The sequence below is a fragment of the Haliotis rufescens genome, unplaced genomic scaffold (assembly GCF_023055435.1).
Source record: "Haliotis rufescens isolate VD_foot unplaced genomic scaffold, xgHalRufe1.0.p SCAF_9, whole genome shotgun sequence".
Lineage (NCBI taxonomy): Eukaryota > Metazoa > Mollusca > Gastropoda > Lepetellida > Haliotidae > Haliotis > Haliotis rufescens.
The window spans coordinates 6,776,505-6,848,593 of record NW_025964383.1 but is presented as its reverse complement, the minus strand read 5'-3'; the positions used below and the strand labels follow the sequence as shown (position 1 = coordinate 6,848,593).

At 44.5% G+C, this 72,089-nt stretch overlaps 4 protein-coding genes across 4 annotated transcripts; 1 reads left to right on the top strand and 3 right to left on the bottom strand.

The window, feature by feature from the left end:
- Window positions 1–13,587: 13,587 nt before the first annotated feature.
- LOC124119510 lies at window positions 13,588–26,802 on the bottom strand. The gene is made up of 4 exons (XM_046482045.2): window positions 26,014–26,802; window positions 22,339–22,381; window positions 15,022–15,099; window positions 13,588–14,756 (listed from the first exon to the last, which is right to left on the bottom strand). Exons 1-4 carry the CDS (start codon window positions 26,572–26,574, stop codon window positions 14,410–14,412), a joined length of 1,029 nt encoding a protein of 342 aa, XP_046338001.1. The 5' UTR covers window positions 26,575–26,802; the 3' UTR covers window positions 13,588–14,409.
- Window positions 26,803–44,473: 17,671 nt separating this feature from the next.
- Window positions 44,474–47,206, bottom strand: LOC124119511. Its single transcript, XM_046482046.2, has 4 exons — window positions 46,440–47,206; window positions 45,883–45,919; window positions 45,498–45,602; window positions 44,474–45,325 (listed from the first exon to the last, which is right to left on the bottom strand). The coding sequence occupies exons 1-4, from the start codon at window positions 47,127–47,129 to the stop codon at window positions 44,958–44,960; spliced, it is 1,200 nt and encodes a 399-aa protein (XP_046338002.1). The 5' UTR covers window positions 47,130–47,206; the 3' UTR covers window positions 44,474–44,957.
- A 7,520-nt stretch (window positions 47,207–54,726) lies between these two features.
- Window positions 54,727–57,469, bottom strand: LOC124119504. Its single transcript, XM_046482034.2, has 3 exons — window positions 56,608–57,469; window positions 55,905–55,938; window positions 54,727–55,714 (listed from the first exon to the last, which is right to left on the bottom strand). The coding sequence occupies exons 1-2, from the start codon at window positions 57,145–57,147 to the stop codon at window positions 55,915–55,917; spliced, it is 564 nt and encodes a 187-aa protein (XP_046337990.1). The 5' UTR covers window positions 57,148–57,469; the 3' UTR covers window positions 54,727–55,714; window positions 55,905–55,914.
- A 10,900-nt stretch (window positions 57,470–68,369) lies between these two features.
- LOC124119512 lies at window positions 68,370–71,345 on the top strand. Its single transcript, XM_046482047.2, has 4 exons — window positions 68,370–69,229; window positions 69,750–69,786; window positions 70,032–70,136; window positions 70,309–71,345. The coding sequence occupies exons 1-4, from the start codon at window positions 68,540–68,542 to the stop codon at window positions 70,674–70,676; spliced, it is 1,200 nt and encodes a 399-aa protein (XP_046338003.2). The 5' UTR covers window positions 68,370–68,539; the 3' UTR covers window positions 70,677–71,345.
- Window positions 71,346–72,089: the final 744 nt, after the last annotated feature.

Genomic DNA, 72,089 nt, shown 5'->3' with positions numbered 1-72,089 from the left:
CGATGGTAGAGAGTAATGATATATAGTCTGATGGTTCAGTAAGACGGTTGTACAGAGTAATGATATATAGTCTGATGGTTCAGGAAGACGGTGGTTCAGAGTAATGATATATAGTCTGATGGTTCAGGAAGACGGTGGTATAGAGTAATGATATATAGTCTGATGGTTGAGGAAGATGGTGGTACAGAATAATGATATATAGCTTGATGGCTCAGGAAGATGGTGGCCACAGTAATGATATATAGCTTGATGGTTCAGTAAGATGGTCGTACAGAGGAATGATATATAGTCTGATGATTCAAGGAAGATGGTGGTACAGAGTAATGATACTTAGCTTGATGGTTTAGGATAACAGTGGTACAGAGCAATGATACTTAGCTTGATGGTTCAGGAAGACGGTGGTACAGAGTAATGATACTTAGCTTGATGGTTCAGGAAGACGGTTGTACAGAGCAATGATAATTGGCTTGAGGGTTGAGGAATACGGTGGTACAGAGTAATGAAAAATAACTTGATGGTTCAGGAAGACGGTGGTACAGAGTAATGATACTTAGTTTAAAGGTTCAGGATAACGAGGGTACAGAGTAATGATATATAGTCTGATGGTTCAGTAAGACTGTGGTACCGAGTGATGATACTTAGCTTGATGGTTTAGGATAACAGTGGTACAGAGTAATGATACTTAGCTTGATGGTTGAGGAAGACGGTGGTACAGAGCAATGATATATAGTCTGATGGTTCAGTAAGACGGTGGTACAGAGCAATGATATATATCTTGATGGTTGAGGAAGACGGTGGTACAGAGTAATGATATATAGCTTGATTGTTCAAGAAGATGGTGGTACAGAGCAATGATAAATAGCTTGATGGTTCAGGAAGACGGTGGTACAGAGTAATGATACTTAGTTTGAAAGTTCAGGATAACGAGGGTACAGAGTAATGATATATAGTCTGATGTTTCAGTAAGACGGTGGTACAGAGTAATGATATATAGTCTGATGGTTGAGGAAGACGGTGGTACAGTGTAATGATATATAGTCTGATGGTTGAGGAAGACTGTGGTACAGAGTAATGATATATAGCTTGATGGTTGAGGAAGATGGTGGTACAGAGTAATGATATATATTCTGATGGTTGAGGAAGACAGTGGTACAGAGTAATGATATATAGCTTGATTGTTCAGGAAGATGGTGGTACAGAGTAATGATATATAGTCTGATGGTTCAGGAAGATGGTGGTACAGAGTAATGATACTTAGGTTGATGGTTGAAGATAACGGTGGTACAGAGTAATGACACTTAGCTTGATGGTTGAGGAAGATGGTGGTACAGAGTAATCATACTTAGCTTGATGGTTCAGGAAGACGGTGGTACAGAGCAATGATATATATTTTGATGGTTCAGTAAGACAGTGGTACAAAGTAAGGATGCTTAGCTTGATGGTTCATGAAGACGGTGGTACAGAGCAATGTTACTTAGCTTGATGGTTGAGGAAGACGGTGGTACAGAGTAATGATACTTAGCTTGATGGTTGAGGAATACGGTGGTACAGAGCAATGATACTTAGCTTGATGGTTCAGGATAACGATGGTACAGAGTAATGATACTTAGCTTGATGGTTGAGGAATACGGTGGTACAGAGCAATGATACTTAGCTTGATGGTTCAGGATAACGATGGTACAGAGTAATGATACTTAGCTTGATGGTTCAGGAAGACGGTGGTACAGAGCAGTAACAATTGGGTTGATGGTTGAGGAATACGGTGGTACAGAGTAATGATACTTAGCTTGATGGTTGAGGAAAATGATGGTACAGAGTAATGATATATAGTCTGATGGTTCAGTAAGGCGGTGGTACAGAGTAATGAAATATAGTCTGATGTTTCAGTAAGACTGTGGTACAGAGTAATGATACTTAGCTTGTTTGTTCAGGATAACGATGGTACAGAGTAATGATATATAGTCTGATGGTTCAGTAAGACGGTGGTACAGAGTAATGATATATAGTCTGATGGTTCAGGAAGACGGTGGTACAGAGTAATGATATATAGTCTGATGGTTCAGGAAGACAGTGGTACAGAGTAAGGATGCTTAGCTTGATGGTTGATGAAGACGGTGGTACAGAGCAGTGATACTTAGCTTGATGGTTGAGGAAGACGGTGGTACAGAGTAATGATACTTAGCTTGATGGTTCAGGAATACGGTGGTACAGAGCAATGATACTTAGATTCATGGTTCAGGAAGACGGTGATACAGAGTAATGATACTTAGCGTGATGGTTCAGGAAGACGGTGGTACAGTGCAATGATATATAGACTGATGGTTCAGGAAGACGGTGGTACAGAGCAATGAAAAATAGCTTCATGGTTCAGGAAGACGGTGGTACAGAGCAATGATATTTAGCTTGATGGTTCAGGAAGACGGTGGTACAGAGTAATGATACTTAGCTTGATGGTTCAGGAAGACGGTGGTACAGAGTAATGATACTTAGCTTGATGGTTCAGGAAGACGGCGGTACAGAGTAATGATATATAGTCTGATGGTTCAGGAAAACGATGGTACAGAGCAGTGATATATAGCTTGATTGTTCAGGAAGGTGGTGGTACAGAGTAATTGTACTTAGCTTGATGGTTCAGGATAACGATGGTACAGAGTAATGATACTTAGCTTGATGGTTCATGCAGACGGTGGTACAGAGCAATGATATAAAGTTTAATGGTTCAGGAAGACTGTGGTACAGAGTAATGATGCTTAGCTTGATGGTTCAGGAAGACGGTGGTACAGAGCAGTGATAATTGGGTTGATAGTTGAGGAATACGGTGGTACAGAGTAATCAAACATAGCTTGATGGTTCAGGAAAACAGTGGTACAGAGTAATGATACTTAGCTTGACGGTTGAGGATAATGATGGTACAGAGTAACGATATATAGTCTGATGGTTCAGTAAGACGGTGGTAGAGAGTAATGACATATAGTCTGATGGTTCAGGAAGACGGTGGTACAGAGTAATGATACTTAGCTTCAAGGTTCAGGATAACGAGGGTACATAGTAATGATATATTGTCTGATGGTTCAGTAAGACGGTGGTACAGGGTAATGATATATAGTTTTGATGTTTCAGTAAGACGGTGGTACAGAGTAATGATATATAGTCTGATTGTTCAGGAAGACGGTGGTACAGAGTAATGATATATAGTCTGATGGTTGAGGAAGATATTGGTACAGAGTAATGATATATAGCTTGATGGTTCAGGAAGATGGTGGTACAGAGTAATGATATATAGTCTGATGGTTCAGGAAGACTGCGGTACAGAGCAATGATATATATATATTGATGGTTCAGGATAACGATGGTGGAGAGTAATGACATATAGTCTTATGGTTGAGGAAGACGGTGGTACAGAGCAATGATATATAGCTTGATGGTTCAGGAAGACTGTGGTACAGAGTAATGATACTTAGCTTGATGGTTCAGGAAGACGGTGGTACAAAGCAATGATATATAATCTGATGGTTGAGGAAGACGGTGGTACAGAGTAATGATACTTAGCTTAATGGTTCAGGAAGACGGTGGTACAGAGTAATGATATATAGTCTGATGGTTCAGGAAGACGGTGGTACAGATTAATGAAAAATAGCTTTATTGTTCAGTAAGACGGTGGTACAGAGCAAAGAAAAATAGCTTGATGGTCCTGAAGACGGTGGTACAGAGTAATGATACTTAGCTTGATTGTTCAGGGAGACGGTGGTACAGAGTAATGATACCTAGCTTGATGGTTCAGGAAGACGGTGGGACAGAGCATTAAAAAATAGATTGATGGTTCAGGAAGACGGTGGTACAGAGGAATGAAATATCACCTGGTGGTTCAGGAAAACGGTGGTACAGAGCAATGAGATATAGCTTGATGATTCAGGAAGACGGTGGTACAGAGCAATGAAAAATAGCTTGATGGTTCTCGAAGACGGTGGTACAGAGCAATGATAAATATCTTGATGTTTGAGGAAGACGGTGGTACAGAGTAATGATATATAGTCTGATTTTTTAGGAAGACGGTGGTACAGAGCAATGATATATAGCTTGATGGTTCAAGAAGACGGTGGTATAGAGGAATGATAAATAGCTTGATGGTTCAAGAATACGGTGGCACAGAGCAATGATAAATAGCTTTATGGTTCACGAAGGCGGTGGTACATACTAATGATAAATAGCTTGATGGTTGAGGAAGACGGGTAATGATATATAGTCTGATGGTTCACGAGGACGGTGGTACAGAGCAATGAAAAATAGCTTGATGGTTCACGAAGACGGTTTTACAGAGTAATGATACTTAGCTTGATGGTTCAGGATAACGATAGCACAGAGTAAGGATATATAGTGTGATGGTTTAGGAACACGGTGGTACAGAGCAATGAAAAATAGCTTGATGGTCCTGAAGACTATGGTACAGAATAATGATACTTAGCTTGATGGGTCAGGAAGACGGTGGTACAGAGTAATGCTACTTAGCGTGATGGTTCAGGAAGACGGTGGTACAGAGCACTGAAAAATAGATTGATGGTTCAGGAAGACGGTGGTACAGAGGAATGATATATCGCCTGGTGGTTCAGGAAGACGGTGGTACAGAGTAATGATATATAGCTTGATGGTTCAGGAAGACAGTGGTACAGAGCAATGATAAATAGCTTGATGGTTGAGGAAGACGGTGGTACAGAGCAATGATATATAGCTTGATGGTTCACGAAGACGGTTTTACAGAGTAATGATACTTAGCTTGATGGTTCAGGATAACGATAGCACAGAGTAAGGATATATAGTGTGATGGTTGAGGAAGACGGTGGTACAGAGCAATGATATATATGTTGATGGTTCAGGAAGACGGTGGTACAGAGCAATGATAAATAGCTTGATGGTTCAGGAAGACGGTGGCACAGGGTAATGATATATAGTCTGATGGTTGAGGAAGACGGTGGTACAGAGCAATGAAAAATAGCTTGATGGTTCTCGAAGACGGTGGTACAGAGCAATGGTAAATATCTTGATGTTTGAGGAAGACGGTGGTACAGAGTAATGATATATAGTCTGATTTTTTAGGAAGACGGTGGTACAGAGCAATGATATATAGCTTGATGGTTCAAGAAGACGGTGGTATAGAGGAATGATAAATAGCTTGATGGTTCAAGAATACGGTGGCACAGAGCAATGATAAATAACTTGATGGTTCACGAAGGCGGTGGTACATACTAATGAGAAATAGCTTGATGGTTGAGGAAGACGGTGGTACAGGGTAATGATATATAGTCTGATGGTTCACGAGGACGGTGGTACAGAGCAATGAAAAATAGCTTGATGGTTCACGAAGACGGTGGTACAGAGCAATGATATATAGCTTGATGGTTCACGAAGACGGTTTTACAGAGTAATGATACTTAGCTTGATGGTTCAGGATAACGATAGCACAGAGTAAGGATATATAGTGTGATGGTTGAGGAAGACGGTGGTACAGAGCAATGAAAAATAGCTTGATGGTCCTGAAGACGATGGTACAGAATAATGATACTTAGCTTGATGGTTCAGGAAGACGGTGGAACAGAGTAATGATACTTAACTTGATGGTTCAGGAAGACGGTGGTACAGAGCATTGAAAAATAGATTGATGGTTCAGGAAGACGGTGGTACAGAGCAATGATAAATAGCTTGATGGTTCAGGAAGACGGTGGTACAGAGTAATGATATATAGTCTGATGGTTGAGGAAGACGGTGGTACAGAGCAATGATATATAGCTTGATTGTTCACGAAGACGGTGGTGCAGAGTAATGATAAATAGCTTGATGGTTCAGGAAGACTTTGGTACAGAGCAATGATAAAAATATTGATGGTTGAGGAAGACGGTGGTACAGAGCAATGATATATATGTTGATGGTTCAGGAAGACGGTGGTACAGAGCAATGATAAATAGCTTGATGGTTCAGGAAGACGGTGGCACAGGGTAATGATATATAGTCTGATGGTTGAGGAAGACGGTGGTACAGAGCAATGAAAAATAGCTTGATGGTTCTCGAAGACGGTGGTACAGAGCAATGGTAAATATCTTGATTTTTTAGGAAGACGGTGGTACAGAGTAATGATATATAGTCTGATTTTTTAGGAAGACGGTGATACAGAGCAATGATATATAGCTTGATGGTTCAAGAAGACGGTGGTATAGAGGAATGATAAATAGCTTGATGGTTCAGGAAGACGGTGGTACAGAGTAATGATATATAGCTTGATGGTTCAGGAAGACGGTCGTACAGAGTAATGATATATAGTCTGATGGTTGAGGAAGACGGTAGTACAGAGCAATGATATATAGCTTGATGGTTCACGAAGACGGTGGTGCAGAGTAATGATACATAGCTTGATGGTTCAGGAAGACTTTGTACAGAGCAATGATAAAAATATTGATGGTTGAGGAAGACGGTGGTACAGAGCAATGATATATATGTTGATGGTTCAGGAAGACGGTGGTACAGAGCAATGATAAATAGCTTGATGGTTCAGGAAGACGGTGGCACAGGGTAATGATATATAGTCTGATGGTTGAGGAAGACGGTGGTACAGAGCAATGAAAAATAGCTTGATGGTTCTCGAAGACGGTGGTACAGAGCAATGGTAAATATCTTGATGTTTGAGGAAGACGGTGGTACAGAGTAATGATATATAGTCTGATTTTTTAGGAAGACGGTGGTACAGAGCAATGATATATAGCTTGATGGTTCAAGAAGACGGTGGTATAGAGGAATGATAAATAGCTTGATGGTTCAAGAATACGGTGGCACAGAGCAATGATAAATAACTTGATGGTTCACGAAGGCGGTGGTACATACTAATGAGAAATAGCTTGATGGTTGAGGAAGACGGTGGTACAGAGTAATGATATATAGTCTGATGGTTCACGAGGACGGTGGTACAGAGCAATGAAAAATAGCTTGATGGTTCACGAAGACGGTGGTACAGAGCAATGATATATAGCTTGATGGTTCAGGAAGACGGTTTTACAGAGTAATGATACTTAGCTTGATGGTTCAGGATAACGATGGCACAGAGTAAGGATATATAGGGTGATGGTTCAGGAAGACGGTGGTACAGAGCAATGAAAAATAGCTTGATGGTCCTGAAGACTATGGTACTGAATAATGATACTTAGCTTGATGGTTCAGGAAGACGGTGGTACAGAGTAATGATACTGAAGTTGATGGTTCAGGAAGACGGTGGTACAGGGTAATGATATATAGTCTGATGGTTGAGGAAGACGGTGGTACAGAGCAACGAAAAATAGCTTGATGGTTGAGGAAGACGTTGTCACAGAGCAATGATACTTAGCTTGATTGTTCAGGAAGACGGTGGTACAGAGCAATGAAAATTAGCTTGATGGTTCAGGAAGACGGTGGTACAGAGCATTGAAAAATAGCTTGATGGTTCAGGAAGACGGTGGTACAGAGGAATGATATATCGCTATGTGGTTCAGGAAGACGGTGGTACAGAGTAATGATATATAGCTTGATGGTTCAGGAAGACAGTGGTACAGAGCAATGATAAATAGCTTGATGGTTGAGGAAGACGGTGGTACAGAGCAATGATATATAGCTTGATGGTTCACGAAGACGGTTTTACAGAGTAATGATACTTAGCTTGATGGTTCAGGATAACGATAGCACAGAGTAAGGATATATAGTGTGATGGTTGAGGAAGACGGTGGTACAGAGCAATGAAAAATAGCTTGATGGTCCTGAAGACGATGGTACAGAATAATGATACTTAGCTTGATGGTTCAGGAAGACGGTGGAACAGAGTAATGATACTTAACTTGATGGTTCAGGAAGACGGTGGTACAGAGCATTGAAAAATAGATTGATGGTTCAGGAAGACGGTGGTACAGAGCAATGATAAATAGCTTGATGGTTCAGGAAGACGGTGGTACAGAGTAATGATATATAGTCTGATGGTTGAGGAAGACGGTGGTACAGAGCAATGATATATAGCTTGATTGTTCACGAAGACGGTGGTGCAGAGTAATGATAAATAGCTTGATGGTTCAGGAAGACTTTGGTACAGAGCAATGATAAAAATATTGATGGTTGAGGAAGACGGTGGAACAGAGCAATGATATATATGTTGATGGTTCAGGAAGACGGTGGTACAGAGCAATGATAAATAGCTTGATGGTTCAGGAAGACGGTGGCACAGGGTAATGATATATAGTCTGATGGTTGAGGAAGACGGTGGTACAGAGCAATGAAAAATAGCTTGATGGTTCTCGAAGACGGTGGTACAGAGCAATGGTAAATATCTTGATGTTTGAGGAAGACGGTGGTACAGAGTAATGATATATACTCTGATTTTTTAGGAAGACGGTGGTACAGAGCAATGATATATAGCTTGATGGTTCAAGAAGACGGTGGTATAGAGGAATGATAAATAGCTTGATGGTTCAGGAAGACGGTGGTACAGAGTAATGATATATAGCTTGATGGTTCAGGAAGACGGTCGTACAGAGTAATGATATATAGTCTGATGGTTGAGGAAGACGGTGGTACAGAGCAATGATATATAGCTTGATGGTTCAGGAAGACGGTTTTACAGAGTAATGATACTTAGCTTGATGGTTCAGGATAACGATGGCACAGAGTAAGGATATATAGGGTGATGGTTCAGGAAGACGGTGGTACAGAGCAATGATAAATAGCTTGATGGTTCAGGAAGACGGTGGCACAGGGTAATGATATATAGTCTGATGGTTGAGGAAGACGGTGGTACAGAGCAATGAAAAATAGCTTGATGGTTCTCGAAGACGGTGGTACAGAGCAATGGTAAATATCTTGATGTTTGAGGAAGACGGTGGTACAGAGTAATGATATATAGTCTGATTTTTTAGGAAGACGGTGGTACAGAGCAATGATATATAGCTTGATGGTTCAAGAAGACGGTGGTATAGAGGAATGATAAATAGCTTGATGGTTCAAGAATACGGTGGCACAGAGCAATGATAAATAACTTGATGGTTCACGAAGGCGGTGGTACATACTAATGAGAAATAGCTTGATGGTTGAGGAAGACGGTGGTACAGGGTAATGATATATAGTCTGATGGTTCACGAGGACGGTGGTACAGAGCAATGAAAAATAGCTTGATGGTTCACGAAGACGGTGGTACAGAGCAATGATATATAGCTTGATGGTTCAGGAAGACGGTTTTACAGAGTAATGATACTTAGCTTGATGGTTCAGGATAACGATGGCACAGAGTAAGGATATATAGGGTGATGGTTCAGGAAGACGGTGGTACAGAGCAATGAAAAATAGCTTGATGGTCCTGAAGACTATGGTACTGAATAATGATACTTAGCTTGATGGTTCAGGAAGACGGTGGTACAGAGTAATGATACTGAAGTTGATGGTTCAGGAAGACGGTGGTACAGGGTAATGATATATAGTCTGATGGTTGAGGAAGACGGTGGTACAGAGCAACGAAAAATAGCTTGATGGTTGAGGAAGACGTTGTCACAGAGCAATGATACTTAGCTTGATTGTTCAGGAAGACGGTGGTACAGAGCAATGAAAATTAGCTTGATGGTTCAGGAAGACGGTGGTACAGAGCATTGAAAAATAGCTTGATGGTTCAGGAAGACGGTGGTACAGAGTAATGATACCCAGCTTGATGGTTCAGGAAGACGGTGGCACAGAGTAATGATACTTAGCTTGATGGTACAGGCAGACGGTGGTACAGAGTAATGATACTTAGCTTGATGGTTCAGGCAGACGGTGGTACAGAGTAATGATACTGAAGTTGATGGTTCAGGAAGACGGTGGTACAGAGCAACGAAAAATAGCTTGATGGTTGAGGAAGACGTTGTCACAGAGCAATGATACTTATCTTGATGGTTCAGGAAGACGGTGTCACAGAGTAATGATACTTAGCTTGATGGTTCAGGAAGACGGTGGTACAGAGCAATGAAAATTAGGTTGATGGTTCAGGAAGACGGTGGTACAGAGCATTGAAAAATAGCTTGATGGTTCAGGAAGAAGGTGGTACAGAGTAATGATACACAGCTTGATGGTTCAGGCAGACGGTGGTACAGAGTAATGATACTCAGCTTGATGGTTCAGGAAGACGGTGGTACAGAGTAATGATACTTAGCGTGATGGTTCAGGAAGACGATGGTACAGAGTAATGATACTTAGCTTGATGGTTTAGGAAGACGGTGGTACAGAGCAATGAAAAATAGATTGATGGTTCAGGAAGACGGCGGTACAGATTAATGATACTCAGCTTGATGGTTCAGGAAGACGGCGGTACAGAGTAATGATACTTAGCTTGATGGTTCAGGAAGACGGTGGTACAGAGTAATGATACTTAGCTTGATGGTTCAGGAAGACGGCGGCACAGAGTAATGATACTTAGCTTGATTGTCCTGAAGACGATGGTACAGAGGAATGATACTTAGCTTGATGGTTCAGGAAGACGGTGGTACAGCTAGAGTAATGATACTTAGCTTGATGGTTCAGGAAGACGGTGGTACAGAGTAATGATACTTAGCTTGATGGTTCAGGAAGACGGTGGTACAGAGTAATGATACTCAGATTGATGGTTCAGGAAGACGGTGGTACAGAGTATTGATACTTAGCTTGATGATTGAGGAAGACGGTGGTACAGAGTAATGATACTTAGCTTGATGGTTGAGGAAGACGGTGGTACAGAGTATTGATACTTAGCTTGATGGTTCAGGAAGACGGTGGTACAGAGTAGTGATACTTAGCTTGATGGTTCAGGAAGACGGTGGTACAGAGCAATGATACTCAGCTTGATGGTTCAGGAGTTGTGTAAAATGTCAAAATGAATGGAGTAGTTTCTTCACTTTTAACAGACTTTGCCAAATCTTTCAACCGTTGTGTGTATGTACATATTGTAAGACTTTGTTTTTTGTAACACACGATGTCTACAAAGTCTCATTCTGTACTTCATACATCGATGAAAAACTTTTCTGATCAGCGATGTCGGGGTGTTGCTTTAAAAGAATGCAATATTAAAATGAGAAAACAACAAACACTTTGGTGAGTGTGACACATTTTCATTGAAAATATTGCACATCAATTGCACCCAAATCTTTGTGAGAAACCCCCTGCGTTACATATGTTACCTTTGTCTTCGACATACAGGATGACACAAACAAAGATGTAATAATCAATGCATTAATGAAAACAATAAATGTATAATAAGAGCGCTTGTCGTTTTAGTGCTCCTATTATGTTACGTAACAGGGGGACCTCGCCAGTGTGTAGATCATGTTGTGTTCTTTGTGTCTCATGTTGTGCTACGGGAGTCGTATGTTGTATTATGTGTTTATCTTGTGTTGTGTTCTGTGAATCTCGTCTTATGATCTGTGAATCTCGCGTTGTGTTCTGTCAATGTGTTGTATTCAGTGTGTCTCATGTTGTGTTATGTGTCTCAAGTTGTGTTTTGTATGTCTCATGTAGTGTTATGTATGTCTCATGTTGTGCTATGTGTGTCTCGTGTGGTGTTAAGTGTCTCATGTTGTGTTTTGTGTATCCCATATTGTGTCATGTGCACCTCAAGGTACGTTATGTGTAGCTTCTGCTGTGTTTTGTATGGTGGCCGAGAGGGGACATCGCTTTCTCGCTCTATCGCTTTCTCGCTCTATCGCTTTCTCGCTTTATCGCTTTATCGCTTTATCGCTTTCTCGCGGTAAAGCAATATCCCCTCTTGACCACTACAGGGCCGCATGTGATATCTGCTGCAATTGGGAGGTAATGTTGAACTTTTCTCACTATTTACTTAAAACATAATTTAACTGTACAGACGTAGGTGATTTTAAAACAATCAACCGATTTTTGGTAGATAACTACATAACTCACATCAGAACGCACAATTGTTAACCATACAGTTTAAATGGATAGAGAATTGCTACATAAATATGAATATTCATGCCTGAGCCTATACTATAATTGGATATCTAGTCTCTCCTGGCGGGAAAGTTAAACTTTATTTTACAAGCACTTTAGCATTAAATTTAATTCCCGAAGTCAGTTTGATCGAAAGTCATTATAGGAAACGAGTTGTTTTTAAAAAATATTTACAACGCATTTCATTTCTATTGTCCAAGTAATGTGGTTACGGCTAATGACGCTCTCGAAAGTCGTATATGTGACTTAAGGTAGAGACATATATCTAATTTATCTGTATTTTGTAAGGGAAACATAACTGTGTACATGTACAACTTTTGTTTGCATAATGTACATGCAACTTAATGAACATAATTGTGATCCCGAAATCGGACGAGCACATGTTCGGCTTCAATTCCAAATCTAATTACCGAAAAAAATAATTCTTTGGACGATGCAAACAATACAAACTGAACAAAATGAAAATATGAACAGTGACTATCTGTATTCTGTGAATCTTACTTATTTATTACACTACAAGAAAATATGCAAGCTAAACGAGAAAAAATTACGTGTGTATTTTGTAACATATTTATCTACTACAAGATGTTTAAAAAATCTAATCATAAGAGGCAAAAAAGCGGTGAGAATTACAGGATCACTAAATATCAGCAAAAACCGTTTTAATGTACGGCATTATGGGAAATATCGCTTTCTCGCTCTATCGCTTTCTCGCTCTATCGCTTTATCGCTTTATCGCTTTCTCGCTCTATCGCTTTCTCGCTCTATCGCTTTCTCGCTCTATCGCTTTATCGCTTTCTCGCTCTATCGCTTTATCGCTCTATCGCTTTATCGCTCTATCGCTTTCTTGCTCTATCGCTTTCTTGCTCTATCGCTTCCTCTAATGACTTACCATAGTCATATGAAGGAATCGGGTGTTCTTTAACTTCTTTTGAATAGTATGTACTATAAATCTTGAAATTAATGTTCGAGTTAATTATAAATGAAAAAAAAAAGCGTAGACTTAATAACCATATTCGACGTAATAAGCGCCCAGGGCGCTCTCAAAATTAGAATATTATTTTGGTAAAAAAAAGTTGAGTTTAAAGATTAATTCCTTGGTTTAGGCTGACAGCCTGAGATGTTTATGTACGACAGATATATTTTTCCCGAATTTAATTGCCCATAATTAAGTGTGCATATAAGAGTGCGTATTATACGCGAATAAATAAGTCTTGTGTACATTAATCAATCGGAAGGGGTGCTAACTGGGATTGTTCACTAGCCAATATATTAGCAAATATCGCCGTAGGCGTTTATTAGAGCGGGGCGCTTATTACGTCGAATACGGTAATTATACTTTGCATTTATGTCTCAGAAATGACTGTTGATAAGACGGCCTCACTGAACACGTTGAATAGCGGAAATACCAACTTGAATATAAAACTTATCAACTATCTATTTCCACATTACGGTTACTGAGAACAATATGTCATCCCAAAACTAGAAATTACATAATGGACATCCGGTAGTATTACCATTGCTTGGGTGAGGACTTCCACTTTGATGACATCTACTCCGCAAACAGACTGACTGACTGAGTATGGTTTTACGCCGCTTTTAGCAATATTCCAGCAATATCACGGCGGGGGACACCAGAAATGGGTTTCACACATTGTACCCATGTCGGGAATCGAACCCGGGTCTTCGGCGTTCCGCAAACAGAATAAACATTGATATAAGCGTTGTTTTTTAGGAAAACACTATTGCTTTTTAGGAAGTACGTACTACTCAGCGCTATTGAGCGGTGTGATTTGCTATTTGTTTTGATAACTTGGCCTGGGGGCGGGGGATCCAATAGCTAAATAGGGCCATAAATCAATCAAATTCTTATTTACGCAGGAATACGTGGATTGTTATAAAAGCACATGTCTGTACTGTTAAATTATATTTAAGTAGATAGTGAGAAAATTTCAACATTCCGCCCATATGTATAATTTGAAATGCGACTTGGAAAAATCTCAGCTCTCTTTTATGATTAAAACCAACATTAAAACCCGCCCCCGCCCCTGCGATAGAGCGATAGAGCGAGAAAGCGAGAAAGCGATAGAGCGAGAAAGCGATGTCCCCTCTCGGCCACCATACTTATGTGTGCCTGAAGACACGCCTTGTGTTGTTCATACGAGCTGTGGCGTGTTTTGCATTGGGTAAGAGTTAAAAGCAAGGCAGAGTATGTGATCTCATTCTGTCTCTACTATACTCTGTACTTCCTGATTTGTTGTATACGTTGTAACTGAACATAAAAGTATTTCCGACACAATAACCTTTACGAGCTTTGGCTTGCATTGTCCATGCCGTGTTCAGATGTTTGTAATGAAAACACAATGATACACAGTGAAGCTGCTTGCATCGAATGCATGTGGAAATTAACTCTCAGATCCCGGACGAGTCAATACACAAAAACACACGTCAGGCATTTAGTTTATATAAACCAATCTGATTATTCGTCGTCTTGGCCAGGTCGGCACATGATTTCACATACACGGAGAGGTTTGATCCATTTGTGAGGTGAACTATGCCCTGCAAGATGGAGTATGAATCTTGATTGCCCGTCTCCCCCGTCTCCTTGTACAGCTTCTTGTTGTTGTTCCTGATCTGATGTATATATGTGGTGTTCCCTTTGAACTTGAGGTGGCTGTAAATGTAGTAGTAGCCTCCCGTGGTGACCGCCAGGTACCCGGTCCTGTCCAGCCGAACCCCCTGCACAGTGATGCCGATTCCCCGAGTCACCCACGCCAATGTACCGGAAGAGCACTCTGAAATATCCGAAATGCTTTTCTGTAAGTATGTTTATTTCCGCTTACATCATAACATTTATAGGTTAACACATGTTATATTTGGGATAACACTTTCTGAGTAAATTACAGATTCTCGTACTTTAGGGGGATGAGTCCCGTCCGATTCGAACTCACACTGCTAGCGTGACATTTGTTACATTTCACCACTTTCTAAACAGAATTGTGTATTCATATATATGTTGAAATGATTCAGCATGTTTAGCACTGTGACGAGAACACCTACCAGTGTCAGATGTACTAGTATGTGCAATCACCGGATCCTGTACGTGACAAGTAGGGTTGATGTTCCTGGGCGTTTTCACTGAAACAGCATGGGTGACATATCAAAGAAAGGGATAAATTATGTAACCATTGCCCAATCAAAATTACATTTAACTCTATACAATATTCCCCCTTCATATCAGATCCTTCAGACACAATAGCCCAGCAAACAAATTACAACTTAAACACCCAGACTGGCAGCTGTTACCAAACTCTGTCACAACATAGACACATCCCAAACACAGACAACGACACATTCAACACACCTTTTTACCAACATAATACATGAAATACATGCCAACAAATGCATCCCCAAATCCCAAGTACACACAGTACACAGCCCAGTACCCTGGTGGAGCACTGAAAGCATAAATGCCCGTAAACAGAGAAAAAGGCCTCTCAACCAAAGGGAGAGCGAGCCAAACTACCACTGGCTAAACAGTTAAGAAATAAAACTAAAGAAATAATCAGGGCAGCCAAAAAGAACCACTGGCGCACTTTTTGTAGTAACCTTACAAAAGGTAAACAAAATACTCGAAAAATTAAAGCCATTAGGGGAATTAAAACATACAAATATTTCACCAAACTTCCCGAACCTAACCACAAACAAAAAAAAGCTAATGCTTGCCGCCCATTTTGCAAAACAAAACCCAGTAGCTCCACAAGCCAACATCAAGCATTCCAGGAAAAAATAAAGAAACACCCCAAGTCTGCACAAGCCGTATCTCGTATACAACCAAACACTTAATTATACATCCAAACTACATTCATTTAAAAAAAGAGCAAAATTCCAAAGAAGTCACATTTGACCAACATTTGACCAACACCTAACATGGCCGCCTGCAGCTCAGAAAAAGGGGTGGGGTGTGGGGGTGTGTGTGTGTGGGGGTGTGTGTGTGTGTGGGGGGGGGGGGGGGGAATTCAAACTAACATTATTAAACCCTACAGTGAGCTCCCTGAACACCCTACAGTGATCCCTGAACACCCTACAGTGAGCTCCCTGAACACCCTACAGTGATCCCTGAACACCCTACAGTGTGCTCCCTGGACACCCTACAGTATGCTCCCTGGACATCCTACAGTGTGCTCCCTGAACACCCTACAGTGTGCTCCCTGAACATCCTACAGTGTGCTCCCTGAACACCCTACAGTGTGCTCCCTGGACATCCTACAGTGTGCTCCCTGGACATCCTACAGTGTGCTCCCTGAACACCCTAAAGTGTGCTCCCTGGACACCCTCCAGTGTGCTGCCTGAACATCCTACAGTGTGCTCCCTGAACACCCTACAGTGTGCTCCCCTGAACACCCTACAGCCCTACAGTGTGCTCCCTGAACACCCTACAGCCCTACAGTGTGCTCCCTGAACACCCTACAGTGTGCTCCCTGAACACCCTACAGTGTGCTCCCCTGAACACCCTACAGCCCTACAGTGTGCTCCCTGAACACCCTACAGTGTGCTCCCTGAACACCCTACAGTGTGCTCCCTGGACACCATACAGTGTGCTCCCTGGACATCCTTCACTGTGCTCCCTGGACATCCTACAGTGTGCTCCCTGAACATCCTACAGTGTGCTCCCTGGACATCCTACAGTGTGCTCCCTGAACACCCTACAGTGTGCTCCCTGGACACCCTACAGTGTGCTCCCTGAACACCCTACAGTGTGCTCCCTGGACACCCTACAGTATGCTCCCTGGACATCCTACAGTGTGCTCCCTGGACATCCTACAGTGTGCTCCCTGAACACCCTACAGTGTGCTCCCTGGACACCCTACAGTGTGCTCCCTGGACACCCTACAGTGTGCTCCCTGAACACCATACAGTGAGCTCCATAGACACCCTACAGTGTGCTCCCTGAACACCCTACAGTGTGCTCCCTTGACACCCTACAGTGTGCTCCCTGGACATCCTACAGTGTGCTCCCTTGACACCCTACAGTGTGCTCCCTGAACATCCTACAGTGTGCTTCCTGGACACCCTACAGTGTGCTCCCTGAACATCCTACAGTGTGCTCCCTGGACACCCTACAGTGTGCTCCCTTGACACCCTACAGTGTGCTCCCTGGACATCCTACAGTGTGCTCCCTTGACACCCTACAGTGTGCTCCCTGAACATCCTACAGTGTGCTTCCTGGACACCCTACAGTGTGCTCCCTGAACACCCTACAGTGTGCTCCCTGGACACCCTACAGTGTGCTCCCTGGACACCCTACAGTGTGCCCCCTGGACACCCTACAGTGTGCTCCCTGGACATCCTACAGTGTACTCCCTGGACATCCTACAGTGTGCTGCGTGGACACCCTACAGTGTGCTCCCTGAACACCCTACAGTGTGCTCCCTGAACACCCTACAGTGTGCTCCCTGCACACCCTACAGTGTGCTTCCTGGACACCCTACACTGTGCTTCCTGGACATCCTACAGTGTGCTTCCTGGACACCGTACAGTGTGCTCCCTGAACACCCTACAGTAAGCTCCCTGAACACCCTACAGTGTGCTCCCTGGACACCCTACAGTATGCTCCCTGAACATCCTACAGTGTGCTCCCTGGACACCCTACAGTTTGCTCCCTGAACATCCTACAGTGTGCTCCCTGGACACCCTACAGTGTGCTCCCTGGACACCCTACAGTGTGCTCCTGGACACCCTACAGTGTGCTCCCTGAACACCCTACAGTGTGCTCCCTGAACACCCTACAGTGTGCTCCCTGAACATCCTACACTGTGCTTCCTGGACACCCTACAGTTTGCTCCCTGAACACCCTTCACTGTGCTCCCTGGACACCCTACAGTGTGCTCCTGGACACCCTACAGTGTGCTTCCTGAACACCCTACAGTGTGCTCCCTGAACATCCTACACTGTGCTTCCTGAACACCATACAGTGTGCTCCCTGGACATCCTTCACTGTGCTCCCTGGACATCCTACAGTGTGCTCCCTGAACATCCTACAGTGTGCTCCCTGGACATCCTACAGTGTGCTCCCTGAACACCCTACAGTGTGCTCCCTGGACACCCTACAGTGTGCTCCCTGAACACCCTACAGTGTGCTCCCTGGACACCCTACAGTATGCTCCCTGGACATCCTACAGTGTGCTCCCTGGACATCCTACAGTGTGCTCCCTGAACACCCTACAGTGTGCTCCCTGGACACCCTACAGTGTGCTCCCTGGACACCCTACAGTGTGCTCCCTGAACACCATACAGTGAGCTCCATAGACACCCTACAGTGTGCTCCCTGAACACCCTACAGTGTGCTCCCTTGACACCCTACAGTGTGCTCCCTGGACATCCTACAGTGTGCTCCCTTGACACCCTACAGTGTGCTCCCTGAACATCCTACAGTGTGCTTCCTGGACACCCTACAGTGTGCTCCTTGAACATCCTACAGTGTGCTCCCTGGACACCCTACAGTGTGCTCCCTTGACACCCTACAGTGTGCTCCCTGGACATCCTACAGTGTGCTCCCTTGACACCCTACAGTGTGCTCCCTGAACATCCTACAGTGTGCTTCCTGGACACCCTACAGTGTGCTCCCTGAACACCCTACAGTGTGCTCCCTGGACACCCTACAGTGTGCTCCCTGGACACCCTACAGTGTGCCCCCTGGACACCCTACAGTGTGCTCCCTGGACATCCTACAGTGTGCTCCCTGGACATCCTACAGTGTGCTGCGTGGACACCCTACAGTGTGCTCCCTGAACACCCTACAGTGTGCTCCCTGCACACCCTACAGTGTGCTTCCTGGACACCCTACACTGTGCTTCCTGGACATCCTACAGTGTGCTTCCTGGACACCGTACAGTGTGCTCCCTGAACACCCTACAATAAGCTCCCTGAACACCCTACAGTGTGCTCCCTGGACACCCTACAGTATGCTCCCTGAACATCCTACAGTGTGCTCCCTGGACACCCTACAGTTTGCTCCCTGAACATCCTACAGTGTGCTCCCTGGACACCCTACAGTGTGCTCCCTGGACACCCTACAGTGTGCTCCTGGACACCCTACAGTGTGCTCCCTGAACACCCTACAGTGTGCTCCCTGAACACCCTACAGTGTGCTCCCTGAACATCCTACACTGTGCTTCCTGGACACCCTACAGTTTGCTCCCTGAACACCCTTCACTGTGCTCCCTGGACACCCTACAGTGTGCTCCTGGACACCCTACAGTGTGCTTCCTGAACACCCTACAGTGTGCTCCCTGAACATCCTACACTGTGCTTCCTGGACACCCTACAGTTTGCTCCCTGAACACCCTACACTGTGCTCCCTGGACACCCTACAGTGTGCTCCCTGAACACCCTACAGTGTGCTCCCTGAACACCCTACAGTGTGCTCCCTGGACACCCTACACTGTGCTTCCTGGACACCCTACACTGTGCTTCCTGGACACCCTACAGTTTGCTCCCTGGACACCCTACAGTAAGCTCCCTGAACACCCTACAGTGTGCACCCTGAACACCCTACAGTGTGCACCCTGAACAACCTACAGTGTGCTCCTGGACACCCTACAGTGTGCTCCCTGGACACCCTACAGTGTGCTCCTGGACACCCTACAGTGTGCTCCCTGAACACCCTACAGTGTGCTCCCTGAACACCCTACAGTATGCTCCCTGAACATCCTACACTGTGCTTCCTGGACACCCTACAGTTTGCTCCCTGAACACCCTACAGTGTGCTCCCTGAACACCCTACAGTAAGCTCCCTGAACACCCTACAGTGTGCTCCCTGAACATCCTACCCTGTGCTTCCTGGACACCCTACAGTTTGCTCCCTGAACACCCTACACTGTGCTCCCTGGACACCCTACAGTAAGCTCCCTGGACATCCTACAGTGTGCTCCCTGAACACCCTACAGTGTGCTCCCTGAACACCCTACAGTGTGCTCCCTGGACATCCTTCACTGTGCTCCCTGGACATCCTACAGTGTGCTCCCTGAACATCCTACAGTGTGCTCCCTGGACATCCTACAGTGTGCTGCCTGGACATCCTACAGTGTGCTCCCTGAACACCCTACAGTGTGCTCCCTGGACACCCTACAGTGTGCTCCCTGGACATCCTACAGTGTGCTCCCTGGACACCCTACAGTGTGCTCCCTGGACATCCTACAGTGTGCTCCCTGGACATCATACAGTGTGCTCCCTGGACATCCTACAGTGTGCTCCCTGAACACCCTACAGTGTGCTCCCTGGACACCCTACAGTGTGCTCCCTGGACACCCTACAGTGTGCTCCCTGGACACCCTACAGTGTGCTCCCTGGACACCCTACAGTGTGCTCTCTGGACATCCTACAGTGTGCTTCCTGGTCACCCTACAGTGTCCTCCCTGAACACCCTACAGTGTGCTCCCTGGACACCCTACAGTGTGCTCCCTGGACACCCTACAGTGTGCTCCCTGGACACCCTACAGTGTGCTCCCTGGACATCCTACAGTGTGCTCCCTGGACACCCTCAAGTGTGCTTCCTGGACACCCTACAGTTTGCTCCCTGGACACCCTACAGTGTGCTCCCTGAACAGCCTACAGTGTGCACCCTGAACACCCTACAGTGTGCACCCTGAACAACCTACAGTGTGCTCCTGGACACCCTACAGTGTGCTCCCTGGACACCCTACAGTGTGCTCCTGGACACCCTACAGTGTGCTCCCTGAACACCCTACAGTGTGCTCCCTGAACACCCTACAGTGTGCTCCCTGACCATCCTACACTGTGCTTCCTGGACACCCTACAGTTTGCTCCCTGAACACCCTACACTGTGCTCCCTGGACACCCTACAGTAAGCTCCCTGAACACCCTACAGTGTGCACCCTGAACACCCTACAGTGTGCTCCCTGGACAACCTACAGTGTGCTCCTGGACACCCTACAGTGTGCTCCCTGGACACCCTACAGTGTGCTCCCTGGACACCCTACAGTGTGCTCCCTGGACACCCTACAGTGTGCTCCCTGAACACCCTACAGTGTGCTCCCTGAACACCCTACAGTGTGCTCCCTGGACAACCTACAGTGTGCTCCCTGGACACCCTACGCTCTCTTCTCACAACACAAACATCGTCTGTATACACTCTCTACTCACAACACAAACATCGTCTGTGCACGCTCTCTACTCACAACACAAACATCGTCTGTATACACTCTCTACTCACAACACAAACATCGTCTGTATACACTCTCTACTCAAAACACCAACATCGTCTGTGCGCGCTCTCTACTCACAACACAAACATCGTCTGTATACACTCTCTACTCACAACACAAACATCGTCTGTATACACTCTCTACTCACAACACAAACATCGTCTGTGCACGCTCTCTACTCACAACACAAACATCGTCTGTGCACGCTCTCTACTCACAACACAAACATCGTCTGTATACACTCTCTACTCACAACACAAACATCGTCTGTGCACGCTCTCTACTCACAACACAAACATCGTCAGTATACACTCTCTACCCACAACACAAACATCGTCTGTGCACGCTCTCTACTCACAACACAAACATCATCTGTGCACGCACTCTACTCACAACACAAACATCGTCTGTATACACTCTCTACTCACAACACAAACATCGTCTGTATACGCTCTCTGCTTACAACACAAACATCGTCTGTATACCTACTCAACACAAACACACAACCATCGTCTGTATACCTACTCAACACAAACACACAACCATCACCTGCACACCCTCAGTTCTTACAACACAACCATCACCTGCACTGACTCCAGTACTTACATGCGTCCACGCATTATCTGTTCACCCATTATCGTAACCTTTTGCAAATTAACACAATTCGTCATACAAATATGTGATAAATCATATATAAAAACAACCGAAAACATGGAAAATGTACTTTCAAGTAGCTATTAAGTCGCTGAAATGTGAAGCGAAAATGTTAAAACCTAAAATGGAAATGTCAAAAACAAAAACGAAAATGTCAAAAACAACAGCGAAAATGTCAAAAACTAAAATGAAACCATAGAAAACTATTTCCACCGCGGTGCAAATATTATCACCGCGGTGGAAATAGTTTTCTGTATTTTCATTAAAGTTTTTAGTTTTAACATTTTCGCTTTTGTTTTTGACATTTTCATTTTGGTTTTTGACATTTTCGTTTCACTTTTCAGCGATTCAATTTCTTCTTTACACATGATTTATCACATATTTGTAAGACAAATCGTGTTAATTTGCAAAAGGTTACGATGAAAGTAAGTGAAATATCAAAATATGGAAAAACAGACTCCATGTCCCGTATGGGTCACCGTATCATTCCACCTACCCTGTTGTTTATCTTCTTCTTGCTTGATAAATTCCTTGGTGTACTAAACAAGAGATTGAATGCACTTCAGTAAAAAATATAAAAATATAAACTGACATAGTCGTAAACTTTGCCTTGGTTTCACATGGCTAGATAATACTATGGTTATTATAATACAATTATATTACAAAGTATATATTATTTATTACTCCATTACCCCAAGTACGCTTGAGGTGTTTATCAAGGATTGACTGCAACACCAAAACTTCAATGTGAAGAGGTATCTAGAAAGGACACTGTCACAAACTATACTAATGGGCCATTGTTTCACAATGGATGTAATGAGGACACGTACTGTGTGTCAAACGTCGATGTTCATGTATTACCTACTCCTACTCCACTGTCTTACTTACTTACTTACTTACTTTGGAGATTTAACGTGCGCTTTCCGACTGATGCGTATTTCGCACACGGGCCCGGCCAGGCCATTTAATGTGTTTCCGAAAGGGGCGAAGGTGGTCTGTGCAACCCAAGAGGGGGGTTTTAGGGGTTGCTTATATAGAATTTGGGAATTTTGAGATTTGGAATAGATGCCGATGGGATTGGGGAGGAGAACTAAGGGAGCTGGGTATGGTGGATGTTTGTTTGTTTATGTGATTTTGATTTGGTGAGTTATTGTGTTTTTAGATGCGTTTTATTAGTTCCGTTTTGATTAAGAATACGCCTAAGGCCTTGAAGTTTTCTAGTTTATTTTGTGGGTTTAGTATTGCTTCTAGAGTTAGAGCCTTGTTTAGATTGAGGGTGGTTTGTAATGCGGTTCGATGTGTTAGGTAGTGTGTGCAGTGGATGAGTGCGTGTTCTGGGGTTTCTGGTTGTTTGCAGTGTGGGCAGTTACCTGTAGTGTGTTTTTTAAATTTTTTTAGGTGGTTATTTAGGTTGGTGTGTCCTGTTTGGAGTTTAGTGATTACTCTGTCGATTTTTTTGGATGGATGGAGAATTTTTGGTTTGGTTAGTGGTTTGCTGAGCACTTTTTTGATTTGGCTATTTGAGTTTAGATATAGGTTATGCCATTTTTTGGTGATTTTTTGCTTGTTTACACTTTTAATTATTGATTTTGAGATGGGTAAGTTTAAGCTTATTTCTGGGATTTTGAGGGATAGTTTAGCTGCTTTATCGGCGTTTTCATTACCGTATATTCCTACGTGGGCGGGTATCCACAAGAAGGTTATTTGTTTGCCTGCCTTAGTTAGGTCGTTGGAGCTTTTAAGTATTTGATTTATTAATTTAGGTCGGTTTTTGGTATTTTTGTTTTGGAGGGCTTGCAGTCCACTTAGGGAGTCGGTAAGTATTAGGATTTTTTTTGTGGTTTTTGGATTCTTGATTATGGAGGGCTGAGGCCATGCCCATTAGTTCTGCCGTGAATATTGATTGGTTGTTTGGGAGTCGGAAGGATTGTGTGGTTTTAGTTGGTTGTGTGGTATGGACTCCGAAACCTGTGTGTTTGGAGGTCGTATCTGATGATCCGTCCGTGTAAATGTGACACCAATTTGGCCAATTTTCGTGTATGTATGCTAGTGTGGTAATTTTAGCTATGTTTGGGTCGGTTTGTTTATTTATTTGGCTAGCTAGTGTTGTGTCTATTTTGGGTATTTTAAGTTTAGGGGTGAAGATATTTGATTGTTTGCAGTTTTGTTTAAGATTTTTAATTTGGTGTTCATTTAGGTAGTTTGTTATTCTTTGGGATATTGGGGTAAGTAAGGGGTGTTTACGAGCTAGAGCTTGGTTTTTGGGGCTGATGTTTTGGTTTATTAAGTTTTGGATGAGAGGGTTTGATTGGGACGCGGCCCAGAAATTTAAGCTTAGCTGTTCCCTGCGTAGACTTAGTGGCATTTCTCCTGTTAAGGCCTGAAGTGAGGTGTAGGAGGTGCCATGTTGGGTGCGTGTAATTAGTTTGAGAGCCTGATATTGTATTGAGTCAAGTTTTTTAGATAGAGAGTTGTTTAGGGTGTTGTCACGCTGTCAGTGTATTACCTACTCCACTCACTGTCACGCTGTCAGTGTATTACCTACTCCATTCACTGTCACGCTGTCAGTGTATTACCTACTCCACTCACTGTCACGCTGTCAGTGTATTACTTACTCCATTCACTGTCACGCTGTCAGTGTATTACCTACTCCACTCACTGTCACGCTGTCAGTGTATTACCTACTCCACTCACTGTCACGCTGTCAGTGTATTACCTACTCCATTCACTGTCACGCTGTCAGTGTATTACCTACTCCACTAACTGTCACGCTGTCAGTGTATTACCTACTCAACTTATTACCGTGTCCACCCTCTGTCACGATGTCAGTGTATTACTCAGTCCACCCTCTGTCACGCTGTCAGTGTATTACCTACTTCACCCACTGTCACGCTGTCAGTGTATTACGTACTCCACTCACTGTCACGCTGTCAGTGTATTACCTACTTCGGGCGGTCGGGTAGCCTAGTGGTTAAAGCGTTCGCTCGTCACGCCGAAGACCCGGGTTCGATTCCCGACATGGGTACATTGTGTGAAGCCCATTTCTGGTGTCCCCCGCCGTGATATTGCTGGAATATTGCTAAAAGCGGCGTAAAACAATACTCACTCACTATTACCTACTTCACCCACTGTCACGCTGTCAGTGTATTACCTACTCCACTCACTGTCACGCTGTCAGTGTATTACCTACTCCACTCACTGTCACGCTGTCAGTGTATTACCTACTCCATTCACTGTCACGCTGTCAGTGTATTACCTACTCCACTAACTGTCACGCTGTCAGTGTATTACCTACTCAACTTATTACCGTGTCCACCCTCTGTCACGATGGCAGTGTATTACCATGTCCACCCACTGTCACGATGTCAGTGTGTTACCCAGTCCACACCCTCTCACGATGTCAGTGTATTACCATGTCCACCCCTTGTCACGATGTCAGTGTATTACCATGTCCCCCCCCTGTCACGATGTCAGTGTGTTACCGTGTCCACCCTCTGTCACGATGTCAGTGTATTACCCAGTCCACCATCTGTCACGATGTCAGTGCATGACCATGTCCACCCCCTGGCACGATGTCAGTGTATTACCATGTCCACCCTCTGTCACGATGGCAGTGTATTACCATGTCCACCCACTGTCACGATGTCAGTGTATTACCATGTCCACCCCTTGTCACGATGTCAGTGTATTACCATGTCCACCCCCTGTCACGATGTCAGTGTGTTACCGTGTCCACCCTCTGTCACGATGTCAGTGTATTACCCAGTCCACCATCTGTCACGATGTCAGTGCATGACCATGTCCACCCCCTGGCACGATGTCAGTGTATTACCATGTCCACCCTCTGTCACGATGGCAGTGTATTACCATGTCCACCCACTGTCACGATGTCAGTGTGTTACCCAGTCCACACCCTCTCACGATGTCAGTGTATTACCATGTCCACCCCTTGTCACGATGTCAGTGTATTACCATGTCCACCCCTTGTCACGATGTCAGTGTATTACCATGTCCACCCCTTGTCACGATGTCAGTGTATTACCATGTCCACCCCCTGTCACGATGTTAGTGTATTACCATGTCCACCCTCTGTCACGATGTCAATGTAATATCAAGTCTACTCATGCCTCAACGTGAGTATTGTAGAGTGTGTAGTCCTGGCTGTACTCACTTTGTCTACCAGATCCAACAGTTGATCGATGCGTCTGAAGCAGCAGGACCCAGGGCTTTCATGAGACTTGATGTCGTAACTAAGCTCCGGACCTATTTTAGCTAACAAAGTTCCACAATTTTTCACGCAGAGATGGAACGTGTTAGGTTGTCCATCGGTCTCAAAGTCGTCATCGCTGCCCGAGAGGACTACACCAAACTTTGGATGTGTCAAGAACAGAATAATAACAACGAGTACATTGCACATAAACAAACCAAAGAAACACGTCTTGACGTTTTTGTAAAATTGTTTGAGTTCAACGATGTTGTTGGAGGAATGAGAACTCCTCCTGCTGTGTCTGTGAGGGTGATGTCGTGTACGACTGTGTTGCCTGTCCATCATTGTAATGGGGAATCCGCGGGTAAGCAGGTAGGCTTGTGCTGTGCTGGTGATGTCTGACGGTTGCAGCAGGCCTGAACGACTGGAGACGGTCGGCAGTAATGACTCATATGTGTTACTGTGAGAGTCGGAGTCGGAGTCCACATCGGGGAGGTTGTTCTCCCCCTCGGGTATATCCGACATAGCGGGATACAAACACGTGTACACCACACTAATATTCTAGGAACTATTTCTTCGTACTGTGTGCTTCACCGTAACCAATGTGGCTGTAAGTACACCTACTCATCAGATAATATACACTTGATACAGCCCTAACTCTCCGAGGTGTGTTCCATGTCGCTACGCCAGGACACATTCCAGGCTGCTGACGCCGTGTCAGTATTAACGCGGGTTACTTTCAGTTTCCGTCTTGTGACGATCTAGTTCGGATGACCTACTTTTCTCTTGACTTGTCACGCACACTAGATGAAAAGTGGGACAACAAGAGGGAATTCTGTGTTGTGTGACACGTTTAGAATTCATAAAAAATGGAAAAAACCACAACAATAAATACTTACCTGAAAACAACGTGATTATGTAACCATGGCGATGTTACTGTCGCCCCATGTAAATTAGGCAACAATAGGGAAACTGCCGGTTTTTTACACAGCAGTTATTTTTAAAATAAAAGATCCCGATTTATAGCTGGTAATGCCCCAGACACCCGACGTCGATTAGAAAAAAAAAAGATTTCATATCGGGGGGTCGCTAGATATTGTCATAACGTGTGATCGCTAGATGTTGTCACATGGGGTGCTTGCTAGATGTTGTTATATCGGGTGCTTGCTAGATGTTGTCATATCGGGCGATCGCTAGATGTTGTCATATCGGGTGCTTGCTAGATGTTGTCATATCGGGTGCTTGCTAGATGTTGTCACATGGGATGATTGCTAGATGTTGTCATATCGGGTGCTTGCTTGATGTTGTCATATCAGGCGATCGCTAGATGTTGTCACATGGGATGATTGCTAGATGTTGTCATATCGGGTGCTTGCTAGATGTTGTCATATCGGGTGCTTGCTAGATGTTGTCACATGGGATGATTGCTAGATGTTGTCATATCGGGTGCTTGCTAGATGTTGTCATATCGGGTGCTTGCTAGATGTTGTCATATCAGGCGATCGCTAGATGTTGTCACATGGGATGATTGCTAGATGTTGTCATATCGGGTGCTTGCTAGATGTTGTCATATCGGGTGCTTGCTAGATGTTGTCATATCGGGTGCTTGCGCTTGCTAGATGTTGTTATATCGGGTGCTTGCTAGATGTTGTCATATCGGGCGATCGCTAGATGTTGTCATATCGGGTGCTCGCTAGATGTTGTCATATCGGGTGCTTGCTAGATGTTGTCATATCGGGTGCTTGCTAGATGTTGTCATATCAGGCGATCGCTAGATGTTGTCACATGGGATGATTGCTAGATGTTGTCATATCGGGTGCTTGCTAGATGTTGTCATATCGGGTGCTTGCTAGATGTTGTCACATGGGATGATTGCTAGATGTTGTCATATCGGGTGCTTGCGCTTGCTAGATGTTGTCATATCGGGTGCTTGTTAGATGTTGTCATATCGGGTGCTTTCTAAATGTTGTCATATCGGGTGCTTGCTAGATATTGTCATACCGGGTGCTTGCTAGATGTTGTCATATCGGGCGATCGCTAGATGTTGTCATATCGGGTGCTTTCTAGATGTTGACATATCGGGTGCTTGCTAGATGATGTCATATCGGGTGCTTTCTAGATGTTGTCATATCGGGTGCTTGCTAGATGTTGTCATATCGGGTGCTTGCTAGATGTTGTCATATCGGGCGATCGCTAGATGTTGTCATGTCGGGCGATCGCTAGATGTTGTCACATGGGATGATTGTTAGATGTTGTCATATCGGGTGCTTGCTAGATGTTGTCATATCGGGTGCTTGCTAGATGTTGTCATATCGGGTGCTTGCGCTTGCTAGATGTTGTCATATCGGGTGCTTGCTAGATGTTGTCATATCGGGTGCTTTCTAAATGTTGTCATATCGGGTGCTTGCTAGATATTGTCATATCGGGTGCTTGCTAGATGTTGTCATATGGGGCGATCGCTAGATGTTGTCATATCGGGTGCTTGCTAGATGTTATCATATCGGGTGCTTGCTAGATGTTGTCATATCGGGTGCTTGCTAGATGTTTTCATATCGGGTGCTTTCTAGATGTTGACATATCGGGTGCTTGCTAGATGATGTCATATCGGGTGCTTTCTAGATGTTGTCATATCGGGTGCTTGCTAGATGTTGTCATATCGGGTGCTTGCTAGATGTTGCTAATCGGGCGATCGCTAGATGTTGTCATGTCGGGCGATCGCTAGATGTTGTCACATGGGATGATTGCTAGATGTTGTCACATGGGATGATTGTTAGATGTTGTCATATCGGGTGCTTGCTAGATGTTGTCATATCGGGTGCTTGCTAGATGTTGTCATATCGGGTGCTTTCTAGATGTTGACATATCGGGTGCTTGCTAGATGATGTCATATCGGGTGCTTTCTAGATGTTGTCATATCGGGTGCTTGCTAGATGTTGTCATATCGGGTGCTTGCTAGATGTTGTCATATCGGGCGATCGCTAGATGTTGTCATGTCGGGCGATCGCTAGATGTTGTCACATGGGATGATTGCTAGATGTTGTCACATGGGATGATTGTTAGATGTTGTCATATCGGGTGCTTGCTAGATGTTGTCATATAGGGTGCTTGCTAGATGTTGTCATGTCGGGCGATCGCTAGATGTTGTCACATGGGATGATTGCTAGATGTTGTCATATCGGGTGCTTGCTAGATGTTGTCATATCGGGTGCTTGCTAGATGTTGTCATATCGGGTGCTTGCTAGATGTTGTCATATCGGGTGCTTGCTAGATGTTGTCATGTCGGGCGATCGCTAGATGTTGTCACATGGGATGATTGCTAGATGTTGTCATATGGGATGATTGCTAGATGTTGTCATATCGGGCGATCGCTAGATGTTGTCATATCGGGTGCTTGTTAGATGTTGTCATATCGGTTGTTGCTAGATGTTGTCATGTCGGGCGATCGCTAGACGTTGTCATATCGGGTGCTTGTTAGATGTTGCCATGTCGGGTGCTTGCTAGATGTTGTCATTTCGGGTGCTTGCTAGATGTTGTCATGTCGGGCGATCGCTAGATGTTGTCATATCGGGTGCTTGCTAGATGTTGTCATATCGGGTCATCGACAGATGTTTTTTTCGTCATATCGGTGCTTGCTAGATGTTGTCATGTCGGGCGATCGCTAGACGTTGTCATATCGGGTGCTTGTTAGATGTTGTCATATCGGGTGCTTGCTAGATGTTGTCATATCGGGTGCTTGCTAGATGTTGTCATGTCGGGCGATCGCTAGATGTTGTCATATCGGGTGCTTGCTAGATGTTTTCATGCCGGGCGATCGCTAGATGTTGTCATATCGGGTCATCGACAGATGTTTTTTTCGTCATATCGGTGATTGCTAGATGTTGTATTGGATGATTACGATTATAAAGTGCGGTATATCGTGTTTATAACGCGGGGGATATATCTAATTGTTTTACTTACGTTTTAAGATTTTTACTTCATAATCACAAAGCAATTTTGGCTTAAAATGTAGCCATTTCTCAGTGACATGTTTCTTCATGGAAGGGGTGGACTTAACTGCAAGGGGCTTCACTTTTATACTAGTGTATTAAGTCAGCATGTCTGCCAGACAACACCACAATTGTATTTGTAACCACTGGATTCAGGGAACTTTACGGAAGAGTTGATTCGGAAGTATATGTTAGATAAAACCGAATAGTATCTGCATCCGATCGTGCTGCGTCCGACTCTTCTAACGAAACCACGCACTTGGCGTCGCGCTGTCCTCCGTGACACTGTACAGCTTCTGACATCATACAGAGCGGTTTAGCGAGAAGTTCGTTTTCCTTTGCCACTTCATGACGTCATCAGCGTTTCATCAGACAGACAACTTTCCCGGGCTGGTAGGAGTGCTAGATTGTAACCGTCTTCAAATATTTGACTGACATGAATACCCAGGTCGCGGCTAAGATCCAGGTTCAGACATATAAAGATGTTTCTAATAGTCATATGCTTTTGATTATGACAGAAAAAGTACCAAATAAAGTGGGTGTCATTTGGAAGACTGTTGACTATACGAAATATATGGAAGACTTGACAATACGAAATATATGGAAGACTGTTGACTATACGGAATATATGGAAGCCTGCTGACTATACGAAATATATGGAAGACACTTGACAACACATCCGTCCGTCACACAAAGGAACAGGTCTGATACAGAGTCGGGGTTCAGAGTATCGGCTCTGGTCTGATACAGAGTCGGGGTTCAAAGTATCGACTCTGGTCTGATACAGAGTGGGGGTTCAGAGTATCGGCTCTGGTCTGATACAGTGTTAGCATTCAGAGTATCGGCTCTGGTCTGACACAGTGTTGGGATTCAGGATTTAGGGTATCGGCTCTGGTCTGATAAAGTGTGGAGGTTCAGAGTATCGGCTCTGGTCTGATACAGTGTTGGGATTCAGGGTATCGGCTCTGGCCTGATACAGTGTGTGGATTCAGAGTATCGGCTCTGGTCTGATACAGTGTGGCGATTTAGAGTATCGGTTCTGGTCTGATACAGTGTGTGGATTCAGAGTATCGGCTCTGGTCTGATACAGTGTGGGAGTTCAGATTATCGGCTCTTGTCTGATAGAGTGTGTGGATTCAGAGTTTCGGCTCTGGTCTGATACAGTGTGTGGATTCAGAGTATCGGCTCTGGTCTGATACAGTGTGGTGATTTCGTGGTATCGGCTCTGGTCTGATACAGTGTGTGGATTCAGAGTATCGGCTCTGGTCTGATACAGTGTGTGGGTTCAGAGTATCGGCTCTGGTCTGATACAGTGTGGACATTCAGAGTTTCGGCTCTGGTCTGATACAGTGTGTGGATTCAGAGTATCGGCTCTGGTCTGATACAGTGTGGTGATTTCGTGGTATCGGCTCTGTTCTGATACAGTGTGTGGATTCAGAGTATCGGCTCTGGTCTGATACAGTGTGGTGATATCGTGGTATCGGCTCTGGTCTGATACAGTGTGGGAGTTCAGATTATCGGCTCTGGTCTGATACAGTGTGGGAGTTCAGATTATCGGCTCTGGTCTGATACAGTGTGTGGATTCAGATTATCGGCTCTGGTCTGATACAGTGTGGGGGTTCAGAGTATCGGCTCTGGTCTGATACAGTGTGGGAGTTCAGATTATCGGCTCTGGTCTGATACAGTGTGGGGGTTCAGAGTATCGGCTCTCGTCTGATACAGTGTGTGGATTCAGATTATCGGCTCTGGTCTGATACAGTGTGGGGGTTCAGAGTATCGGCTCTGGTCTGATACAGTGTGGGAGTTCAGATTATCGGCTCTGGTCTGATACAGTGTGGGGGTTCAGAGTATCGGCTCTGGTCTGATACAGTGTGGGGGTTCAGAGTATCGGCTCTGGTCTGATACAGTGTGGGAGTTCAGATTATCGGCTCTGGTCTGATACAGTGTGGGGGTTCAGAGTATCGGCTCTGGTCTGATACAGTGTGGGGATTCAGAGTATCGGCTCTGGTCTGATACAGTGTTGGCATTCAGAGTATCGGCTCTGGTCTGATACAGTGTTGGGATTCAGGGTATCGGCTCTGGTCTGATACAGTGTGGGGGTTCAGAGTATCGGCTCTGGTCTGATACAGTGTGGGAGTTCAGATTATCGGCTCTGGTCTGATACAGAGGGGGGATTCAGAGTATCGGCTCTGTTCGATTCAGTGTGGGGGTTCAGAGTATTGGCTCTGGTCTGATACAGTGTGTGGATTCAGATTATCGGCTCTGGTCTGTTACAGTGTGGGGGTTCAGAATATCGGTTCTGGTCTGATACAGTGTAGGGGTTCAGATTATCGGCTCTGGTCTGATACAGTGTGGGGGTTCAGAGTATCGGCTCTGGTCTGATACAGTGTGGGAGTTCAGATTATCGGCTCTGGTCTGATACAGTGTGGGGGTTCAGAGTATCGGCTCTGGCCTGATACAGTGTTAGCATTCAGATTATCGGCTCTGGTCTGACACAGTGTTGGGATTTAGGGTATCGGCCCTGGCCTGATACAGTGTGGGGGTAGAGAGTATCGGCTCTGGTCTGATACAGTGTGTGGATTCAGAGTATCGGCTCTGGTCTGATACAGTGTGGGGGTTCAGAGTATCGGCTCTGGTCTGATACAGTGTTAGCATTCAGATTATCGGCACTGGTCTGATACAGTGTGGGGGTTCAGAGTATCGGCTCTGGTCTGATACAGTGTGTGGATTCAGAGTATCGGCTCTGGTCTGATACAGTGTGTGGGTTCAGAGTATCGGCTCTGGTCTGATACAGTGTGGACATTCAGAGTATCGGCTCTGGTCTGATACAGTGTGGTGATTTCGTGGTATCGGCTCTGGTCTGATACAGTGTGGGAGTTCAGATTATCGGCTCTGGTCTGATACAGTGTTGGGGTTCAGAGTATCGGCTCTGGTCTGATACAGAGGGGGGATTCAGATTATCGGCTCTGGTCTGATACAGTGTAGGGGTTCAGAGTATCGGCTCTGGCCTGATACAGTGTGGGGGTTCAGAGTATCGGCTCTGGTCTGACACAGTATTGGGATTTAGGGTATCGGCCCTGGTCTGATAAAGTGTGGAGGTTCAGAGTATCGGCTCTGGTCTGATACAGTGTGGGGGTTCAGAGTATCGGTTATGGTCTGATACAGTGTGTGGATTCAGAGTATCGGCTCTGGTCTGATACAGTGTGGGGGTTCAGAGTATCGGCTCTGGTCTGATACAGTGTGTGGATTCAGAGTATCGGCTCTGGCCTGATACAGTGTGGGGATTCAGAGTATCGGCTCTGTTCTGATACAGTGTGTGGATTCAGAGTATCGGCTCTGGTCTGATAGAGTGTGGGGATTCAGATTATCGGCTCTGGTCTGATAAAGTGTGGGGATTCAACGCAGTGTTATCATGTGTTACCTCAAGATGATATCTGAAACCTCAAGTCTTCCTTTACGTATTCATTGTGTGTCGGCGAGACAAGTGAGGATGTGTCTATTTATCCTTGATCGTCAAACCACATTACATATATAGAATGGTTAACTCGTTGCTTTGTGAAAGAAAAGGACCAATTGCAAATCCCCCATTGCAGTCATGTAACCACAAATGTTCGCACACCTGGATATATGACGGTCGCTGGGGACAATCTCCACATGTTGTTTTGTATGAGTTGTAGCCGTACAACGTGTTCCTTTACATGTTGTGTTGTATGAGTTGTAGCCGCACAACGTGTTCCTTCACATGTTGTTTTGTATGAGTTGTAGCCGCACAACGTGTTCCTTCACATGTTGTGTTGTATGAGTTGTAGCCGCACAACGTGTTCCTTCACATGTTGTGTTGTATGAGTTGTAGCCGTACAACGTGTTCCTTCACATGTTGTGTTGTATGAGTTGTAGTATACAATGTGTTCCTTCACATGTTGTGTTGTATGAGTTGTAGTATACAATGTGTTCCTTCACATGTTGTGTTGTATGAGTTGTAGTATACAACGTGTTCCTTTAGATGTTGTGTTGTATGAGTTGTAGCCGTACAACGTGTTCCTTTACATGTTGTGTTGTATGAGTTGTAGCCGCACAACGTGTTCCTTCACATGTTGTGTTGTATGAGTTGTAGCTGTATAACGTGTTCCTTCACATGTTGTGTTGTATGAGATGTAGCTGTACAATGTGTTCCTTTACATGTTGTGTTGTATGAGTTGTAGCCGCACAACGTGTTCCTTCACATGTTGTGTTGTATGAGTTGTAGCCGTACAACGTGTTCCTTCACATGTTGTGTTGTATGAGTTGTAGTATACAACGTGTTCCTTTACATGTTGTGTTATATGAGTTGTAGCCGCACAACGTGTTCCTTCACATGTTATGTTGTATGAGTTGTAGCTGTACAACGTGTTCCTTCACATGTTGTGTTGTATGAGTTGTAGCCGTACAACGTGTTCCTTTACATTTTGTGTTGTAAGAGTTGTATCCGCACAACGTGTTCCTTCACATGTTGTGTTGTATGAGTTGTAGCCGCACAACGTGTTCATTTACATGTTGTGTTGTATGAGATGTAGCCACACAACGTGTTCCTTCACATGTTGTGTTGTATGAGTTGTAGCCGTACAACGTGTTCCTTCACATGTTGTGTTGTATGAGTTGTAGTATACAACGTGTTCCTTTACATGTTGTGTTATATGAGTTGTAGCCGCACAACGTGTTCCTTCACATGTTGTGTTGTATGAGTTGTAGCTGTACAACGTGTTCCTTCACATGTTGTGTTGTATGAGTTGTAGCTGTACAACGTGTTCCTTCACATGTTGTGTTGTATGAGTTGTAGCTGTATAAACGTGTTCCTTCACATGTTGTGTTGTATGAGTTGTAGCCGCACAACGTGTTCCTTCACATGTTGTGTTGTATGAGATGTAGCCACACAACGTGTTCCTTCACATGTTGTGTTGTATGAGTTGTAGCCGTACAACGTGTTCCTTTACATTTTGTGTTGTAAGAGGTGTATCCGCACAACGTGTTCCTTCACATGTTGTGTGGTATGAGTTGTAGCCGCACAACGTGTTCATTTACATGTTGTGTTGTATGAGTTGTAGCCATACAACGTGTTCCTTCACATGTTGTGTTGTATGAGTTGTAGCTGTATAAACGTGTTCCTTCACATGTTGTGTTGTATGAGTTGTAGCCGCACAACGTGTTCCTTCACATGTTGTGTTGTATGAGATGTAGCCACACAACGTGTTCCTTCACATGTTGTGTTGTATGAGTTGTAGCCGCACAACGTGTTCCTTCACATGTTGTGTTGTATGAGTTGTCGTATACAACGTGTTCCTTCACATGTTGTGTTGTATGAGTTGTAGCTGTATAACGTGTTCCTTCACATGTTGTGTTGTATGAGTTGTAGCTGTATAACGTGTTCCTTCACATGTTGTGTTGTATGAGATGTAGCTGTACAACGTGTTCCTTTAGATGTTGTGTTGTATGAGTTGTAGCCGCACAACGTGTTCCTTCACATGTTGTGTTGTATGAGTTGTAGCTGTATAACGTGTTCCTTCACATGTTGTGTTGCATGAGTTGTAGCTGTATAACGTGCTCAGGCGCTGGGCACCACTTGGAGATGAGGTCTTGCTGGCCCAGAGGAGCAGATCTTTGGGATTTAGTGTACTCGTCAATATATAGTCAAATATAATTCGCTGTGAATGCAAGTATGGTTTGATAAATTATAGGTATTTCAAATTTAAATTCTTCACGAAAAGGGTCCATTGGTGAAATAATATTACGTAATTCAGGTCACATTGTCCATAGAAAAGTTGAAAGATAAATTAGTCGAATTGTGTCGAACATCGATGTGTCGAATTTTTGTTTGTCTTGAAGTAAAAGCTTGGTCCCTGCTTATTCCTTCTTTATTCATCATTTTCGCTTGTGTCGAACCTCGGATGACTCGAAGTATTTACGTAATATAAAAATACTGTGGTGATAGCAAAAGCAGTGATATCAGTGATAATAGTACAGCCAGCGTGGTCAAGCTTCCGCGAAAGGCTTTGGCAGGGAATCCGGGGTGATTAGGGATCTTCACTCGAAAGATGGTATTGATGTAATGAAATGTGTGAGAGATACTATAAATCGCGTGTGTGAGAGGACCAGGTTCAAATCACGTCTGTGAGAGGACTAGGTTTAGGTTACGTCTGTGTGATTACCAGGCCCAAGTCTCGTCTGCGTGAGAGGATCAGGTTTAAATCACGTGTGTATGAGGATCAGGTTTAAATCACGTGTGTGAGAGGTTCAGGTTTAAATCACGTGTGTGTGAGGATCAGGTTTAAATCACGTGTGTGAGAGGATCAGGTTTCAATAACGTGTGTGTGAGGATCAGGTTTAAATCACGTGTGTGTGAGGATCAGGTTTCAATAACGTGTGTGTGAGGATCAGGTTTAAATCACGTGTGTGTGAGAGGATCAGGTTTAAATCACGTGTGTGTGAGGATCAGGTTTAAATCACGTGTGTGTGAGAGGATCAGGTTTAAATCACGTGTGTGTGAGGATCAGGTTTAAATCACGTTTGTGTGAGGATCAGGTTTAAATCACGTGTGTGAGATGATCAGGTTTAAATCACGTGTGTGTGAGGATCAGGTTTAAATCACGTGTGTGTGAGGATCAGGTTTAAATCACGTGTGTGAGAGGATCAGGTTTCAATAACGTGTGTGTGAGGATCAGGTTTAAATCACGTTTGTGTGAGGATCAGGTTTAAATCACGTGTGTGAGATGATCAGGTTTAAATCACGTGTGTGTGAGGATCAGGTTTAAATCACGTGTGTGTGAGGATCAGGTTTAAATCACGTGTGTGAGAGGATCAGGTTTCAATAACGTGTGTGTGAGGATCAGGTTTAAATCACGTGTGTGTGAGAGGATCAGGTTTAAATCACGTGTGTGTGAGGATCAGGTTTAAATCACGTGTGTGAGAGGATCAGGTTTAAATCACGTGTGTGAGGCCCAGATTAAGGGTACGTCGGTGTGAGGACCAGAACCATGTCGCGTCTGTGAGAGGACAAGGTTTAAACCACGTCTGTGAAAGGGTCAGGTTTAAATCACGTCTTTGAGAGGATCAACTTTAAGTCACCTCTGTGCGAGAACTAGGTTTAAGTCATGTCTATGTGAGGACCAGGTTCAAAGCACGTCAGTGAGAGGACCAGATTCATATCACGTCTGTGAGAGGACCAGGTTTAAATCACGTCTGTGAGAGGACCAGCCCCAAATCACGTCTGTTAGAGGATCAGGTTTTAATCACGTCTGTGAGAGGACCAAGTTCGAATCACGTCTGTGTGAGGACCAAGGTTTTAATCACGTCTGTGTGAGGACCAGGTTTAAATCGCGTCTGTGAGAGGACCAGATTTTAATCACGTCTGTGTGAGGACCAGGTTTAAATCGCGTCTGTGAGAGGACCAGATTTTAATCGCGTCTGTGTGAGGACCAGGTTTAAATCACGTCTGTGAGAGGACCAGGTTTGAATCACGTCTGTGTGAGGACCAGGTTTAAATCACGTCTGTGTGAGGACCAGGTTAAAATCACGTGTGTGTGAGGATCAGGTTTAAATCACGTCTGTGTGAGGACCAGATTTTAATCGCGTCTGTGTGAGGACCAGGTTTAAATCACGTCTGTGTGAGGACCAGGTGTAAATCACGTGTGTGTGAGGATCAGGTTTAAATCACGTCTGTGTGAGGATCAGGTTTAAATCACGTCTGTGTGAGGACCAGGTTTAAATCACGTCTGTGTGAGGACCAGGCCCAAGCGACATTTGTGAGAGGACTAGGTTTAAGTCACGTCTATGCGAGGACCAGGTTTAATTCACGTCTGTCAGAGGATCAGGTTTAAATCTTGTCTGTGAGAGGATCAGGTTTAAATCACGCGTGTGAGAGGACCAGGTTCAAATCACGTCTGTGTGATGACAAACGTATGTCAGAGTATCGGCTCTGGTCTGATTCAGTGTGGGGGTTCAGAGTATTGGCTCTGGTCTGATACAGTGTTAGCATTCAGATTATCGGCTCTGGTCTGTTACAGTGTGGGGGTTCAGAATATCGGTTCTGGTCTGATACAGTGTAGGGGTTCAGATTATCGGCTCTGGTCTGATACAGTGTGGGGGTTCAGAGTATCGGCTCTGGTCTGATACAGTGTGGGAATTCAGATTATCGGCTCTGGTCTGATACAGTGTGGGGGTTCAGAGTATCGGCTCTGGCCTGATACAGTGTTAGCATTCAGATTATCGGCTCTGGTCTGACACAGTGTTGGGATTTAGGGTATCGGCCCTGGCCTGATACAGTGTGGGGGTAGAGAGTATCGGCTCTGGTCTGATACAGTGTGTGGATTCAGATTATCGGCTCTGGTCTGATACAGTGTGGGGGTTCAGAGTATCGGCTCTGGTCTGATACAGTGTTAGCATTCAGATTATCGGCACTGGTCTGATACAGTGTGGGGGTTCAGAGTATCGGCTCTGGTCTGATACAGTGTGTGGATTCAGAGTATCGGCTCTGGTCTGATACAGTGTGTGGGTTCAGAGTATCGGCTCTGGTCTGATACAGTGTGGACATTCAGAGTATCGGCTCTGGTCTGATACAGTGTGGTGATTTCGTGGTATCGGCTCTGGTCTGATACAGTGTGGGAGTTCAGATTATCGGCTCTGGTCTGATACAGTGTTGGGGTTCAGAGTATCCGCTCTGGTCTGATACAGAGGGGGGATTCAGATTATCGGCTCTGGTCTGATACAGTGTAGGGGTTCAGAGTATCGGCTCTGGCCTGATACAATGTTAGCATTCAGAGTATCGGCTCTGGTCTGACACAGTATTGGGATTTAGGGTATCGGCCCTGGTCTGATAAAGTGTGGAGGTTCAGAGTATCGGCTCTGGTCTGATACAGTGTGGGGGTTCAGAGTATCGGTTATGGTCTGATACAGTGTGTGGATTCAGAGTATCGGCTCTGGTCTGATACAGTGTGGGGGTTCAGAGTATCGGCTCTGGTCTGATACAGTGTGTGGATTCAGAGTATCGGCTCTGGCCTGATACAGTGTGGGGATTCAGAGTATCGGCTCTGGTCTGATACAGTGTGTGGATTCAGAGTATCAGCTCTGGTCTGATAGAGTGTGGGGATTCAGATTATCGGCTCTGGTCTGATACAGTGTGGGGATTCAACGCAGTGTTATCATGTGTTACCTCAAGATGATATCTGAAACCTCAAGTCTTCCTTTACGTATTCATTGTGTGTCGGCGAGACAAGTGAGGATGTGTCTAGGACCAGGTTTAAATCACGTCTGTGTGAGGACCAGGCCCAAGCGACATTTGTGAGAGGACTAGGTTTAAGTCACGTCTATGCGAGGACCAGGTTTAATTCACGTCTGTGAGAGGATCAGGTTTAAATCTTGTCTGTGAGAGGATCAGGTTTAAATCACGCGTGTGAGAGGACCAGGTTCAAATCACGTCTGTGTGATGACAAACGTATGTCACGTCTGTGTGAGAGGATCAGGTTTAAATCGCGTGTGTGAGAGGATCAGGTTTAAATCTTGTCTGTGAGAGGACCAGGTTCAAATCACGTCTGTGAGAGGACCAGGGTTAAATCACGACTGTGAGAGGGCCAGGTTTAAGTCATGTCTGTGAGAGGACCAGGTTTAAATCACGTCTGTGAAAGGACTAGGTTTAAATCACGTCTGTGAGAGGGCCAGGTTTAATCACGCCTGCGAGAGGACCAGGTTCAAATCACGTCTGTGAGAGGACCAGGTTTAAGTTATGTCTGTGAGAGGACCAGGTTTAGGTCATGTCTGTGTGAAGACCAGGTTAAAATCACGTGTGTGTGAGGATCAGGTTTAAATCACGTCTGTGAGAGGACCAGGTTTAAATCACGTCTGTGTGAGGACCAGGTTAAAATCACGTGTGTGTGAGGACCAGGTTTAAATCACGTTTGTGTGAGGACCAGGCCCAAGCGACATTTGTGAGAGGACTAGGTTTAAGTCACGTCTATGCGAGGATCAGGTTTAATTCACGTCTGTCAGAGGATCAGGTTTAAATCTTGTCTGTGAGAGGATCAGGTTTAAATCACGCGTGTGAGAGGGCCAGGTTCAAATCACGTCTGTGTGATGACAAACATATGTCACGTCTGTGTGAGAGGATCAGGTTTAAATCGCGTGTGTGAGAGGATCAGGTTTAAATCACGTCTGTGAGAGGACCAGGTTCAAATCACGTCTGTGAGAGGACCAGGCCCAAATCACATCTGTGAGAGGACTAGGTTTAAATCACGTCTGTAAGGGGACCAGGTTTAGGTCATGTCTGTGAGAGGACCAGGTTCAAATCACGTCTGTGAAAGGACTAGGTTTAAATCACGTCTGTGAGAGGGCCAGGTTTAAATCACGCCTGTGAGAGGACCAGGTTCAAATCACGTCTGTGAGAGGACCAGGTTTAAGTTATGTCTGTGAGAGGACCAAGTTTAGGTCATGTCTGTGAGAGGACCAGGTTTAGGTCATGTCTGTGAGAGGACTAGGTTTAAGTCATGTCTGTGAGAGGACTAGGTTTAAGTTATGTATGTGAGAAGACCAGGTTTAGGTCATGTCTGTGAGAGGACCAGGTTTATGTCATGTCTGTGAGAGGACCAGGTTTAAGTCATGTCTGTGAGAGGACTAGGTTTAAGTAATGTCTGTGAGAAGACCAGGTTTAAATCACGTCTGTGAGAGGACCAAGTTTAAGTCATGTCTTTGAGAGGACCAAGTTTAGGTCATGTCTGTGTGAGGACCAGGCCCAAGCGACGTCTGTGAGAGGACCAGGTTTAAATCACGTCTGTGAGAGGGCCAGGTTTAAATCACGCCTGTGAGAGGACCAGGTTCAAATCACGTCTGTGAGAGGACCAGGTTTAAGTTATGTCTGTGAGAGGACCAAGTTTAGGTCATGTCTGTGAGAGGACCAGGTTTAGGTCATGTCTGTGAGAGGACTAGGTTTAAGTCATGTCTGTGAGAGGACTAGGTTTAAGTTATGTATGTGAGAAGACCAGGTTTAGGTCATGTCTGTGAGAGGACCAGGTTTATGTCATGTCTGTGAGAGGACCAGGTTTAAGTCATGTCTGTGAGAGGACTAGGTTTAAGTAATGTCTGTGAGAAGACCAGGTTTAAATCACGTCTGTGAGAGGACCAAGTTTAAGTCATGTCTTTGAGAGGACCAAGTTTAGGTCATGTCTGTGTGAGGACCAGGCCCAAGCGACGTCTGTGAGAGGACCAGGTTTAATTCACGTCTTTGAGAGGATCAGGTTTAAATCTTGTCTGTGAGTGGACCAGGTTTAAGTTATGTCTGTGAGAGGACCAAGTTTAGGTCATGTCTGTGAGAGGATCAGGTTTAAATCTTGTCTGTGAGAGGACCAGGTCTAAGTCATGTCTGTGAGAGGACCAAGTTTAGGTCATGTCTGTGAGAGGACCAAGTTTAGGTCATGTCTGTGAGAGGACCAGGTTCAAATCACGTCTGTGAGAGGACCAGGTTTAAGTTATGTCTGTGAGAGGACCAGGTTTAGGTCATGTCTGTGAGAGGACTAGGTTTAAGTTATGTATGTGAGAAGACCAGGTTTAGGTCATGTCTGTGAGAGGACCAAGTTTAGGTCATGTCTTTGAGAGGACCAAGTTTAGGTCATGTCTGTGTGAGGACGAGGCCCAAGCGACATCTGTGAGAGGACCAGGTTTAATTCACGTCTGTGAGAGGACCAGGTTTAAGTCATGTCTGTGAGAGGACCAGGTTTAAGTCATGTCTGTGAGAGGACTAGGTTTAAGTAATGTCTGTGAGAAGACCAGGTTTAAATCACGTCTGTGAGAGGACCAAGTTTAAGTCATGTCTTTGAGAGGACCAAGTTTAGGTCATGTCTGTGTGAGGACCAGGCCCAAGCGACGTCTGTGAGAGGACCAGGTTTAATTCACGTCTGTGAGAGGATCAGGTTTAAATCTTGTCTGTGAGAGGACCAGGTTTAAGTCATGTCTGTGAGAGGACCACGTTTAGGTCATGTCTGTGAGAGGACCAAGTTTAGGTCATGTCTGTCAGAGGACCAAGTTTAGGTCATGTCTTAGAGAGGACCAGGTTTAAGTCATGTCTGTGAGAGGACCAGGTTTAAGTCATGTCTGTGAGAGGACCAAGTTTAGGTCATGTCTGTGAGAGGACCAGGTTTAAGTCATGTCTGTGAGAGGATCAGGTTTAAATCTTGCCTGTGAGATTACCAGGTTTAAGTCATGTCTGTGAGAGGACCAGGTTTAGGTCATGTCTGTGAGAGGACCAAGTTTAGGTCATGTCTGTGAGATGACCAGGTTTAAGTCATGTCTGTGAGAGGACCAGGTTTAAGTCATGTCTGTGAGAGGACCAAGTTTAGGTCATGTCTGTGAGAGGACCAGGTTTAAGTCATGTCTGTGAGAGGACCTGGTTTAGGTCATGTCTGTGAGAGGACCTGGTTTAAGTCATGTCTGTGAGAGGATCAGGTTTAAATCTTGCCTGTGAGATTACCAGGTTTAAGTCATGTCTGTGAGAGGACCAGGTTTAGGTCATGTCTTTGAGAGGACCAAGTTTAGGTCATGTCTGTGAGATGACCAGGTTTAAGTCATGTCTGTGAGAGGACCAGGTTTAAGTCATGTCTGTGAGAGGACCAAGTTTAGGTCATGTCTGTGAGAGGACCAGGTTTAAGTCATGTCTGTGAGAGGACCTGGTTTAGGTCATGTCTGTGAGAGGACCATTTTTAAGTTTTCAATTTGTAAAAATCGAAGTGGCAACAGGTAGACAGGTTTTTTTTTGTGAAGGACCCGGAGAGTCGTGTATGTTACTCTTCCTGCGTTTTCAACAATGAGAGCTTCTTTTTTTCGAAATGGCAATTGAAAATAAAGCAGATTTACTTGTATTGAACACGTGTACTCTACACATTCTCATCTTGTTCTGATGTGCATACGATGGTTTCTTTTCACTTTTTGATTGAGGGATGAACTCACTCTCCTGTATGAAGTAACAAGTAACATGACTGGTGGCAAGGTTAGCATGATAGTGTCATGCTTCCGTCCTGTATGTTTGACATGTACAAGGATAGCCATCGGGTGAATGTGTTTTAACCGTTGAATTAGTTTCATCTTCCTTGACAAATCATTGAAATAAGAGCGGTTTTATTCGAGAACACGACCCTATAAAGTCGCATACACAGCGTCAACTAGCCATTGTCAAAGCACCAATACACACACAAACATCACATATAGCCCCTATGAACTCACCAACACATAGACGGCCATTATATATAGCCCCTATGAACTCACCAACACATACACAGACATTATATATAGCCCCTATGAACTCACCAACACATACACAGACATTATATAGCCCCTATTTACTCACCAACAAATGTACATATTCAACTAGTCACCCTCAACTCACCAATACGTAAACATTAAGTAGCCCAAAATTCCGGTAATTTCAAGTCATACAATATTATGAAAATCATCCACATCATTTTATGTCCAGTGATTATTGTCTACATTCACATCAGTGTTTGTGATATAAAGAAGATTACTGATTTGAACTTCCTTGACAATGTCATTGCGGTGACTAAACTGAACATCCTCAAGTGGCATGTTTTGTCACCACCTCGCCACACTGAACTCTACAGCTGCTCTAATGAATGACTGGCCCTGGTTATACTCAGCAGTTAATGAGGAAGTAGAAACACTGGTGGGAATCCAAGTCCTTAGCCCATAGTCCATAGTCTTGTGCTTTACACACACGGATATACTTGTATGTGAAGAGGAAGCAGACTCCATGTTTGACAATATCATAACATTATCAATTTTATCCTTGACTCAGGGACCCGTGAGGATCCGGGGTAGAATAGGTCTTCAGAAACCCATGCTTGCCGTAAAAGGCGACTATGCTGTCGTAAGAGACAGCTAACGGGATCGGGTGGTCAGGCTCGCTGACTTGGTTGATGCATGTCATCGATCCCAATTGCGCGGATCCATGCTCATGATGTCAATCACTGGATTGTCTGGTCCAGACTCGATTATTTATAGACCGCCGTCATATAGCTGGACTATTGCTGAGTGTGGCGTAAAACAACCAACCAACCTTGACTCAGGGAATACGAAGTGGAACAATAGTAGAAGTACCAACAGTTGTACATGAGACGTGATTCAGAGTCAGATACATAGTTCAGATTCGGGTAATGGGACAGCCACAGGGGACTTCAGGGTGGCGCTGTGTCAACAAAAGTAAAATGTCAATCTTGCAAAACTATATTGTTTATTCTAAGCAAATACATGTTCATATATAATATTAAAATATAATAAAAAACAACGCATCTATGAAGTTGAGCAAGAAACAAATATTTATATGTACATTCATATGCAAATGTACTGGTGTCTCAGTATTTCTACACCCTACAGTCAGATATATAGTCTGATAGCTGGGCACAGCACTGATAGCTGGGCACAGCACTGAGAGCGGTGTATCGACTATGTAGAAGACATACGTCAGCCTTGAGTGCGGACTTAGCGGGTTTGAATCCCGCTTGCGACAAACGTATTTCATGAAATTGTTCTATCATCAAGATAAATGATAGGGGGAAAAAAAGAAATTCCGTCATTATGCAGTGGTGTTTAACTAACAATACAATTAGTTAGACCATGGTCAAAGACATAGGAGCCATGATTTAAATCGACTATAACAGATATTCATAGTCATTTCCTGTTTCATAAAGGGGTTAGCATCTACACCGATACGTCGCATTCTCTAAAGAAAAGATATTGCTGGCGATTGTACTACAGCGTGGAAAATGCCAAAACACTGTACTTGTATGTCAAACACTGCGCTTTTATGTCAAACACTATACTTGTATGTCAAACTTCCTCTCCGAGTTGCCGTGAACATGTCTGACATTTATCTTTTTGACTAGTTGTGCAAGTTTATTACTGTTGGCCCACTAAGAAAACTCCAAAGTAGTTCTTCCTTTGGCCGGACTCGATGGCTTCATCTGTCGCTGCCACTGTGACTTGGTCCCCTGCGTCCAAGTGGAACACTCCCTGCAGCTCGGACACATGTTCGTTCTTTCTGGGCTTCATGTACAGTAGTTTTTTCTCGGTGTCCTTTTTAAAATTCTTCAAGACCTGATGGATGGGTTGGAATCCTGCCTTGAGCTGCAGGTGGCTGTAGATGTAGTAGTAGCCGGTGTGAAGCACCTGCAGGTGTTTCTGCTCCCTCATCTTCATACTACCCACCAACAGGATGTCTACACCCCGCGTCTCCCATCGAAGTGGTCTCACTTCCCGACTCCTCTCTACAACAGACACTGACATACAATACCCAGAACCAAAAGCTATGGCAAGAACGCTAATGCACCATGTCGTGTCTAATCTCATGTTATTGTAACACATGCACAAAGACGTGATGATATATGTATCTCCATACATACCTCTAACACTACCCCTAACCCTGACCAGCTGACTTACCTTCCTCGGTGTCCTTGTAGTACATGTGAGCCAGGGCTACTTGGCGGTTGGCGGGGGCCCCTGTCTTCATGCCAGTGGTCATGTTGAATGTCACCTCATCACGCACTATGTGGGGAAAATACATCATGATTAATGCTTGTGTATTTACATTCATCAACCCTCACAACCCCAACCCCCCGCATGCCCAGCCCCAACCCCAACCCCAACCCCACCGCACCCCCGAAGATCTGGATGCCATGATGAACAACTGAGGCATTTATAAATATAAATATGATATTCACGTGGTATTATATGGCTCGGCTGTTACTTCACCTGCTATGTTTATTAGGAATAGTGATGGTAGAGCCCTGCATGGTTATATGAGAAGTAATGAATCTGTACTTACCTTTTCCTACTTCTTGGTCGACATATATCTCAGCATACTGAAACAAAGAACATTTTGATATTTTCCAAAGCAAGTTAACAGCTAACAATGGTTATAGCTACCTCCATCGAAGGTTTATATACGCCAAGAAAAAATGAAGTAGCATATCTTTACTTTCATATCTTCCGAACTTAAAAGTTGCTGTTTGAAAAACGATAATGACATCACCGGTACTTGATGAAAAGTTTGTATAAGAACCCTGGTCTTCCCCAGATGACCACTAGGACAGGGAGGCAAGTGAAGGGGGACTTCGGTAAATATTGCCATGGAATAGTTCCTAATTGTGTCCTCAAACTATCGACTCTGCATTCAACTTGAGTGTGTAAACAAAGATTAGCACATTGTTTCCGAAAGTATTGCCTGATGTGGAAATATTTAGATGGTGGATATTACTGTCCGGGTGTGTATTATCTTACCGACTTATTAAAACATAAGAAACCCAATCTCATGAGAATAAAGAATTAATTTGCATCCAACATTATCGGTGCTGGTATAAATCTATTGACTTCACTACGTACCCCATCAATCAGCTCGAGCAGCTGGTCAACCCGTCGGAAGCAGCAGTGGTCTGGATACTTGGTAGATTTGATGTCACGTAAGAGGTCGAAGCCAGCCTTGGCCTCTAAAGGTTGACACTTGGTGCACAACTTGAATGTTTTAGGCTGGCCACTCTCCGTCTCAAAGAAATCGTCTTCTTTGTCATCGGAAAAGAAGGGTCCGTATTTAGGATTTGTGAGTATATAGAACACAAACATTAACACGTTGAAAAAACACAACACTGCAAAACATATTTCCAGTTTCTTGTAGCTGTGTTTGACATCCTCTACACGACTCTGTGTACCAGAAGAACCCCGGCGATGCTGCCTTCTTCCCTTGCCATGCTTGGGTTTGTGCGCGGTAAGAGAGGAACTAGTGTGCGAGTTCTGAGCATTTAGATAGCTGGAGGTCAGTGCCAGCTGGTTTGTGTGTGGGTAGATTGCCACACTGGACTCTGTCCGGGCGGGCGTGGATATCAGGGACATATACATGTCCTCACAGTTGTCAAGTTGCTGACAGTTCGAGTCGAGAACCTGGCATGTAGAGGAGTCACTGCCAGGAACCGTTTCAGTAGATGTATCCACCCTCTCTAATGACGTGTCTGGGGTCGGTTCTGACGTCATGTCATCAAACAAATGTTCCATCAAAACCGTGGTATTTTCAGTGCTCATGTTGGTGTCTGGGAAGTGTAACGCCTGCCTTACTGTGTTCCGCGTAGGTACATCATATGCCGGTCTGGCAATTCTGTACTAACTTTTTATATTACCGAAATATTTCCTTGTTAAACTGACGCAGGATTGAAAGTAACAGCCAGCGATGTGACTCATTGATGTATATTTAGCATCATTATAGCAATGAATAATTCAAGCAGGAATTCTTTCATAACGTGGTTTCTTACAAGTGAAAACGAAAGACATACACACACACACGTTATACTTAACAGCACAGAGGCACATCGGCGTTCTGCGTTAGAAGCGATCATGTGAATCTCCTTTTATTACTATACAATACAACAGTACTGGTATTGCTGACAGTGTTGTACTGTACGACACATCAGTACTGGTGTTTCTGTATAGTACTGTACAATACAACAGTACTGGTATTGATGACAGTGTTGTACTGTATGACACAGCAGTACTGGTGTTTCTGTAAAGTACTGTACAATACAACATTACTGGTGTTGCTGACAGTGTTGTACTGTACGACACAGCAGTACTGGTGTTTCTGTATAGTACTGTACAATACAACAGTACTGGTGTTGCTAAGAGTGTTGTACTGTACGACACAGCAGTACTGGTGTTTCTGTATAGTACTGTACAATACAACAGTACTGGTGTTGCTGACAGGGTTGTACTGTGCGACACAGCAGTACTGATGTTGCTGACAGTGTTGTAGTGTGCGACACAGCAGGGCTGGAGTTTCTGTACAGTACTGTACAATACAACAGGACTGGTATTGCTGACAGTGTTGTACTGTGCGACACAGCAGTACTGATGTTGCTGACAGTGTTGTACTGTGCGACACAGCAGGACTAGAGTTTCTGTACAGTACTGTACAATACAACAATACTGATGTTGCTGACTGTGTTGTACTGTGCGACACAGCAGTACTGGTGTTGCTGACAGTGTTGTACTGTGCGACATAACAGTACTGGTATTGCTGACAGTGTTGTACTGTGCGACACAGGAGTACTGGTGTTGCTGACAGTGTTGTAGTGCGAGACACAGCGATACTGCTGTTTCTGTATAGTACGGTACAATACAACAGTACTGGTGTTGCTGACAGTGTTGTACTGTACGACACAGCAGGACTGGAATTTCTGTATAGTTCTGTACAATACAACAGTACTGAAGTTGCTGACAGTGTTGTACTGTGCGACACAGCAGTACTGGTGTTGCTGACAGTGTTGTCCTGTACAACACAGCGGGACTGGAGTTTCTCTATAGTACTGTACAATACAACAGTACTGGTGTTACTGGCAGTGTTGTTCTGTACGACACAGCAGTACTGGTGTTGCTGACAGTGTTGTACTGTGCGACAAAACAGGACTGATGTTGCTGACAGTGTCGTTCTCTGCGACACAGCAGTACTGATGTTGCTGAGAGTGTTGTACTGTGCGACACAGCAGTACTGGAGTTTCTGTACAGTACTGTACAATACAACAGTACTGGTATTGCTGACAGTGTTGTACTGTACGACACAGCAGGACTGATGCTGCTGACAGTGTTGTACTGTACGACACAGCAGGACTGGAGTTTCTATGCAGTATTGTACAATACAACAGTGCTGGTATTGCTGACAGTGTTGTACTGTACGACACAGCATGACTGATGTTGCTGGCAGTGTTGTACTGTACGATACAGCAGTACTGGTATTGCTGACAGTGTTGTTCTGTACGACACATCAGTACTGGTGTTGCTGACAGTATTGTACTGTGCGACACAACAGTACTGATGTTGCTGACAGTGTTGTACTGTACGACACAGCAGGACTGGAGTTTCTGTACAGTATTGTACAATACAATAGTATTGGTATTGCTGACAGTGTTGTACTGTACGACACAGCAGGACTGATGTTGCTGACAGTGTTGTACTGTACGACACAGCAGTACTGGTATTGCTGACAGTGTTGTACTGTGCGACACAGCAGTACTGGTGTTGCTGACAGTGTTGTACTGTGCGACACAGGAGTACTGGTGTTGCTGACAGTGTTGTACTGCAAGACACAGCGGTACTGCTGTTTCTGTATAGTACGGTACAATACAACAGTACTGGGCCCACTTGCACAAAACGATCTTAGCACTAAGACTATTGTGAGCCTATGTTTAAGTATGGGAGTAAAGATCATCTTAGCGCTAAGATCGCTTTGTGCAAGTGGGTCCAGGTGTTGCTGGCATTGTTGTACTGTACGACACAGCAGTACTGGTGTTGCTGGCATTGTTGTACTGTACGACACAGCAGTACTGATGTTGCTGACATTGTTGTCCTGTGCGACACAGCAGGACTGGAGTTTCTGTATAGTACTGTACAATACAACAGGACTTGTGTTGCTGACAGTGTTGTCCTGTGCGACACAACAGGACTGGAGTTTCTGTATAGTACTGTACAATACAACAGGACTGGTGTTGCTGACAGAGTTGTCCTGTGCGACACAGCAGGACTGGAGTTTCTGTATAGTACTGTACAATACAACAGGACTGGTGTTGCTGACAGTGTTGTTCTGTACGACACAGTAGGACTGGAGTTTCTGTACAGTACTGTACAATACAACAGTGCTGGTATTGCTGACAGTGTTGTACTGTACGACACAGCAGGACTGATGTTGCTGACAGTGTTTTACTGTACGACACAGCAGGACTGGAGTTTCTGTACAGTATTGTACAATACAACAGTGCTGGTATTGCTGACAGTGTTGTACTGTACGACAAAGCAGGACTGATGTTGCTGACAGTGTTGTTCTGTACGACACATCAGTACTGGTGTTGCGACAGTGTTGTACTTTGCGACACAACAGGACTGATGTTGCTGACAGTGTCGTTCTCTGCGACACAGCAGTACTGATGTTGCTGACAGTGTTGTTCTGTGCGACACAGCAGGACTGGAGTTTCTGTATAGCACTGTACAATACAACAGTACTGATGTTGCTGACAGTGTTGTACTGTACGACACAGCAGGACTGGAGTTTATGTACAGTATTGTACAATACAATAGTATTGGTATTGCTGACAGTGTTGTACTGTACGACACAGCAGGACTGATGTTGCTGACAGTGTTGTACTGTACGACACAGCAGTACTGGTATTGCTGACAGTGTTGTACTGTACGACACAGCAGGACTGATGTTGCTGACAGTGTTGTACTGTACGACACAGCAGTACTGATGTTGCTGACAGTGTTGTACTGTGCGACACAGGAGTACTGGTGTTGCTGACAGTGTTGTACTGCAAGACACAGCGGTACTGCTGTTTCTGTATAGTACGGTACAATACAACAGTACTGGGCCCACTTGCACAAAACGATCTTAGCACTAAGACTATTGTAAGCCTATGTTTAAGTATGGGAGTTAAGATCATCTTAGCGCTAAGATCGCTTTGTGCAAGTGGGTCCAGGTGTTGCTGGCATTGTTGTACTGTACGACACAGCAGTACTGGTGTTGCTGGCATTGTTGTACTGTACGACACAGCAGTACTGGTGTTGCTGGCATTGTTGTACTGTACGACACAGCAGTACTGGTGTTTCTGTATAGTACTGTACAATACAACAGGACTGGTGTTGCTGACAGTGTTGTACTGTACGACACAGCAGTACTGGTGTTTCTGTATAGTCCTGTACAATACAACAGGACTGGTATTGCTGACAGTGTTGTACTGTACGACACAGTGGTACTGGTGTTTGTGTATAATACTGTACAATACAACAGGACTGGTGTTGCTGACAGTGTTGTACTGTACGACACAGCAGTACTGGTGTTTCTGACAGTGTTGTACTGTACGACACAACAGTGCTGATGTTGCTGACAGTGTTCTACTGTACGACACAACAGTACTGGTGTTGCTGACAGTGCTGTACTGTGCGACACAGCAGTACTGGTGTTGCAGACAGTGTTGTACTGTACGACACAACAGTACTGATGCTGTTGACAGTGTTGTACTATACGACACAACAGTACTGATGCTGTTGACAGTGTTGTACTATACGACACAACAGTACTGATGTTGCTGACAGTGTTGTACTGCACGACACAGCGGTACTGGTGTTTCTGTATAGTACTGTATAATACAACAGTACTGGTGTTGCTGACAGTGTTGTACTGTGCGACTCAGCAATACTGGAATTTCTGATATATAAATGTACAACACAGCAGCACCGGGGCTCTGTTATAGTTATAGCACAGTACAACACTGGGCCAAGGGATGTGTGAGGTTTGGTGAAGTACTGGACAATACAGCAGTACTGGTGTTGTTGTCATCGTACTGGACAATACAGCAGTACTGGTGTTGCTTAAACAGCTCTTCTACTGGTGAGCGCTTACAGATCAGTTACCTTGCCACAAAGCGTCATCGTGTATGAGTTTACAATGCATTGTCAGTACCTTGATAATTTTAGTGATACAATTTATCTACGGTGAATATATTCTAAAAAATCTAGTTTCCTTAGCTTCTAGTAGATTGTCATAAATAAAGTTAAATTTCTTTCCTCATTCCTGCAGCTTTGTATTTATAAGTACAGCATTCATTCTCCGCTGACTACTTTGAGCTCAGTGCAGGTTTATGCACAATTTACACAGTTTCTTTTGAGATATTCTTATATTCAAGGTGCACACGTGTTGACAGTTAACCTGTTAATACGCTGTTACAGTTATGACAACGTCAGTCCCCACATTTTGAGACCGGTGGTACATTAACTTTACACAAAGCATCTACATTACATATCGGTACACAACAGTACTAAGCGTTATGTGATGCTACGTCACTACTTTATATTAATATGTTTGTCTGTTTGTTGTTTTACGCCGCTCTCATCAATATTCCAGCTATATGACGGCGGTATGTACATAATTGAGACGGGACCAGACAGTTCAGTGACTGATATCATGAGCATCGATCCACGCAAATGGGATACGAAGACATGCGTCATCCAAGTCGGCGAGGCTAACCCACCCGATCCCGTTAGTCGCCTCTTATGACAAGCATAGACGCCTCTTACGACAAGCAACAGACCTATTCTAACCCAGGTCTTCACCAGTATGTTTCTGATGTAGTAGAGTGTTGCTGACACAGTAATAGTACTTGTGTTGCCATATATAGGGCTGTACAACACAACCGTGCTCATGTTGCAATATATAGGGCTGCACAACACAACAGTACTGATGTAGCCATATATAGGGCTGCACAACACAACAGTACCGATGTTGCCATATATAGGGCTGTTCAACACAACAGTACTGATGTTGCCATATATAGGGCTGTACAACACAACAGTACTGATGTTGCCATATATAGGGCTGCCCAACACAACAGTACTGATGTTGCCATATATAGGGCTGTACAACACAACACTGCTCATGTTGCAATATAAGGGGCTGTACAACACAACAGTACCGATGTTGCCATCTTTTGGACCCATGAAGATCCGGGGTAGAATAGGTCTTCAGCAACCCATGCTAGCCCGAAAAGGCGACTGTGCTTGTCATAAGATGCGATTAACGGGATCGGGTGGTCAGGCTCGCTGATTTGGTTGATGCATGTCATCGTATCCCAATTGCGCGGATCGATGCTGATGATTTCAATCACTTGATTGTCTGGCCCAGACTCGATTATTTACAGATAGCAGTCATATAGCTAAACTAGTGCTAAGTGCGGCGTAATCAACATGAAACTGAAAAACTGCCATATTTTGGGCTGTACAATGCAAGTTCCGCAGTTGCTCCTGACTGATGTTACATGTTGGCACAGGAGAAGTTCAGGAAGAACATAGTACGGGCCCTGTAACCCTAATTATACACAGCAACTATGTTCCTGCAACTGCACTAGTCTATGTAAGCCATCAAAGTCCAAATACGCCATGTTTTCATGAAGTAGGATTTAAACTCTAAACAATAGAAACTGGAGTACTGTGTGCAACTGGTTTATTTCCGGCAGTTGATCGCGAGTATTGCCTGAATTGAGTCAAAGGTAGGTTGGTAGGTGGACAGGTAGGTATCCAGGTATGTATGTATACGAGGGAAGGTAGGTTGGCAGGTGGACATATAGGTAGGTAGCCAGGTATGTATGTATACGAGGGAAGGTAGGTTGACAGGTGGACATGTAGGTAGGTAGCCAGGTATGTATGTATACGAGGGAAGGTAGGTTGGCAGGTGGACATGTAGGTAGGTAGCCAGGTATGTATGTATACGAGGGAAGGTAGGTTGACAGGTGGACAGGTAGGTAGCCAGGTATGTATGTATACGAGGGAAGGTAGGTTGGTAGGTGGACATGTAGGTAGGTAGCCAGGTATGTATGTATACGAGGGAAGGTAGGTTGGTAGGTGGACATGTAGGTAGGTAGCCAGGTATGTATGTATACGAGGGAAGGTAGGTTGGCAGGTGGACATATAGGTAGGTAGCCAGGTATGTATGTATACGAGGGAAGGTAGGTTGACAGGTGGACATGTAGGTAGGTAGCCAGGTATGTATGTATACGAGGGAAGGTAGGTTGGCAGGTGGACATGTAGGTAGGTAGCCAGGTATGTATGTATACGAGGGAAGGTAGGTTGACAGGTGGACAGGTAGGTAGCCAGGTATGTATGTATACGAGGGAAGGTAGGTTGGTAGGTGGACATGTAGGTAGGTAGCCAGGTATGTATGTATACGAGGGAAGGTAGGTTGGTAGGTGGACATGTAGGTAGGTAGCCAGGTATGTATGTATACGAGGGAAGGTAGGTTGGCAGGTGGACATGTAGGTAGGTAGCCAGGTATGTATGTATACGAGGGAAGGTAGGTTGGCAGATGGACATGTAGGTAGGTAGCCAGGTATGTATGTATACGAGGGAAGGTAGGTTGACAGGTGGACAGGTAGGTAGCCAGGTATGTATGTATACGAGGGAAGGTAGGTTGGTAGGTGGACATGTAGGTAGGTAGCCAGGTATGTATGTATACGAGGGAAGGTAGGTTGGTAGGTGGACATGTAGGTAGGTAGCCAGGTATGTATGTATACGAGGGAAGGTAGGTTGGCAGGTGGACATGTAGGTAGGTAGCCAGGTATGTATGTATACGAGGGAAGGTAGGTTGGCAGATGGACATGTAGGTAGGTAGCCAGGTATGTATGTATACGAGGGAAGGTAGGTTGGCAGGTGGACATATAGGTAGGTAGCCAGGTATGTATGTATACGAGGGAAGGTAGCTTGGCAGGTGGACATGTAGGTAGGTAGCCGGGTATGTATGTATACGAGGGAAGGTAGGTTGACAGGTGGACATATAGGTAGGTAGCTAGGTAGGTATGTATACGAGGGAAGGTAGGTTGGCAGGTGGACATATAGGTAGGTAGCTAGGTAGGTATGTATACGAGGGAAGGTAGGTTGACAGGTGGACATATAGGTAGGTAGCCAGGTATGTATGTATACGAGGGAAGGTAGGTTGACAGGTGGACATATAGGTAGGTAGCCGGGTATGTATGTATACAGCGGTCAGTAGTCAGTAGTCAGCGGAGAATGAATGCTGTTGGTAGGTGGACAGGTAGGTAGGTACGTAGGTGGGTTGCCATGAAGTAGGTAAGTACATTGGTGGACATTATTGTAAGACATGTTTTTAATAAACAACTAGTAACACATTAACCAAGTATATGAATAACAATATAGAAGTGGCACATCTTGGTCCATGTTGAAATACTGCAGAAACATCATCACGTGCCATTTCAAGCACATAGTCCCAAAGTCATGTGTTCCCGTCCTGTGCAATGACTTAAAAGTCCGATGGTCCTGCCATGAGGATTACCTGTGAATGACGCACTCTTCACAGCACAACCACTGTCATGAAACTGTCTTCTAATAGCTTGTGTTGACTTGGGAGATCAATAGACCTGTTACACACAGATAGCCTGGACTAAATCAAGTGTATATAAAGGTTGAGGTCAGATAACACGCGTCCCGGGACACGTGAAGGGAGCCACGTGATCAGTTTTGGGAACGTTGCACAAGATGTCACATGAGGAGATGAGGGGAGGGGCTTCTCATTCACAGAGCATAATGTCGGTACTACTTCAGTATCGAGTTCCTTGTAGTGTACTGATTATGAGTAAGTGAGAAACTTCCTCCTAAATTGAAAATAACTGTAGTATCAGAGCAATCCAATGGCTGTCCCTACCACCTCACACAACTGTGTCCAGCGTCACATCACAGATGCACACAACTGTGTCCAGCGTCACATCACAGATGCACACAACTGTGTCCAGCGTCACATCACAGATGCACACAACTGTGTCCAGCGTCCCATCACAGATGCACACAACTGTGTCCAGCGTCACATCACAGATGCACACAACTGTGTCCAGCGTCACATCACAGATGCACACAACTGTGTCCAGCGTCACATCACAGATGCACACAACTGTGTCCAGCGTCCCATCACAGATGCACACAACTGTGTCCAGCGTCACATCACAGATGCACACAACTGTATCCAGCGTCACATTACAGATGCACACAACTGTGTCCAGCGTCACATCACAGATGCACACAACTGTGTCCAGCGTCACATCACAGATGCACAGAGGCCCAGGTCACTGAAACAGACGCATGAGGACAGAGCATGTGAGACATGGAAGCAAGCAAATGTTCTTTTTAACAGTACGTTTAAAATGTTCCAAACAAATGTATTGATGTGTGTGAATTAAATGCTCTCATTCAAAAGATGACAATAACTGTATTACTTTGATTATGACGGTGAATGTAACGGTTATGTGTGATACTTACAAAGTTCAGTTCAGCTCTTGTTCGGGCCCGTACACTAAAACATAGTAAACATTGGTCAAGATTAGGACATCCTCAGTGGATAGGGGGGGGGGGAGAGAGGGGGTACACATATGTTAAGTGAGAGGTTATGTCCAGAGAGATGGGGCAGATCTACAGATAAGGGTGATTGGGTTTTTGTTGTTTAACGCCGCACATCGTAATATAGTATCCCATGTGTATGGCGGCTGTCTGACAATAAAAGGAGTCTAGAATAGAAAACAAGAGAGAATGAGATCGAGAGAATTTTAGAACAAATGAGACCACGATTTTACTTTATTATTTCCAAATTGAAATATTTGGGATGTCTATTTTGATATGCATGTACCCTGTGCCAGGACGTGGAGTCCTCTCAAAGATGGTCGCTACATTGGCGCTCAATGTGGGGCTGGGTACCTTCGTATAGAATTTCAGCAAAATATGTCTCAGTACCATAACATGCGCTCGGACCGTGCCTTTTGTTGATGTAGGAATATGTAGCAGGGCGTGGGGTCAACCCACAGACGAGATTCTTACCTTGTACCTTGCTGACGGTATAACAGTCTCATTGGTCATGTGTCCAAGGCGTCCGGCCTCCAATAAGAAGCTAGGTGGTTCGAATACCACGGGACTCCTAACGTTTGTATTGTTAATGCTGACTCCAAGGAGTCTATATAATGCTACTCACGTGAGGTATAAGCTTGATAATTTCTTCCACACTCTTCAGCTGGCACGTGTTTAGATCTGTGGGAAGTCGGAGGTCTTTAATAGCCGAAGTTTCCCTTCCGCAGACGCTCTCCAGGGTTGCACACGCCAGGCGCACCGAGCGTATGGGCTCCTCGCGGTGCAGGAAGGGCGACACGGATGGGTTCATGAGAATGAACGCTACAATACTGAGCACAATGAATAGGGTCAAAACAACATAGGCAATCTTCAACTTGAATAAACTTCTACCAAGAGTTTTCACCTCCTTTATGTCCGCTGCAGTAACCGGGGCGTACATCTCGTAGTAACCGTAGTAGTCCGAGTACTCACTGTTGGCTACAGACTGGTGAGTGTACAGTCGGGCCCGGTGACCGTACTGTAGCATGTTCCCGCCACCACGAGTGGGCATAGCGAAGGTGTGGTCTTGTGGTCTGGCACCGAACCCCCCTTGGTCTGCAACATCTCTCATGGCCATGGCGTCGTCGGTGAATGTGTCTGCGAGGCAAAAGCCAGGTCCGGACATGAGTGTGTGGAGAGTAGTGACCAGGAAACAGCCGACTGTCACTGTCAGTCAGTCAGTATTTTGACTAGATTCCGAGCGTTCAGCATCCAGAGTACCCGCCGCAGGTCAGCCAGTGCCGTGTGTCGCCTGTGTGTGTTGCTCAGCGCAGTGACAGTTGCAGCTACCAAGTAACGCATACACTGGTATTTCCACAAAATACACCGAGTCACAATAGTAATAATTTCCGCGTATGACGAATGCATGTGGAAGGCGTCTGATCCTGATCGGGATGATGTAAACGCTATATGTACATGGCAGCGTTCACAGTTCACTACTTCTTACTATGTACGTCACTTGGGTACTCTGTTCACTGAAAACTACCGTAACTTAATGAGCGGGAGTCAGATTGAGTGAGTGAGTGAGTGAGTGAGTGAGTGAGTGAGTGAGTGAGTGAGTGAGTGGGTTGGTGGTTGGGTGAGTGTGTGGGTTGGTGGTTGGGTGAGTGAGTGAGTGAGGGAGGGAGGATTGTTTCAGTCCAGCCAGTTTGTATCTATGTCTCGGCAATACAGTTCACAGACAGCTGAAAGAACTCGGGGCTCCACGCTTGTCACAGTCAAAGGGACATAACCGCTTCCTGCTCGAGCAGCGATTTTACGGTTCTACTTCACTAAATCAGAAGCTGTTATTTCGTAGATTTTGATTTTTTTCATTGTAATTTTTTATTTATTAATGGATAATTTACCAAATGTGGAGTTATTAGAGTGTTTCACTATGTAAACAATACAGGGAAGTAAGGTGGAGCAATATATGCCACAACCGCATCCCATGACTGTCGAACACTCTGCAAAGACCTAACTGATGTCAGCACAGGAAGGTGAACAACAGCCCACTGACAAATGTGAAATATACTCTGCGAAAAAGGAAACGCAAAAGTGATTTCAGATGTATATTTCATATATAATATAAATAATCAATTGAGGGTAATCGATTGTTCAAAATTGGCACACATCATTGTGATTGACTCAGGTTCCATATGTCAAACATGGAATATCTTGTATGGCCACCATTAGGGTCCAAAACTTTCTGGCATCGCCGTCCAATGGAAGCAGTCACATCCCGAATTTAGGCCTGGGGAATGTTCACCCACTCTAACTGTTTTGCTTGCGCCAACTATTGGAGGGTCTGTGGTTGTTGCTGCGGTGCTGGAGATCAAGTGGACCCCATAAATGTTCGATGGGGTTTAAATCTGGAAATCTTGAGGTCCATGGCAGGACCTGGATGTTGTGATTCCTGAAAAAGGCTGTTGTCAGTCTTGCCGTGTGAGTCCGGGCGTTGTTTTGTTTGAAAATGACGTTCGCTTGGTGCATAATGGAAAGGACATGTAGCCGACGAATCTCGTCTGTGTCACGTTGTGCCGTTAAATGCCACAGAAGTTGCACCAAGTCTGTTCTACCAGTGGCTGCCCACATAACACTACCACCACCAAATCATTCCACTTCCTGCATGGAGTTTCGTGCGTGACGTTCCCCGCGACGCCTGTTAACACAACGTCTACCATCCGCACGGCGAAGTAGAAAACGTGACCTGCCATTAAACCAAACTTGTCGCCATCGCAATAGTTACCAAATTCTGTTACGTTGACACCATTGGCCTCGCAGCCGACGATGCAGGTTCGTCAAAATGACACCTCGAACTGCTCATCTAGGGCGAATACCTTTAAGGGCGTAAACGGTTCCTTGCTGTCTGGGCTGATATCTTACGCAATTCTGGTATTGCCGTAGTTGTAGAGGTGGCTGTGGTGGTTCTTTCACGTAAGTGACGCCGCCGTATGAATTTGACCTGAGCACTGATCACGTGGCTCCCATCAGGGGTCCTGGGACGCGTGTTATCTGACTTCAACCTCTACATACACTTGATTTAGTCCAGGCTATGTGTGTGTAACACGTCTATTGATCACCCAAGTCAACACAAGCTATTAGAAGACAGTTTCATGACAGTGGTTGTGCTGTGAAGAGTGCGTCATTCACAGGTAATCCTCATGGCAGGACCATCGGACTTTTAAGTCGTTGCACAGGACGGGAACACATGACTTTGGGACTATGTGCTTGAAATGGCACGTGATGATGTTTCTGCAGTATTTCAACATGGAAAAAGATATCCCACTTCCATATTGTTATTCATATATTTGGTTGATGTGTTACTAGTTGTTTAGTAAAAACATGTCTTACAATAATGTCCACCATTGTACCTACCTACTTACATGGCAACCCACCTACGTACCTACCTACCTGTCTACCTGTCAACCTACCTTCCCTCGTATACATACATACCTGGCTACCTACCTGTCCACCTGCCAACCTACCTTACCTCGTATACATACCTACCTGGCTACCTACCTACCTGTCCACCTACCAACCTACCTTCCCTCGTATACATACATACCTGGCTACCTACCTACATGTCCATCTGCCAACCTACCTTCCCTCGTATACATACATACCTGGCTACCTACCTACATGTCCATCTGCCAACCTACCTTCCCTCGTATACATACATACCTGGCTACCTACCTACATGTCCACCTGCCAACCTACCTTCCCTCGTATAAATACCTACCAGGCTACCTACCTACATGTCCATCTGCCAACCTACCTTCCCTCGTATACATACATACCTGGCTACCTACCTACATGTCCACCTGTCAACCTACCTTCCCTCGTATACATACATACCTGGCTACCTACCTACATGTCCACCTGCCAACCTACCTTCCCTCGTATACATACATACCTGGATACCTACCTACATGTCCACCTGCCAACCTACCTTCCCTCGTATAAATACCTACTAGGCTACCTACCTACATGTCCACCTGCAAACCTACCTTCCCTCGTATACATACATACCTGGCTACCTACCTATATGTCCATCTGCCAACCTACCTTCCCTCGTATACATACCTACCTGGCTACCTATCTACATGTCCATCTGCCAACCTACCTTCCCTCGTATACATACATACCTGGCTACCTACCTATATGTCCATCTGCCAACCTACCTTCCCTCGTATACATACATACCTGGCTACCTACCTATATGTCCACCTGCAAACCTACCTTCCCTCGTATACATACATACCTGGCTACCTACCTATATGTCCACCTGCCAACCTACCTTCCCTCGTATACATACATACCTGGCTACCTACCTACATGTCCACCTGCCAACCTACCTTCCCTCGTATACATACATACCTGGCTACCTACATATATGTCAACCTGGCAACCTACCTTCCCTCGTATACATACCTACCTGGCTACCTAAATATATGTCAACCTGGCAACCTACCTTCCCTCGTATACATACATACCTGGCTACCTACATATATGTCCACCTGCAAACCTACCTTCCCTCGTATACATACATACCTGGCTACCTACCTACATGTCCACCTGCAAACCTATCTTCCCTCGTATACATACCTACCTGGCTACCTATCTACATGTCCACCTGGCAACCTACCTTCCCTCGTATACATACATACCTGGCTACCTACCTACATGTCAACCTGGCAACCTACCTTCCCTCGTATACATACATACCTGGCTACCTACATGTCCACCTGCCAACCTACCTTCCCTCGTATACATACATACCTGGCTACCTACCTACATGTCCACCTACCAACCTACCTTCCCTCGTATACATACCTACCTGGCTACCTACCTACATGTCCATCTGCCAACCTACCTTCCCTCGTATACATACATACCTGGCTACCTACCTACATGTCCACCTGCCAACCTATCTTCCCTCGTATACATACATACCTGGCTACCTACCTACATGTCCACCTGCCAACCTACCTTCCCTCGTATACATACATACCTGGCTACCTACCTACATGTCCACCTGCCAACCTACCTTCCCTCGTATACATACATACCTGGCTACCTACCTACATGTCCATCTGCCAACCTACCTTCCCTCGTATACATACCTACCTGGTTACCTACCTACATGTCCACCTGCCAACCTACGTACTATGCTTTTCGTAGGAGGCGGCTTACAGGATCGGATGGTCAGGCTCGCTGACTTGGTTGATGCATGTCAGCGTATCCCAATTGTGTGGATTGATGCTCATGATGTCAATCACTTGATTGTCTTGTTCAAACTCGATTATATAACGACCGTCGTCATATAGCGTGAATATTGCTGAGTGCTGCGTTAAAACAACAAACAAACAAGCAAAAACCTACGTACTTATATGCATACCTACATACACACGCGCACATGCACACGCACGCGCACACGCACGCGCACCACCTACACATACACGTATACGTGTTTGTTTCTTTCACTATTGGGACACTATGTTCAACTCTATGTGTTAAACAAGCATATATGTCCCTTGAATTTTTGGGGGGTACATCAAGTGTGTCTTTGACCTATATAAGCAACATTCAACACCCAACCAAATCCACTCACCTCCCACCCTGACCCATTACAACTTCTTGCAAACGCACATTCACCCATTCACTTACTCATTAACTCATTCACTCACATGCTGAATGACAACAATTGCATGCACCTATCGACGATGTACAACACATACAACGGTGACTAATTGATATGTCTGTGGACTGTGCACGATGATTGTGCTTACTGACAAGGGTAGGGGGGAGGCGGGGGGGGGGATACAGTTGACCGAATTCAGGCAATACTCGCGATCAACTGCCGGAAATAAACCAGTTGCACACAGTACTCCAGTTTCTATTGTTTAGAGTTTAAATCCTACTTCATGAAAACATGGCGTATTTGGACTTTGATGGCTTACATAGACTAGTGCAGTTGCAGGAACATAGTTGCTGTGTATAATTAGGGTTACAAGGCCCGTACTATGTTCTTCCTGAACTTCTCCTGTGCCAACATGTAACATCAGTCAGGAGCAACTGCAGAACTTGCATTGTACAGCCCAAAATATGGCAGTTTTTCAGTTTCATGTTGATTACGCCGCACTCAGCACTAGTTTAGCTATATGACTGCGGTCTGTAAATAATCGAGTCTGGGCCAGACAATCAAGTGATTGAAATCATCAGCATCGATCCGCGCAATTGGGATACGATGACATGCATCAACCAAGTCAGCGAGCCTGATCACCCCATCCCGTTAGTCGCATCTTATGACAAGCACAGTCGCCTTTTCGGGCTAGCATGGATTTCTGAAGACCTATTCTACCCCGGATCTTTATGGGTCCAAAATATGGCAACATCGGTACTGTTGTGTTGGGCAGCCCTATATATGGCAACATCAGTACTGTTGTGTTGTACAGCCCTATATATGGCAACATCAGTACTGTTGTGTTGAACAGCCCTATATATGGCTACATCAGTACTGTTGTCCTGTACAGCCCTATATATGGCAACATCAGTATTGTTGTGTTGTACAGCCCTATACATGGCTACATCAGTACTGATATGTTGTACAGCCCTATATATGGCAACACCAGTACTGTTGTGTTGGGCAGCCCTATTTATGGCAACATCAGTACTGTTGTGTTGTACAGCCCTTTATATGGCAATATCGGTACTGTTGTGTTGTTCAGCGCTATATATGGTAACAACAGTCGTGTTGGGTTGTACAACGTATAATTGACGACAGCAGTACAGTTGTGTTTTGCAGCCCTATATATGGCTACATCGGTACTGATGTGTTGTGCGGCGCTATATATGGCTACATCGGTACTGTTCTGTTGTAAAGCCCTATGTATGGCTACATCAGTACTGTTGTGTTGGGCAGCCCTATATATGGTAACATCAGTACTGTTGTGTTGTACATCCCTATATATGGCAACATCAGTACTGTTGTGTTGTACAGACCTATATATGGCTACAACAGTACTGCTGTGTTGTGCAGCCCTATATATGGTAACATCAGTACTGTTGTGTTGTACAGACCTATATATGGCAACATCAGTACTGTTGTGTTGTACAGACCTATATATGGCTACAGCAGTACTGCTGTGTTGTGCAGCCCTATATATGGCAACATCAGTACTGTTATGTTGGGCAGCCCTATATATGGTAACATCAGTACTGTTGTGTTGTACAGCCCTATATATGGCAATATCGGTACTGTTGTTTTGTACAGCCCTATATATGGCTACACCAGTACTGTTGTGTTGTGCAGCCCTATATATGGCAACATCAGTACTGTTGTGTTGTACAGCCCTATATATGGCTACACCAGTACTGTTGTGTTGTGCAGCCCTATATATGGCAACATCAGTACTGTTGTGTTGTACAGCCCTATATATGGCAACATCAGTACTGTTGTGTTGAACAGCCCTATATATGGCTACATCAGTACTGTTGTCCTGTACAGCCCTATATATGGCAACATCAGTATTGTTGTGTTGTACAGCCCTATACATGGCTACATCAGTACTGATATGTTGTACAGCCCTATATATGGCAACACCAGTACTGTTGTGTTGGGCAGCCCTATTTATGGCAACATCAGTACTGTTGTGTTGTACAGCCCTTTATATGGCAATATCGGTACTGTTGTGTTGTTCAGCGCTATATATGGTAACAACAGTCGTGTTGGGTTGTACAACGTATAATTGACGACAGCAGTACAGTTGTGTTTTGCAGCCCTATATATGGCTACATCGGTACTGATGTGTTGTGCGGCGCTATATATGGCTACATCGGTACTGTTCTGTTGTAAAGCCCTATGTATGGCTACATCAGTACTGTTGTGTTGGGCAGCCCTATATATGGTAACATCAGTACTGTTGTGTTGTACATCCCTATATATGGCAACATCAGTACTGTTGTGTTGTACAGACCTATATATGGCTACAGCAGTACTGCTGTGTTGTGCAGCCCTATATATGGTAACATCAGTACTGTTGTGTTGTACAGACCTATATATGGCAACATCAGTACTGTTGTGTTGTACAGACCTATATATGGCTACAGCAGTACTGCTGTGTTGTGCAGCCCTATATATGGCAACATCAGTACTGTTATGTTGGGCAGCCCTATATATGGTAACATCAGTACTGTTGTGTTGAACAGCCCTATATATGGCTACATCAGTACTGTTGTCCTGTACAGCCCTATATATGGCAACATCAGTATTGTTGTGTTGTACAGCCCTATACATGGCTACATCAGTACTATTGTGTTGTACATCCCTATATATGGCAACATCAGTACTGTTATGTTGTACAGCCCTATATATGGTAACATCAGTACTGTTGTGTTGGGCAGCCCTATATATGGCAATATCGGTACTGTTGTTTTGTACAGCCCTATATATGGCTACACCAGTACTGTTGTGTTGAACAGCCCTATATATGGCTACATCAGTACTGTTGTCCTGTACAGCCCTATATATGGCAACATCAGTATTGTTGTGTTGTACAGACCTATATATGGCTACAGCAGTACTGCTGTGTTGTACAGCCCTATATATGGCAACATCAGTACTGTTATGTTGTACAGCCCTATATATGGTAACATCAGTACTGTTGTGTTGGGCAGCCCTATATATGGCAACATCAGTACTGTTGTGTTGTACAGCCCTATACATGGCTACATCAGTACTGATATGTTGTACAGCCCTATATATGGCAATACCAGTACTGTTGTGTTGGGCAGCCCTATTTATGGCAACATCAGTACTGTTGTGTTGTACAGCCCTATATATGGCAATATCGGTACTGTTGTGTTGTTCAGCGCTATATATGGTAACAACAGTCGTGTTGGGTTGTACAACGTATAATTGACGACAGCAGTACAGTTGTGTTTTGCAGCCCGATAAATGGCTACATCGGTACTGATGTGTTGTGCGGCGCTATATATGGCTACATCGGTACTGTTCTGTTGTAAAGCCCTATATATGGCTACATCAGTACTGTTGTGTTGGGCAGCCCTATATATGATAACATCAGTACTATTGTGTTGTACATCCCTATATATGGCAACATCAGTACTGTTGTGTTGTGCAGCCCTATATATGGCTACAGCAGTACTGCTGTGTTGTACAGCCCTATATATGGTAACATCAGTACTGTTATGTTGTAAGCCCTATATATGGTAACATCAGTACTGTTGTGTTGGGCAGCCCTATATATGGCTACAGCAGTACTGCTGTGTTGTACAGCCCTATATATGGTAACATCAGTACTGTTATGTTGTACAGCCCTATATATGGTAACATCAGTACTGTTGTGTTGTACAGCCCTATATATGGCAATATCGGTACTGTTGTGTTGTTCAGCGCTATATATGGTAACAACAGTCGTGTTGGGTTGTACAACGTATAATTGACGACAGCAGTACAGTTGTGTTTTGCAGCCCGATATATGGCTACATCGGTACTGATGTGTTGTGCGGCGCTATATATGGCTACATCGGTACTGTTCTGTTGTAAAGCCCTATATATGGTAACATCAGTACTGTTGTGTTGTACATCCCTATATATGGCAACATCAGTACTGTTGTGTTGGGCAGCCCTATATATGGTAACATCAGTACTGTTGTGTTGGGCAGTCCTATATATGGTACCATCAGTACTGTTGTCCTGTACAGCCCTATATATGGTAACATCAGTACTGTTGTGTTGTACATCCCTATATATGGCAACATCAGTACTGTTGTGTTGGGCAGCCCTATATATGGTAACATCAGTACTGTTGTGTTGGGCAGTCCTATATATGGTACCATCAGTACTGTTGTCCTGTACAGCCCTATATATGGTAACATCAGTACTGTTGTGTTGGGCAGCCCTATATATGGTACCATCAGTACTATTGTGTTGTACATCCCTATATATGGCAACATCAGTACTGTTGTGTTGTACAGACCTATATATGGCTACAGCAGTACTGCTGTGTTGTACAGCCCTATATATGGCAACATCAGTACTGTTATGTTGTACAGCCCTATATATGGTAACATCAGTACTGTTGTGTTGGACAGCCCTATATATGGCAACATCAGTACTGTTATGTTGTACAGCCCTATATATGGTAACATCAGTACTGTTGTGTTGTACAGCCCTATATATGGCAATATCGGTACTGTTGTTTTGTACAGCCCTATATATGGCTACACCAGTACTGTTGTGTTGTGTAGCCCTATATATGGCAACACAAGTACTATTACTGTGTTAGCAACACTCAGAAACATACTGGTGAAGACCTGGGTTAGAATAGGTCTGTTGCTTGTCGTAAGAGGCGTCTATGCTTGTCATAAGAGGCGACTAACGGGATCGGGTGGGTTAGACTCGCCGACTTGGATGACGCATGTCTTCGTATCCCATTTGCGTGGATCGATGCTCATGATATCAGTCACTGAGTTGTCTGGCCCCATCTCAATTATTTACATACCGCCGTCATATAGCTGGAATATTGATGAGTGCGGCGTAAAACAACAAACAAACAAACAAACAAAACATAACATTGTTAACTTTATTAATGACAAACTACTAGAAGCTAAGGAAACTAGATTTATTAGAATATATCCACCGTAGATAAATTGTATCACTATTATTATCTAGGTACTGTCAAAGTATTGTGACGTCATACACGATGGCGTTTTGTGGCAAGGTAGCTGAGCTGTAAGCGCTCACCAGTAGAAGAGCTGTTTAAGCAACACCAGTACTGCTGTATTGTCCAGTACGATATCAGCAACACCAGAACTGCAGTATTGTCCAGTACGATATCAGCAACACTAGTACTGCTGTATTGTTCAGCACGATATCAGCAACACCAGTACTGCTGTATTGTTCAGTACGATATCAGCAACACTAGTACTGCTGTATTGTTCAGTACTATATCAGCAACACCAGTACTGCTGTATTGTTCAGTACGATATCAGCAACACCAGCACTGCTGTGTCGCACAGTACAACACTGTCAGCAACACCAGTACTGTTGTATTGTACAGTACTATACAGAAACTCCAGTCCTGCTTCTGTTGTACAGTACAACACTGTCAGCAACACCAGTATTGTTTTATTGAACAGTACTATACAGAAACACCAGTACTGCTGTGTCGCACAGTACAATAATGTCAGCAATACCAGTACTGTTGTATTGTACAGTACTATACAGAAACTCCAGTCCTCCTTTGTTGCACAGTACAACGCTGTCAGCAATACCAGTACTGCTGTGTCGTACAGTTCAACACTGTCAGCAATACATGTCCTGCTGTGTCGTACAGTACAACACTGTCAGCAATACCAGTCCTGCTGTGTCGTACAGTACAACACTGTCAGCAATACAAGTCCTGCTGTGTCGTACAGTACAACACTGTCAGCAATACCAATACTGCTCTGTCGTACAGTACAACGCTGTCAGCAATACCAGTACTGCTGTGTCGTACAGTACAACACTGTCAGCAATACCAGTCCTGCTGTGTCGTACAGTACACCACTGTCAGCAATACCAGTACTGTTGTATTGTACAGTACTATACAGAAAATCCAGTCCTGCTGTGTCGTACAGTACAACGCTGTCAGCAATACCAGTACTGCTGTACAGTACTATACAGAAAATCCAGTCCTGCTGTGTCGTACAGTACAACGCTGTCAGCAATACCAGTACTGCTGTGTCGTACAGTACAACACTGTCAGCAATACAAGTCCTGCTGTGTCGTACAGTACAACGCTGTCAGCAATACCAGTACTGTTGTATTGTACAGTACTATACAGAAAATCCAGTCCTGCCGTGTCGTACAGTACAACACTGTCAGCAATACCAGTACTGCTCTGTCGTACAGTACAACACTATCAGCAATACCAGTTCTGTTGTATTGTACAGTACTATACAGAAACTCCAGTCCTGCTTCTGTTGTGCAGTACAACACTGTCAGCAACACCAGTACTGTTTTATTGAACAGTACTATACAGAAACACCAGTACTGCTGTGTGGCACAGTACAATAATGTCAGCAATACCAGTACTGCTCTGTCGTACAGTACAACACTGTCAGCAATACCAGTACTGTTGTATTGTACAGTACTATACAGAAACACCAGTACTGCTTTGTCGTACATTACAACACTGTCAGCAATACCAGTTCTGTGTGTGTGTGTGTACAGTGTGTTGATGCAGCACGTGGTTATACACTATGGGCCGGTAGTCTATGTGTACGTCTTTCGTTTACACTTATTAAGAAACGTTCGTTATGAAAGAATTCCTGCTTGAATTATTCATTGCTATAATGATGCTAAATATACATCAATGAGTCACATCGCTGGCTGTTACTTTCAATCCTGCGTCAGTTTAACAAGGAAATATTTCGGTAATATAAAAAGTTAGTACAGAATTGCCAGACCCGCATATGATGTACCTACGCGGAACACAGTAAGGCAGGCGTTACACTTCTCAGACACCAACATGAGCACTGAAAATACCACGGTTTTGATGGAACATTTGTTTGATGACATGACGTCAGAACCGACCCCAGACACGTCATTAGAGAGGGTTGATACATCTACTGAAACGGTTCCTGGCAGTGACTCCTCTACGTGCCAGGTTCTCGACTCGAACTGTCAGCAACTTGACAACTGTGAGGACATGTATATGTCCCTGATATCCACGCCCGCCCGGACAGAGTCCAGTGTGGCAATCTACCCACACACGAACCAGCTGGCACTGACCTCCAGCTATCTAAATGCTCAGAACTCGCACACTAGTTCCTCTCTTACCGCGCACAAACCCAAGCATGGCAAGGGAAGAAGGCAGCATCGCCGGGGTTCTTCTGGTACACAGAGTCGTGTAGAGGATGTCAAACACAGCTACAAGAAACTGGAAATATGTTTTGCAGTGTTGTGTTTTCTCAACGTGTTAATGTTTGTGTTCTATATACTCACAAATCCTAAATACGGACCCTTCTTTTCCGATGACAAAGAAGACGATTTCTTTGAGACGGAGAGTGGCCAGCCTAAAACATTCAAGTTGTGCACCAAGTGTCAACCTTTAGAGGCCAAGGCTGGCTTTGACCTCTTACGTGACATCAAATCTACCAAGTATCCAGACCACTGCTGCTTCCGACGGGTTGACCAGCTGCTCGAGCTGATTGATGGGGTACGTAGTGAAGTCAATAGATTTATACCAGCACCGATAATGTTGGATGCAAATTAATTCTTTATTCTCATGAGATTGGGTTTCTTATGTTTTAATAAGTCGGTAAGATAATACACACCCGGACAGTAATATCCACCATCTAAATATTTCCACATCAGGCAATACTTTCGGAAACAATGTGCTAATCTTTGTTTACACACTCAAGTTGAATGCAGAGTCGATGGTTTGAGGACACAATTAGGAACTATTCCATGGCAATATTTACCGAACTCCCCCTTCACTTGCCTCCCTGTCCTAGTGGTCATCTGGGGAAGACAAGGGTTCTTATACAAACTTTTCATCAAGTACCGGTGATATCATTATCGTTTTTCAAACAGCTACTTTTAAGTTCGGAAGATATGAAAGTAAAGATATGCTACTTCATTTTTTCTTGGCGTATATAAACCTTCGATGGAGGTAGCTATAACCATTGTTAGCTGTTAACTTGCTTTGGAAAATATCAAAATGTTCTGTGTTTCAGTATGCCGAGATATATGTCGACCAAGAAGTAGGAAAAGGTAAGTACAGATTCATTACTTCTCATATAACCATGAGGGCTCTACCATCACTATTCCTAATAAACATAGCAGGTGAAGTAACAGCCGAGCCATATAATACCACGTGAATATCATATTTATATATGCCTCAGTTGTTCATCATGGCATCCAGATTTTCGGTGGTGCGGTGGGGTTGGGGTTGGGGTTGTGAGGGTTGATGAATGTAAATACACAAGCATTAATCATGATGTATTTTCCCCACATAGTGCGTGATGAGGTGACATTCAACATGACCACTGGCATGAAGACAGGGGCCCCCGCCAACCGCCAAGTAGCCCTGGCTCACATGTACTACAAGGACACCGAGGAAGGTAAGTCAGCTGGTCAGGGTTAGGGGTAGTGTTAGAGGTATGTATGGAGATACATATATCATCACGTCTTTGGGCATGTGTTACAATAACATGAGATTAGACACGACATGGTGCATTAGCGTTCTTGCCATAGCTTTTGGTTCTGGGTATTGTATGTCAGTGTCTGTTGTAGAGAGGAGTCGGGAAGTGAGACCACTTCGATGGGAGACACGGGGTGTAGACATCCTGTTGGTGGGTAGTATGAAGATGAGGGAGCAGAAACACCTGCAGGTGCTTCACACCGGCTACTACTACATCTACAGTCACCTGCAGCTCAAGGCAGGATCCAACGCCATCCACCAGGTCTTGAAGAATTTTGAAAAGGACACCGAGAAAAAACTGCTGTACATGAAGCCCAGAAAGAACGAACATGTGTCCGAGCTGCAGGGAGTGTTCCACTTGGACGCAGGGGACCAAGTCACAGTGGCAGCGACAGATGAAGCCATCGAGTCCGGCCAAAGGAAGAACTACTTTGGAGTTTTCTTAGTGGGCCAACAGTAATAAACTTGCACAACTAGTCAAAAAGATAAATGTCAGACATGTTCACGGCAACTCGGAGAGGAAGTCTGACATACAAGTATAGTGTTTGACATACAAGTACAGTGTTTGACATACAAGTACAGTGTTTTGGCATTTTCCACGCCGTAGTACAATCGCCAGCAATATCTTTTCTTTAGAGAATGCGACGTATCGGTGCAGATGCTAACCCCTTTATCAAACAAGAAATGACTATGAATATCTGTTATAGTCGATTTAAATCATGGCTCCTATGTCTTTGACCATGGTCTAACTAACTGTATTGTTAGTTAAACACCACTGCATAATGACGGAATTTTTTTTTTCCCCCTATCATTTATCTTGATGATAGAACAATTTCATGAAACACCTTTGTCGCCAGCGGGATTCAAACCCGCTAAGTCCGCACTGAAGGCTGACGTATGTCTTCTACATAGTCGATACACCGCTCTCAGTGCTGTGCCCAGCTATCAGACAGTATATATCTGACTGTAGGGTGTAGAAATACGATGCTGAGACACCAGTACATTTGCATATGAATGAACATATAAATATTTGTTTCTTGCTCAACTTCATAGATGCGTTGTTTTTTATTATATTTTAAAATTATATATGAACATGTATTTGCTTAGAATAAACAATATAGTTATGCAAGATTGACATTTTACTTTTGTTGACACAGCGCCACCCTGAAGTCCCCTGTGGCTGTCCCATTACCCGAATCTGAACTATGTATCTGACTCTGAATCACGTCTCATGTACAGCTGTTGGTACTTCTACTATTGTTCCACTTCGTATTCCCTGAGTCAAGGTTGGTTGGTTGTTTTACGCCACACTCAGCAATAGTCCAGCTATATGACGGCGGTCTATAAATAATCGAGTCTGGACCAGACAATCCAGTGATTGACATCATGAGCATGGATCCGCGCAATTGGGATCGATGACATGCATCAACCAAGTCAGCGAGCCTGACCACCCGATCCCGTTAGCTGTCTCTTACGACAGCATAGTCGCCTTTTACGGCAAGCATGGGTTTCTGAAGACCTATTCTACCCCGGATCCTCACGGGTCCCTGAGTCAAGGATAAAATTGATAATGTTATGATATTGTCAAACATGGAGTCTGCTTCCTCTTCACACGTTCCTCAGAGTGTGGGCTCAAGTGCCTATGGCCTTCATCAACTGCCTAATCCATTCCATGTATCGACGTTGCACGGCAGTCATCAATGTATATGGCGGACACACGAGATACTGACTTGTGGTGCAATTTTCTTAGAGACTAGTGTTTCACTTTAAGAATATTTGACACTTTCATTTCAACCTTGATGATCAGTTTTGCCAAGTTATCTATCCATGGTGAGGTTTCTTTTGCGGTTCAGTTTACATTTTGTATATATTT

Coding starts and splice junctions, on each gene's coding strand:
- LOC124119511 (XM_046482046.2), bottom strand. CDS start 47,129: ATGAGCACTGAAAATACCACGGTTTTGATGGAACATTTGTTTGATGAC. Junction 45,920..46,439: donor TGCTCGAGCTGATTGATGGG/GTACGTAGTGAA, acceptor TCTTTGTTTCAG/TATGCTGAGATATATGTCGA. Junction 45,326..45,497: donor CTACAAGGACACCGAGGAAG/GTAAGTCAGCTG, acceptor TGTCTGTTGTAG/AGAGGAGTCGGGAAGTGAGA.
- LOC124119504 (XM_046482034.2), bottom strand. CDS start 57,147: ATGTCCGGACCTGGCTTTTGCCTCGCAGACACATTCACCGACGACGCC. Junction 55,939..56,607: donor TTATCAAGCTTATACCTCAC/GTGAGTAGCATT, acceptor ACTATGTTTTAG/TGTACGGGCCCGAACAAGAG.
- LOC124119510 (XM_046482045.2), bottom strand. CDS start 26,574: ATGTCGGATATACCCGAGGGGGAGAACAACCTCCCCGATGTGGACTCC. Junction 22,382..26,013: donor TGTTGGATCTGGTAGACAAA/GTGAGTACAGCC, acceptor TCTCTTGTTTAG/TACACCAAGGAATTTATCAA. Junction 15,100..22,338: donor AGAAGAAGATAAACAACAGG/GTAGGTGGAATG, acceptor ATGCTGTTTCAG/TGAAAACGCCCAGGAACATC.
- LOC124119512 (XM_046482047.2), top strand. CDS start 68,540: ATGAGCACTGAAAATACCACGGTTTTGATGGAACATTTGTTTGATGAC. Junction 69,787..70,031: donor CGACCAAGAAGTAGGAAAAG/GTAAGTACAGAT, acceptor TTCCCCACATAG/TGCGTGATGAGGTGACATTC. Junction 70,137..70,308: donor CTACAAGGACACCGAGGAAG/GTAAGTCAGCTG, acceptor TGTCTGTTGTAG/AGAGGAGTCGGGAAGTGAGA.